The sequence below is a fragment of the Pezoporus occidentalis genome, unplaced genomic scaffold, assembly GCF_034315485.1.
Source record: "Pezoporus occidentalis ecotype Australia unplaced genomic scaffold, CSIRO_AGI_Poc_V1 ctg136, whole genome shotgun sequence".
In the NCBI taxonomy this organism is placed as follows: domain Eukaryota; kingdom Metazoa; phylum Chordata; class Aves; order Psittaciformes; family Psittacidae; genus Pezoporus; species Pezoporus occidentalis.
The window spans coordinates 1726883-1797723 of NW_026913168.1; the positions used below are offsets into that span (position 1 = coordinate 1726883).

Consider the following 70841-nt stretch of genomic DNA (forward strand, 5'->3'; position numbering starts at 1 on the left):
AAGGGGTGGTGGTGGGTAGGGGAAATATTGGACTTCGGGGTTTTTTTAACATTTTCTTTAAATCTTGGCGTCAAATTAGACCTGTCCCACTTAGGAATATATGCTATTAAAAACAGATTTGTTTTTCATAGAAAATGCTGTGACTCTAAATGTGCTGCCCAAGAGCAGGTTTACTCTTACTACATGCTTTGGAGTACTTTTGTCTGAATGGCCACGTGTGTGTCATGTTGGATGCTGGATATTTTACCCCTAGGGTAAAGGGGCACAACCCACGTATTTATGCATGTGCTGAAGCACAGTTACCCTGACCACCCTATCAGCCTATCATCTCGTTATCAGCACCTCCATCTGCCTGTATATTTTATCTCATCCTTCTCCATTTATTTATATTGCTATGATATCTGAGATCCTGCCTACACTCAGCTGCCAGCATCTAGAGCTCTTGTGCTGCACAGGAGGCGAAGGCATGAGGAGCGGATTCAAGGCTCAGCCTGGCCAGGCAGTTGTATAACGCAGGCAAATCCGAAGTAATGTCTTGCCTCCACAGAGTGCAAAATCAGTGTGGGTTTGCCTTTTTGTTTTCTTGGCTGAGGGGTTGTTTTTCTGCAAGGTGATTATGTGGGGAGGTGAAAAAGGTATTCAGCTCACTTCCAAATGAGCTCAAATTCACCCAGGCGGTGTCAGAGAGATTTAGGGGAAAAAAAACAACAAAATTTGCTTCATTTCTTTGGCTTTTCTGGCATTGTTTTTCAAACATTCATTCCCCAGCCGCTTGCTTTGCTCGTTTCTGAGTGTTAAACACAGGGAGGCAACCTCTAATTGTGGTTTTCCTGAGGGTGCTGAAACATTTAAAACGCGCACAGGCTCGAGGTCAGTGTCCTGGAAGTGTCAGCTTTCTCCCTCAGAGGAAGCCCGGTGTGAGTGGTACCTCGTGAATCACTCTCCCAAGGCTGTATACCTGAGATTCTGCCTGAAGGAGGGCAGAAACGTGGCTCGAATGCTATTTATCACTTCTGTCTTTCAACAGCGCCAGCAGAGTCATCCAGCATCGGCGGCAATGCTGAGAGACTCCCATCCATGTTTGCTAGGAAGGTCACCCAGAGGTAACTGAGCACTGCTGCAGTTAACCATTTCCCTTGATCCCCCCTTAAACCAAACCCTGGGCACATCACGGGTATGTTCCATAGGAGTTATTTTCTTCTGTATCTCTAGAAATGGGATATAAATGCAGCATGATAAAATGATTCCTGTGGGTCTCTGCTGGGGTTCTTATAGGATGAACCCTCAGTTCCAGGTCCCTATTAGCAAAAATATGACATGAAATGGCAATGTCAGCACTGTTTTTATTACAACATGTTCGATTCATGCTGTACCTTACTTTTGAGACCCAGATGGCCTTACAAATGTCAGTGAGTTATGCCCCGTGGCAAGTAGGTGGAGCTATTATTAGCAGTAGATCAAACATAACTAAGATATTAGATTGGGATTTACACCCCTACATTCATGGATTATAGGGGAGCAGCTGAAGGACTTGTGAAAATACAAAACTTTGGCTCATCTAAACCCACTCCTATTCCCCCACCAGTACCCGATGCCTCAGAAGAATCCAATGCATCATCATGCCTTAGCAGCCTTCCATACACCTGTTCTAGCAGACTAAAACAATGCTCAACCCATAAATGCACCAAGATACCCTTCAGGATGGAAGGGAAAGGAGAGAGGAGAGGAGAGGAGAGGAGAGGAGAGGAGAGGAGAGGAGAGGAGAGGAGAGGAGAGGAGAGGAGAGGAGAGGAGAGGAGAGGAGAGGAGAGGAGAGGAGAGACAAACTCTTACCTCCTCTACTTGTTAGTGACCTTCAGGCAAGACAGCCTCAGAGATCTTTACACCAAAAGTCCTATGGGAAGTAGTACAATCATTTCATACCTGAACTGATAACTACGTAGTTAAAGCCTTTAGATTTATATGCCCAGTCAAGAAGTCCAGCTTTTCGCTCTCTGTGTTTGTGTGTAAATACATGCTGCTTTTACACAGCACCATTATTGCTGTCCATCGTTCTGACTGGACAGAAATGTGCAATCTTCTCATTCATGGCTGCTGATCAATATGTCACTCTCAGATAAAATAAAGCTTTTCTTACACCAGATATCTCTATAGGGTCTCTAAAGAGAGCAACAAAATGTCACCATCCCCGTTAATGGTGGGATTTCTGAAGTCAGGCTGTGTTGGCCTGGCCTTGATTTTTGATCACAAATACAGAATATTAAGCCCAAGAATGATCTGAAAATATATATGTATGTATATATATATATATACACACTTTGCTAGAAGGAGAAGAGGGGTTCTGATCAAAAACTGAATAAAAATTTAAGGAGAGTTAACATTCATTTTTAATTTTGCACCTTTTTTTTTAATTAACTATAAGTCAAGGCAAAATATTGTGTTCAACTTGACCCTCCAATTTTTACATTCATTTGCCTTATTAATTTCTTTTTCTCATTTCTATTATTTCTTAAGGTAAGTCAGATTTTCATGAAGAATGACTTTTTTTGAAATGGAAAATCATTTTGCTTCGGAAACATGAAAGCAAATACATTTCCAAAAGAGAAACATTTTGCAAATGTGGAAATTAAACATCTGGGGACTAATTTCGCCACAGCTTTTTCAGTCAAGTTCAAGCTCAGTTTTTGCAATGAGTCTCCATCCCTTTCTCATGCTATATTTAAGAAAATCTAACTCAAAAATATACCCTGCTGCAGGGAGACTGCAAACTTGTTTGCTCCACCAGGATCTCAGCTCCTGTGAGAAGAAACCAAAGCAGTGTCGCAATCTAACACCATCTTTGGTAGCCAGAGTTATTTTTCATGTCATTATTCTTATCTGTTTAAGATTGGCAGCTGAAGCAACCCAATGAGTCAACAGCCATGCTTTGTGGGGTGGCATGCTTGTAGGTTTAGGTCTATCAGGACTTTATCCTCAGAGAACTGTATTCCTCAGAGCATCGCTTAGCTCCCTCCATGGCAAAGTACTGTAATATCAGGTAGGTGTATTGCAAAGGGGGTTTGGCTTCTCTGAGGTCACTCCAATTAGGATTTAGATGGGGTCTGTACCATTATGGTGGCCATTTTATTATTTTCTTTTAACTTAGGAGGTTTTAACATCACACTCAGAATCATATTGTTATTCTTGCATAGAGAAGGAGATATACCTTGCATCTCAAATGCTTTCACAGTTTTTGATGACATGAGGCTACTTACCCTCAGTTTTCAGATGTACAAAAAGATGAGAACCTAACAATTTACAGAAATAGGCATTGAAGCCTAAACCTCACTTCCACCATCGCAGGTAAAGTCCTGAAAGCTAATTTGGGTAAGGTAAAAAATAAATATAATTAGTTAAGGTTCACTTCATAGATTTGTGTTCATGTAACCATAAATTTGTGATGGGTTAAATGCACAAATTAAAATAAGACTCAGGAGTCTGGACTTGATTTTAATGCTTTAACAGTGAAATAACACCCCCTTAAGATGTGTGAAGCATTAATTTTATGTAGCTGAGAATCAAAGTATTTATGTGTTTGTTTATTTACTTATACAATGGCATTTCAAGCTCCTTTAACTTCATTGCTGTGTCTGGGTGCCCTCCAAATACATGCTCAGATGTTAGATAAGATAAATATTAAAATAATTTGTGTCTATAATTATTGCTGCTGCTGCCAGAAGCCCTTTTGATACCACGTCTAAGACCAAAAAGAAAACCTAATTCATGCAAATTAGTAGATCATAATAAAGCTAAGGAAGAATCACCGCAGCACCGAGTGCAACACTGGTATAAAAATGAAGATGCCCAAATCTGGAAAGGTTTGACCCTCAGACTTTGCTGGGATGTCATTTTAGGAGGAGGTTTTAGGTGAGGAGCGATGCAGGTCTCCTTCCTACTCTACCTACTGTATTCCTTGGAAAATTCCTTGCTAGCAAGTAGTGCCAGGCCAATTCCAAACCAACCACAGAATCCTCTGTGCAAAAGTCAAAGGCCAGCAAAATCACCATTGCCTTACATTAATAAGTTCTTCACTCATCTTGCTCTAATGACTGAGGTGGGACTTAACCTCTCCTTCCTCCAGGTACTGGCAAAGCCCATAGCTAGAGTAGAGCTACTCAGTGGAAAGAAATCGGCAGTCCCGGGATGTGGATGACGTCTTAAAATTACTGTCTAAAATATGTATAAGATTCAAAGAAGTGCCTTTTCCTCTCCACTTATTGTTGAGAAACTCCAGACAACTACCTGCAAGTAAACCTTTTCTCTGTAATGTCCAAAGTTGTCTGGGAAGAGCCCCAAGCCTGAAGATGCGTGATAGTTGACTAGATATACCTGAAAAAGGCCATTTCTCCAGCTGAATATTTAGCCTAATCAAAGGACCTAAGTCTAAGCATGAGGAGGTAGAGAAACATGGAAAATGAGCCAGGTAACACAGCAGGCACAGTTAGAAACCTGTCATAAGAGACCTCAGGGGGAAAATTCAGTTATTTTCTGAGTCGACAGTGAGTCATTGGCCAGCTCCCACAAACACTGATGCAGCCTTATAGATCAGAGGACTCTAAATAAATGTCATTATTCAGAAACAGGAGCACTGTTCCTGGATATTTGCTATAATGAAGGTCTGAACACAGATGTTCCTATTTCACTCATCTCAACTGATGGGTATAATCCAGAACATAACTTCATTCTTTGGTTTCATTCCAGCCTTAGTTTCACAGCTCTAACACCACCAAAATCAATCACGCTGATGTACTTGAGGGAAGAGATGGACTTTTCCTGACCACCTAAAAAAGTAAAGGACCCAGCCCAAGTGCTGACCCCAGTCCACTATAAATATGATGAAATTCTGCCTTCCGTAGTTATAAGGAGATATAAATGATACCAGTATGAGAACAGCAGTGCCAGAGAAGGATCAGGCAACCTCTTCCCTATCTCTTTTTTCATTGCCCAAGGACATGTGCTGTGAACATTTCAGAGGAAGACTACCACCATCGTAACTACCCCTCACTGAATATCAGCTGAGTGTGGTCAAGATTACACCCTGTGCCTGAATCTGCTCTTGGGAGTTTCTTTTGAAAAGGCTCACACTCCAGGACAGGCAATGGCATGTATTGATCACCTCTGACAGCTTGTCTGTTCCTTTGAGGACCAAGAACAGCTGACTGGCCAGGAAATCCAACATCTGACCCTTGTTCAGGGCTGACTGATCCAAAGCTGACAAATGAGGCATGAGGCTTTCTATAGCACCAGTGGCTCTCTCAAGGGAGAGGAAAGGGCCTTTTCAGAAGCAACGTCTTCCAGAAGATCAGGATCAGAGTTGATTCCTATTTCTGAATCGGGTGCTGTATCAACTGAATCAATCTTGCTGCACTTACTGCTGCAAGTTGCCTCTGCTTTGCTGAATGCAAAGAAGAGAGTCAGCAAATCATTATTTGAGCAAAGGCTAGAGGTCATGGAAAAGTCTTAAGGATGGAGTACATAAGAGAGGGGAATGGTCTCAGAAATGAATGAGCAGACACATACATATCTTTTCTGAAATGAGATCATACATTTTTATACAAAGGCAAAGTTTGGCTTTGGCTTAGCAGAAGGGATGCTAAATAAACTATGTTGCAGGTCAATCTGAAGAATGACATTTCTGGGTGCTTATCCACCTGATATACACTGATTTGCTGAGATGTCTTAGAGCACATGCAGGCCTGTGAGTCTATCTTACATCTCTGCTCCTGACCCATTACTGCAGCTAGTGTGGACACAAATGTCCCTAAACCCAAGAGCCGTAAAGGGGCACATCCCCCATTTAGGTAATGCAGTTCCTGAGCCACAGTCAGTCCCAAGCTGAAAAAAAAAGTATCATCATCTAAAATATGTTACAGAACTACCTAAACACACCTAGAAATCTTTGTGATTATCCTGCAACAGCAGGAATATGTTTATCTGGATTGATCTTAGCCCAGGCACTTATCAAAATCAATAAACTCCTATAGTTATGGTAGATGTTTTCCTTTCTATGCCCCTGGGTTCTCATTGACTACAGATTTCCCAATGCCTTAAAGGAAAAATGGCTTACATTTCTAACCGAGCAGATTTATGGCAGAGAAGGGAGAAAATTTGGGTATCCAGTGGTCTGAAGGGAGAACTTTGTCAAAGGAACCCAGCAATTTCTGGGAGTGAGAGGAGAATGAGGCTATTTATTTTAGCAACACTGGGATGAATGCCTGATCCTCAAAGTCTGAAGGCAGTTTTGAGTTGAAGGGTTATTCACTCTACATTCACAGTAAAGATGCATGACATCACGTCAGAGATGTGGATCAAGTAGACCAGAGGGAATGGAAAGAAAATTTGGTGAAAACATAGGATTTCCTCATCTCTCCAAGCATCATAAATCATGTCTGAGCTGCCAACACACACTGTGCTGATCCATCATACTCAAGTAAAGCAAGCACTCAAGTGCTTGACCAACCTGAGGTCTTCAAGAAGGCAGGAGGCATGAAGATACCATTTGAAGGCTTGGAAAGCTGGTCTCCCAACTTAATTCTCCCCCTCCAAAATACAAACAAACCCAGAGACCAGCTACTTCCCCTTAAACAGGGCAGGAGCGGTTTGAGCAGATTTCCTCTGCACCGTGAAGGAGAGAAACCTGAGACACGCTGCTAAAGCCAGAAGCCAAGAAAAACATGGGTGTTGATCACTATTAGGACAAGAGCAGAGAGGAGGGACACTCTAAAACATCAACTCAGGGCAAAGATGATGAATTTGATGCTTGGGGTTTGTGTGATAAAGCTTCAAGGCAATCTGCCAAAGAAGTGATACGGAGACATGTCCTTACCAGAGCCTGCACCTAGCTTTTACATGCAAAAGGACAACTCTGTAAAGCAAACTTCACAGCTGTTCCTGTGTGACATCCATGAAGTACTGATGCATACACAATAGGAACAGATAGATGTCATCAAATCCATAGGCTTCCACCTTCCTCTCCCATGACCTTTTCGGTAAAGGTCTACTAAATAAAACAAGGTTGACAGGCCCATCTCCAAGCATAACTCTTTTCTGTTCTTCAGGATTTTATAGAAAAGACACTCTATGGAAATTAATAGACAGCAATATCCCTATTATACATATATATATGCATATATACATATATACATATTACTATATATGGTACAGGCAGTATGAAAACTCCTATAGAAAGGTTATCAGTACCTGACAAACTTTATCGGGTTTTCATAAAGGAAAACATCCTGCCTGCTATTAATGGAAAGACCCTGGGTTGACTGTTCAGAAATCCATCATAGGGTCAGTCTCTCCTTCCTCATTTTTGGCTTTCCCATGGGTCCTGTTCAGTTCTTACTCAAGGATCCTCCTCTCCCCAGGCTCAGCAGATTTTTATATTCACCACCACTTCCTGTCCCATACTGGTACTTTTAAAAGAAGTCTATTATGAAGCAGCTGCAATCAAGGATCACAGTTCAGGACCTGTGTCTATTCATTGCTGTTTCCTCAGAGTCCCTAAATATAGTTTTAGATTTATCACAGAATCTATAAATCTGCTCCAGTGCAACTCCACAGGAAGTAAATTCATCAGTGATCATCTCTGCATGCATGCAGAAAAGGGATGACCTTCTGCAACTAGCTTGAGGTTTTGCAGGTGAGAAAACTTCACCTCTTACACAGAGGGCACCTCTGGTCTCCCTGGCCATGGGCAATCTTGGTACATGGGGAAAGAAACCAAGAGTCTCAAGAAGCCAACAGTCATAGAATCATAGAATGGTTTGGGTTGGAAGGGACCTTAAAGCTCATCCAGCTCCAACCCCTGCCACGGGCAGGGACCCCTTCCACTGGAGCAGCTTGCTCCAAGCCCCTGTGTCCAACCTGGCCTTGAACACTGCCAGGGATGGGGCAGCCACAGCTTCTCTGGGCACCCTGTGCCAGCGCCTCAGCACCCTCACAGGGAAGAGCTTCTTCCTTATATCTAATCTAAGTCTACCCTCTTTCAGTTTAAAGCCACTGGCCCTTGTCTCATCCCTATTGGCCCTTGCAAAAAGTCCCTCTCCAGCTTTTTTTTAGGCTTCTTTACGTATTTTACAGCTCTCAGGTCTCCCCTTCAGGAGCCTTCTCTTCTCCAGGCTGAACAAGCCCAGCTCCCAACAAGCCCATCGTCATAGGTGCTCCAGCCCTTGGAGCATCTTTGTGGCCCTCAACCACCATTCACAGAAGTTTGTATTGCTTTCATGAACCTTAACCCTGGTTTCTTCTGACTTCTTAATTATTCATAATGATCGCAGCTGAGAGAGGAATCTCTTCTGTGGCTGGTGAATATGAGGGGAGACTGTAATTAAAAGCAGAATTGAAGCTGAAGGATTGTGTCCTGACCTGAACCTGTGGACAGCAGTGCTCCCTGCAGCCACTGGGACCACCCCAATCTACACACTGGTTGATTTGTGTCTTAGCAAGAAAAGAGTTATCCAGTCAAGTAGTGTAAGAAGATTACTGTGGTTCTAACATAGAAATAGTTATGTGAATGATTGCACTATAATATTGCAATAGAGTATTAATTGGGAACTAAAACAGTTCATGGGCTAAGCCTAAATACTCATGCAGAGGTTTAATTTTCCATGTTAACATGAACACCAGCCTGTGAGGCTCACGAACAAGCTTCCCCTGAGCATTTCAGTCACTTCTGTCTTCCCAAAGGACAAGTTTGCATGAATTATTTCAGTGCCTCTGGAGTTGACAGTAACCGAGAGTGGAAATGTAAAAGGACAGGTTAAATAACCAGGTGTTTTGTACCTTGAGAGAAAAAAAAATGAGTTTAGCTTCAGGTCAAAGCCTTAATTTAAACTTATAACAAGGGAAATATACTGCTAAGATAGAGTGCTCCAACATCCACCCGGGAGTCTGCATAGCCTCAAGGAATTGTGTGAAACAGGTATAAATTTGCTATACATTTGTGTTGTGCGTCGCTTTCCGTAGAGCTGTAGTTTAGATATATCCACACAGGTGCACACAGAACATCATACAACCAGCAAAGACAGACGGGTGACAACAGGCGCCCTCCAGTTCTCTGGGTGTAGACATACTTACACATAGGCTTGACACACGTCATGTTTCCTTTGTTGACAAGGTAGAGTCCGTGCCACCAATGAGCACCTGTCTGTACCTGCACATGTATATCTTTATGGAGGAATGAACCCAAAAGAATGCATTAAGAAAACAGCATGAAGATTAGAAAATCAACCACTGAAATGTTAGGAAACACAGGATTGAATTATTCACCCTTCCTCCACCTCCACTCCTCCTTCTGCACAGGACAATCACACCAAGTATTTTTCCTTTGCATCATTGAGGACACAGGGAGGATGTTGACCTTCATGAGCAGTGGACCTGTATTCTGCTCACTCCTCAAGCCTTCTTTCCTGCAGACCTGCTGAAGCTGGTGGGTTTTCCATGGTGCTCATCCAAGCACTTCACAAGTGACAGATTTATCTGCACAACACATCTTTGAGGAGAGAAGGAGTTACTGTCTGCTCTCGAGATTTGGGGATGGGAGGAGGTGGAAGAAATGAAGCACTGAATTTGCAGTATTTTTAATATTTACTGTATTCTGCAGGATTAATACAAGCATGAGATCCTTTGGCTTAAGAAACCACTGAATGTTTCTGCAAAGCAAACTTTAGGGTGTGCAATTAGGCATCACCAAAAGGGATGATCACATTATCAGTGGCTGTCCTCATGTGAGTTTCCCAATGCCATATAGAAGATCTATGAAAGAGGAAAGGTTAAATATGACATTTTTAAGGCTTCATTTACAGGGTTCTTTCCATAAGAACTTCTGGTCTGTTGTCCCAAACACCTCCCAAACTCTGCAAGAAACAAGACAGGTTCATCCCCTCTAGTCCCATCATCACCCACCTGGGTTCTTCCCTAGACGACAACCAGTCCTGAGTGGATCAGAAGTCTCAGTGACCAAAATGGAGCAGGAAAACATGTGTTTTACGGTGATGTGTGCACTAACAATAGGGGTGATACTGGGGGGAACAAGCAATCCGTGCTGAGGACCCAAAGGACATATTTTGAGGGGTTGCTTCAGGGTAATTTTAGCCTGGCTCTGTGGCCTGAGCTCCCATTAGTGCGGTAGCACATTAGGTGGGGTTCCAAGGAAACCACGCTGCATGAGCCAAGGTAAAATTTCATCACCCTAAGGTGGAACTACTGGGAAATCACTTCAAAAACACACTGCTAATCTGAACCTAAATACAAGTTTCGATGCTTCCTAAAACAATTCACAAGTCAAATGCACACAAGAAAAATCAGAGTTTTGCAGACTGTAAAAAACGTTTCTCACTTCTTCCACCTTGAAGCATGGAGCTTGGTTATCTTCAGTATCTCATGTATGTCTTGTGTACTGACACAAGACCGATGCAGCTGAAAAGTTAACTAAGGCAGATAAATCAAGGTGATAACACTGAAATTAATTGGGAGGTCTTGATTCAAGTCTTACTGCGTTACTCATTGGGAGTCTTTCCACTAATGCCAGTGGACTTTTGCTTGGATCATGAGTAGAATGCAGTTACCACCGTCACACCAGCACAGCAGCTATTACTCAAACTCCCAGAAAGCATTTTGCCTGCAAAAAGACCACAAGATTTGACCCCACTAATGATTTCCATGGTGTTTTCTTTATAATATAGATTACCAAAGTAGAGCCGTGACTCAGAGGGCTTTCCTGCTCCAGCCTGCCTACCATCAGCTCTTCCCTGCAGTTTCAGAAGTGAAGAAAGGAGGAGTAGCCGTTCACAAGTTGTTTGCCTAAAAGCAGCAGCTCTCTGCCTTTTCTCTAAACCAGACTTTTCTCAGGTGTTAAAAGGAGGGAAGTAAACAAAGTAAAGCAAATAATAAAACACCAGAACAAAACCAACCAAAAACCAAAGCCCTTCAACACATTAAAAATATAGAATATCTACTCTCAAAGAAAAGAAAAAGAAGACGTAACTGAGAAACTGGTAGACTCATGTTAATTTTGCATCTTGGCCAGTAATCAAGGGTACATGGTGTGAGCTCCTATTCATCCTGCTCCTGACATCAGTACATAAGATAAATGATGTAAGAACTCTCTAGACAAACTGTGCGTGTTTCTTAGAGTATATGCAGACACAGTGTCTCCATTTGTGTCCTTTTCAGGATGCTCATTATCTGAGCTGGCCTCACTCCTGCATCATCTCACTCAATATCCCTAAGACCTATGAAACAACATCAGAAGGAAACTGCAAGAAGAAGGTGTTTTCGGGTTTTAGGAAGAAGTTAGAGCAAGAAACTCAGGAGCCAGTTCCCTCTAAAGCAAACTGAAAGATAAAAACACAATAATAGATGAGCACACCACTGCGAATACTGGAATCAGTATCTTAGTCCAACTGCAAACTGTTGATGAGCAAAAGGAAGGAAAGGTTGTAGCATCACGAATTAAAAAATAATAATCTCTCAAGCTTAATATCAGCAAAGATGATTATTTCCTTTGATTTGTCAGACTAAGTGGAAATAGCTTTACAGTTTGCAGATGATTAATTAGGAGCCAACAAGATCTCCATTTGCATCTCAGTAATTCTTCGCTCTGTTTTATTTCGACATGTGGTCTTTATGCTTAAAATACTCATTGAGTAAGCAGAAAGGTGATTAACATAATATTTTAAATGTGTGCTATTTGTTCTGACTTTTTTTACATGTTTTTTATCAACAGAGAAGAAAGGAAAGAATACACAACATTACAAAACAATTACTGTCTGTTCCGCTTACAACTGCTAAATCCTCCTTTATGGTAGACATAGTTTAACAGCTCATTGTTAATGAACTGGCTTCATTTTGAAACAGGGGAAGAGAAGCACAGATAAAGGTCAATACTCTTCCCCTTCTCCTCCATTCCAAAATCAAATGACTATTTGGCCTCTGTATAATCATCCTGAAAGTTTTGATGTGGTCTTCCTTATGTGAAACATCCTTACTCATGTGAGCCATCCTGCAGAAGAAGATTAGCCCAGGCCAGTGTTAACCCTCTCCAGTTATCACCTCAGGGAAAGTGGGTTCAAAATAGCATCTGACACATGCGGTGATATTTTTTCCATCCACCTGGCACAGAAACACAGGAGTACACATATTTCTGGGTGAAAGAACTCAGTTATTTCATTCCATAGCTAAATAAGCAAATAAATAAGTCATTTGCAAGTCATGTCCATTGAGGTCTTTATGTTGTTCGGGGGGTTTTAAATATTTTCTCACAGCTGTGGCAACCTCTGTCTTATCACACCATGCTTAAATCTCCAAATGGAGCGGGGTGATAAGAAATTTAACCTTTCATTTGGAAAGTAAATGCCTAATCCTAATGATAGCATAAAGAATCTGAAAGAGTAAATGCTGAAGAGGAGGACCAATTATCTAAGGATTAAACCATCAGAAATCAAATTAAAAGAGCCAAACTTTGCTATCCACAATAATAATATAAATTGCATTATTTCAAATAAGATTCTTGCAGGAAGGGGCTGCCTGAGGGCCTTTGAAATTTGGGGAATTGACCTCTGTCTACCATCAAATCCAGCCTTTTGTCTCAGGTTCTGCCCATTCCTCCAAGCACAGAGATAGGGTCTGGACCACCCATCTTGGTTTCACATCAAGATCTCAACTGTAGACCACCAAATTATATCACTGAGTACCCAACGGGCAGAGCAGAAAGCACTTTTCCAGTTCCTGTCCATAGTCTCAGCGTCTTTCCTAGTACTGCCCAAAACGTATCCAGGACCATAAGGACCCTGCCATATCTTTGCACTTATCCCAGTCCCAAATTGTCCTCAACGCAGGTTTGCCACCTTGGTAGCCATGGTTCACTGGAACCAAAAGGGACCCATTCCATGTGGGAGCCTCACATTAGACGCCAGCAGCAGCTGGGCTAAGATTCAAGGGACAGGGAGCACACACTGGACAGTGGGGTTACACTAACATGCAATCTATTTATTTGTGAGGGTTTTTTTCCTTCCTTTGTTCTGTGTTTTTTCTTATTCTCAAGCCACTACAAACACTGCTTTGGCTGTCAGCATGAGCACAGAGATGCACATTCCCATATCCATGGTAATTATGGAATAAATACCATCAAACCAACTTTAAAACAAAAAGAAGAATATTAATAAAGAAACATATTCCCTTTCCCCAAGCACAAAACACTTTTAAGTCAACAGAATTTAATCTAGTTTATTCTCAAAAAAAAAAAAAAGGAAGAAAAAATATGAAAACAAAACAAAAAAAAAAAAAAAAGCAGGTCTTATCACTAGCAGTAAATAAATTTGTACAACCATTCAGTCTGTATAATAGGATGAAATAAATCTACATCTTCCTTATTTTGGTGCGTTGAATTATACATACAAACAACAATTACAGGAACTTGTTCACAATGCATATAGACCTGGAGAATGGCTATCTGAAAACCCCTTGTTGGCAATGTCCGCATGGTAACACTGATTGCCTGACACCATTGGTACTTCCTATGTAAAAGGGCCCGTGGCCCAAAATGAATGATCTCCCTATAGGTTTTTATTGATTTAGTTATTTATTTCATTAGTTAGTTACTGCATCATCCAACAACCGTTCTAGCCAGCCCCCTCCCCCTTCCCCGGCAACCAAATGAAAAGAAACCAAACCAAAACCAACAAATAAAATCAAATCAAAGGAGAAGACATGACTGGCAGTTGGTCCATTTGTTCATAAGACCGCGTTTCCTCTTGGTCAGCATTGTTTGTTTGTCTGGTTTTTTCAATTGTCCTCCATTGCTCTTTATTTTTTTGTATGTTTTCCTTTAAAAAAAAAAAAAAAAAAAGAAAAAAATCTCTCGGAGTCCTTCATGCCTTTTTCTTTGTCTTTACAGCTCTCCAGATGCAATAAAGTCTTCCTCAATGTACAGTATTTCTTACAATATAAGTTATATGCAATGTTCAGCGCTTTTTACTTTATTTTATTTCATATTATTCTTTTTTTTTTCACAGCACTAGAGATCCTGTCCAATAGGGAATGCAAGTTCTGAATGGCTTATTCACAAATGGGATCCAGATTCAGTGGGTAAGGATACATAGAAGCCATAATGAGTTCCTTTAAAAAGTGGCAAACATCATTTTTCTAAAACTTTTTTTTTTTCTCTCTTTTTTTTCTTTTTTTTTTTTCTTTTTGGTTTTGTTTTTTTTTTTTTTTGTATTTTTTTTCTGGGTTTTTTAATTTTTTTTTCTCTCTTACGCCTTCAAATAATCTTTTTTTTTTTTTAATATTCCTATTTTTCCCCCTCCCATTTGATTCGGGACGTCAGACCCATAACCACACGCCTGCAAAAATGCAAGTATATAAAGTAAATCTCACTTTGAGACCGTAAGCATTCAGCAGGGGAGTCTCTTGCTAACCCATGGCAGTGACCATACTGGAAGGATGGTGAGGTCCGAAGGAGAGGCTGGATGGAGGATGCATCGGTGTCGGTGTAGTCAGCATGTGGCTGGAGTGACTGAAAGGTGAAATGTGGCTGATGGAGGACATGTGTCTGGAGAGGGCGGCGGGGTTAAAGGAGCTGCTCTTGGGAAAGTCTTCAAGGTTGTCATGGACCTTTTTGCACTTTTTGGATTTGCTAGACATTTTCCGGTTTCTGGTCTGAATTCCTTCTTTCTTCATAGTCAGGGGTCTGTTAATCTAAACAAAAACCAGTTATTTTTTTTTGTGTGTGCTTCCATCCTTTTTCCCTGCATCACCAGGGGATTCATGTGCCCAGCACCACCCCAACAGCCAGCAGCCCCTCTCTTTCCTTTGTAAACCCCACGCACCGTGGTTACAGAACTTCTCCCCCCCTAACCCAAAGTTCAGAGCCCACCAGGAAATACCAAGTTTGGTTGACATCTTTGAAGACAAGGTGACAGAAAATTGCTGCCAGAGCCTCACTGGAGCAAAACATACCCGAAAATATTCAGCTGTCTCCACATTAGGTAAGTGCACCGTGTTTAGGGATTTAGTCATTATCACCTTGAAATATCCCCTGCAGACACCATCTCACCCCGAGGCTTCCTGACTGATCTAAAACCATTAGTGGCAATAGCTAGCTGCTGGGATTTCAGTGCTATGAGGGATCTCAGACTTTCACAGAGGCATTAAAGAGATGGGCAAACACAAAAGAGTTGTAAAGAGTTTCTCTATATTTTTTTATCTTTTTTTGCCTTTTTTTTCTTTTTGTCTTATTTTCACCTTAATTTTCTTCTTTTGAAAGGTTTTGCTTCAACCATCTTTTCAGGTTTACATTAGCTGACCTGGTTCTATTTCTAAAGCCTTTCAGGTTTTTTGGGGGAGGTTGAAACACATATCTGTGCTGCCCAGCAAAGCGTTCTCTACTTGCATGCAGACGTATCTGTAAGAAAGCTAAGCATTCAATTCTCCTGCACGGATAGACACAGCAGCAATGGCCATCTGCACACATATCAGGGTTAGGAAACGGTAGCAAGGTCTGTTGTAACTCTTGTAAGAAACTCTTACTACTGCATAGAGAGCCAGCATCACAACATGCACTAGCACAGGCGCCATGAAAGCCCCAAAGGCCACACTTGGAAGGGGCTTTATGCATCCAATATCCGAAAACAACCTAAAATATGAACATGAGGGTCTACATGAGACATTGTGTAGGTATTGTACTAGCTCCTCTGCAGAATTTCACCCACAGCAGAAGGCAGTAGAGCCCATTCATCACCCCAGGGCTGAACACTACTTTTCATACTAAAAGTGAGCACACAACAGTGCTGATGGATATTCTGCAAAGGGAGAAAAGGGAGAAAGAATGGATCTGCTATCCACCGGGAGCTACTCTCTCAGCCCCAGTGAAGGACAATGAAAAGATGTCCCTGTAAGAGTCCTGAGCAGATCTTCACCCGTAAGATCTTAAATCAGCACAAGGGACAAAGCCCTCTCTTCTTCCAGATCACAGCAAAGTTTCACTTGTTGCTCATCAGCCACTGCCTAATGCCTTTACCCGCTGCATGGGAATCATTCACAGATTTCTCTCACTGAGGAGACAAGGATACAATAGCTTCCTGCCATATGTGGGGATGCAGGCACTGGGAAAGAAAGGACTGGGCTCATCTTCTCCAATTTAAGCATCCCATCTGAATTAGTGACCTCATTTTCATCCCCATCTGAATTAGTGACCTCAGGCTGTCTGTATCAGCAGTGATGGGAAACTTCATCTTGTCCAAAAAATAGGCTTATTCCTCTACCTATGGATAAAGGGAACCAGAGGAAGCAGCCCTCCTTGCCAGCAGCTGAATGTAGGAAGGAGGAATCTGCCCATGCGCAGCCCAACAGCCCTGGGGCAGCAACAAGCAAAAGCCTCATATGTCATGGGCTTTAAATACGACTTCACCCTTCTCCCTGGCTTCCTGTCCTAGACAAGCAAATGGGGATACACATACAAGGAAAGCCCTTTGCTCCAGCTGTAGGATTGGGATGGGAAATATATGCCTGGCCTGTTTTAAGCCAGAGAGCAGGGATATGCTGCCCACATTCAGAGCTGGGAGGAAGCCCCAAGTGAGCCCCATCAAGCAGCAACGTTAGAGGAGACCTGGAAGTCCCAATCCCTGATGAACCCAGCTCAGATTTGGGTGGGCACACTTTAACCTCCCCATCTCCCAGTGTGAACTCACATCATGACACGCAGACTCAAGAGCAGCTAGAATTGGTTTCTAAGGTGAAGCAGCAAAGGTGCAAGCTCAGGAGGTGGTGCTGGCTAAGTGACACCAGCCTGGTGCTGGGACTGGGGCTGTGCTGGCTCTTTGAGCACACACAGGGTCCTGACCCTGTGTTGCTTGGTGTTGTGACCTGCAGGACAGTGAGCACTTCCCCGAAGTGGCATCTCTCGTGTCTCACTCAAATGCTAAGAGCAGATTGTCCCAGACCATGATTTGATGGGAAACTTACGGATGGGAATACCAGTTTTGCCCAGGATGGTGGCAAAGCCATGGCCAGCACCTAGAGGCAGAAATGGCATCCAAGCTGTTAGCTGGACACATCATCCTGGTGTACGTGGTCTCACCCTCCTAGCAGGTACCTGACCCAAGTGCCAAGCAGATAAGGACTCAGATAAATGTCAGGAGTAAGACCAGCACAGTCACAGCAGCAAGCTGGAATATCTTCCAGTGACTTCAAAGGTCAGTCACAGTAGAATTAAAGTAGTCCCCAAAACATCAAAGCCGTGGCCTCGTCTCTGTTTCTGGGGTAGAGAAACAAGAGACCCAGAGGGAAGACCTTCTCCATGAAATCCATTGTGATAAAAATGACAAACACATGCTAAATTAAAATTAAACCAGCCCAGCACATGTATATGAAATTCATTAATTTCAGATGGAGCCAATTAATTATGGGCATGGATTATGCTCTTTGTTTTATCAAATGCAAAACACCAACTGCTCTGCTCTTGGGATACACAGCCCTACTTTAGGATATTGTGAAAGAGGTCTTTTCTGAGGACTTGTACCAAAAACAACGGCAGCTCACTCATTCCTATGGGCCCAGGCCAGCCTGATGTGCACCTCCAACAAGGTTCCTTCCCCCATCCCTGAAGTGAGTGAAGGCTCATCCTGCTTCTAAGAAGGACTAAAACAACAACAATGAGAACCTCACATTCAACAGATCAAACCCAGGGGATAGTCTGATCTTGCTCTGACTGAAGACAATGGGATTTTGACATTGACCTCAATAAAGTCCTGTCATTGGTGCGGATTTATCCTTCAGACAAAGTCATTCCAATGTGGGGTTAATCTTCCAGACTGGCTGTATCAGAGAAAGCACTCTGGGATGCCACAGGCTGAAAGGCACTGTATCAACATGAAATATTAGTCATTGTTAATACTGGTGTTAATGGAGTTTGTTCTTGTTGGGAGAAACACCAGCAGCTTCACTAAATGCACCCCGAGACTATTATGATTGTTGCTTATATCGCACTGGCAAATGGGTTTGGTTAAGCTGTGGGAATCAACAGTAAAACAAACGGATAAAGTCCCATGAAAAAGAATAGCCCTGTAACAAAAAAATAGCCTTTTCACTGCAAATGTTCCCCTTGTGGACTTAAAAACTGGGTGAGTTTCACATTCAGATCAATCCATTAAAATACCGTACAGATCTGAAGGCCCAAGAAAAATTCATTAAACCCAAAGAAAAAACAAAATGGGCAGAATAAAGATAAAAAACAGCCATGAGTTTACTGTAATGTAGCCTGAAACAGGGTTAAACTATCTCGCAAGCGTCTAAAGACCTTTCACTGTCATTGATGCAATACCTGTGCAGACACTCAGGTGTTTGGGATGGACAAGCTACACTGAGCATCTCTATTTCTGACACCTCTCCTGATGGAGAACCGATGCAGGTAAGGTACATACAGAGATCAGAACCACAGCCTGCATAAAGGGGTCTTGCACTTGAACAGACCAGACCAATTTGCTTCAGCCAAGGAGCCTTGTTCATGTGCAACCACCAGACTTCCTCCCTGCCTGGAGTTGACTAAAGGATGACGCTGGTGCCATTCACCAGGCAGTTAGCTCAGATCCCTAGGTCCTGCCTCGCAACAGCCATAATGAGAAGGCACCCCCATGAGGCTATCCCAGCCTTACCACTGCTCACAAAAATCTTACTCCTGAAATATTTGGCTCCTGAAGCGTAATGTGGCCTTCAGAGTCACAACCTCTAAAGCAAGCTGGGCTGCAGAATAGTATTCCAATGCCCTGCCATAATGGACCTAACTGAGATCACTAAGCATCATCTTAAAAAAGTAAAATCAAAGGATCTACCCACACACAGCCAGTCTTTAGTATCCTTGTCTAGTTATACTGTTCACACAGCATCTCAGTCCTCTAGGGGTTTCATTTAAGCAGGCCCCATTAATGGAGCTTCTCCTAAGGCAAGGTACTACTTGACTTTGCTAAGTAGCTATGCTGAGCTTTTAAGCAGCTGTCAGTGTTTTTAATGAATATGAAAACAACTCCAAAGTGCTCAAGGCCTGCCCCATGTCACAGATTTCACAGCTGGATCAGAGTTTCCCTAAACAGTGGGTCTAGGGGGTCAATTCAGGACAACTGGGATCACAGAGTTAGAATGAAAAAGAACAGGATGCGCTCTTGCAGCACATTTCTGGAGAACCTCAGCATCCAGGCACCATTCTAGACACCTTAAAGGGGGTTCTTCCAGTCAGATGTCTACAACGCAGGTAACACATCTGAGCCCATCATCCTGCCACCTTGTATAGTTGTAGGGAGAAACTACACCTTCTTCAAGTGTAAAAGTCCTCTCATCCAAACAAGGGCACCTGCATCAGGTCCAACCTGGGAATAGCCTATCTTTTTCAAAGGGCTTTGCCAAGGTACAAGGGGAGCAGCCCAGGTATAGGTCTCCCTGTCTGTCTCCCAGTCTATATAAGTCCTACTACTGGTGGCTACAAGGCCAAAATGAAAACACAAGCACAGACTCCTCCAGTGAATCTGGCTGACCTTTCTCCCTTCTTGCCATGGAAATAGCAAACAGAATACTTTCTTGTGGTAGGCTCAGAGCTTTCACTCTGGGTCCACCCCCTTTGTTTGCAGTGACCACACTGAGAGTTTGATGACAAGCTTTGCTTGCTACATGGGACTCGAAACGTGCTGAGACGCCTGCTCGCTACAGGGTAAACAAGTTTTCCTGTTTTCCAAGAGAGATGCCCCTCACAAAACAGGTGAAAATTAGCCTGGTTGGCAGTTGGGTTTTCTTTTTTTGTCCTACTTAATCCAAACTTGTTTACTCCTCACAGGAAACCAAAGAGCTTGAAATAACAAATGCAGCGGACTAAGACACCACAAGGGTTGGGTGCTCCGGGAAACCCTATCCATCTTTGATGTGTTTGCATGGGTGGACAGAAGGGCAAAACATAGCCTGAGATTTCTAGGCCCAACATAAAGCAAATGACCACTAGGAAGAAAAAAATATAAGATCGATCAAAGCAAAGAAATTGAAAGTCTTCCCTTCTTCTGACATACTAATTATTCTAATGCCACATGTGGAGTGAGAGTAACAGGAGTAGCCTTAAGACTCCTTTATTAGCAGTATTATTCAGTAGAAGAATTTTCAGATCTCTTTAGCTCCTTCCCTGGGGCACATATCCCTGGTTCCTGCAAGCTGGCTTTGCATGGAGGCATTAGATTAAATCTGCCAGCCATTTCATTTCAGTTTTCCTTCCCTTCCATGACAGATGCTTTAAAATTCACATCACAGGTTGAGCAGACTCTGCAACCCACTAACTAAATGAAGTCCTTTTTGGTTTAGGAATCACTTGCGTCAACCAGGGCAAAACACAAGACCTAAATAAATCATCTTTGGGGACGGGCGGAGGGACGGGACAAAGGCAGCCGCAAACCCAAGAAAAATCTAAATAGTTGCTGGCACATTTTGCTTTTTTTCCAGAGTTGGTATTTGCTGGAGGAACCAAGCTATGCCTAGAAGGGGTATCAGCTTGCAGGACGGCGTGTTGTCTTTTCCAACACACTGAGCCCAATCAGCAGCGGATAATGTCTCTCTGTGCTGATCCACCCCTCCTTTCTTGGCTCAGGCATGGGAAAGCTCTAACATTACCCACGGACAGCCCTGTTTTATACCTCCCCTAGTCAGATCAGCTATGTTTGAGGGGATGCCGGCCCATCACTCCAACCCCTAATGTCCCCAGAGGGATAAAGGAAGCATCAGCACAACCTGCGACTGGAAAACCTTAAGTCAGGGACGAGTATGGGGCATCGAGCACCACAACTGAGGCCCCGCTATGGAGCGTTACAGTCACACTTACATTGTGCAGCTTGTAGTAGAGCCCGCAGGCGTTACAGACGGGATCGCCGTTGGCATTTCTCCTCCACAGGGTGGTAGTGGTGGTCTGACAGTTCGCGCAGGACGTGCCCGCCCTCCTGGCTGCAGACTGCGGGGAAGGAGGGGGAGAGAGAAGGGGAAGGGAAGAAGAGAAAAATACCCGTGTTAAAAAAATCATATTAAAAAGAGAAAGAAAAAAGATGCCACAAGCAAAATCTCCAAGAAAGAAAGCATCAGCCCTGCAAGACCGACGCGCGTTGACAGGGACCTCCAGAAACCAGCTTGTGAGAACAAACAGTCATTCTGCAAAAGAAAGGAAAAAATCCCCAAGGTACTTTAAACCCAAATTATATATGAACTGAATCAGGTGCCAAAGGGCATCCTAAAAGTGAGTGCTAAACCTCTGATAGAACTCATCAAAATTAACAGCACTGGCACAGCCCATTCCAGAGGGGAAAATTTTATGTAAATGCCAACATGTCTTTCCATCTTAATTCTCCCAGACCCCCCAGGGGTCTAATTCTGCAGTCAGGGCCTGAACCAACAGTTGCTGAAGTCAATGGCATGAGTCACGCTGGCTCCAGTGAGCACTGGGTAAGACCCGCACTGGGCATGGTGGGCAGCTGCTCGCCTGGTCCGACCGCAAGCACAGCTCTGTCCCGTCAATTCAACTCGGCTTCAAAGGATACGGGCTCCAGAGCGGAAATAACACCGTGGCGAAGAGCGAGAATCACAACTTTTTAATTACACCCTCTTGCAGCCTAAACCTTCATGTTTATTTAAGGATTGGTAATGAGCCTGAAAGAAGAATTTACCATTTCATAAAGGGGGAAGAACAAGGGGAAAAAAAAAAAGTCTACGTGTCAAAGTGTATACAGAAGCATTTTGTTAGCTGTGATAATGATTTAGGGAAGCCAAATTTAGCCAAGTCGCTCTCCTTTCACATGCATGAATTCGTGCTTATCATTTCAAAACTGTAACTTCAGCAAACAAATTGTCCTTCTGCCACTGAAGGAGGAAAAGGAGTTTGCAGACTTCCATGTGAATGCCTATGCATGTTCGCGTGTGTGCAAGTGCCTACAGCTCCTAAAAAAAAAAGAGACCTTTAGATCCCCGTCCTCTCTTTTCTTCATCAATATGACACACTCCCAGAGCTCTGATTTCATCCCGATGCGTCGCTTTCAATGGGACTGCTCATGTGCTTAAAGTTAAAACATGTGCTTAAGCGATTTGCCAGATCATAGCAATGCCTGGCACCTTGCAGAACTGAGCCTTTAATGCTCCCTTTTGTGCTCTTACTGTTTCAAATTTACCCCTCACCCCACACAGCCGCACACTGTAGCACATCCAACGTTTAAAAGAAAAAATAACGCATCTTTGGATCCCATACAACAAACCCAAAATGCAAACACGGACACTGGCACAGCGCAAGCGTTTATACCAGCTCTTGTTAGGTCATGTTGCAATTTTAATCATAATTGAATGCGGCGTAGGTGGAGAGAGGACGGGTTGGTTTTGTTTTAGATAGAGAAGTTTTCTTTTTTTTCCCCCTTTTAATTAGACAAAAAGGACTGCCTAAAAAATAAATAACGCAATGCCCATGAGCATTAGGAAGCATTACAGAGCCCCGGATCTGACAGCAAAGTACTCTCACTGCCTCCCATGGGGACAATTCCATTTTGCCTGACCATAAACCACGCTGAAATGAGCCGATCTCAAGCCTGAGGAGGCCTTCAGCTGACTTTTCCATGCTGATGACAAGCAGGAGCTGGGAATAGCACGTGGGTCTTTGGTTGCAAAAATCCCAACGCCAGCAGAAGCTGAAACATCCCATTACCAACATCAGGGCCCCACCTCTGTCCTCTCCTCCTCCAGACCATGCCACGGCACCAAATTTGGTTCCCATCAAAATCACCAGGTTAATACACACACATCAAATGCATCAAATGCAGCACAGACACAGCCAACTGCAGAGCCGGGCTCTCACTGAGACCCTGGGGACAAGTCTGGAGGTCTTTGCCCCATCGGCTCCCACCAGCGCGGGTGGCTCAGTGGCTGGATTGAGTCTCTCGATGGCAGCTTTGCCCTTATCAGACCCAAAAATCAAGCCTAGGGAAATTTCTGAAAACCAGTGATATTTGACTCAGCCCACACAGGGGAAACATCCCCTTTGAAGATATTTGGGGTTTCTACACGGCGCTCGCCATAATTTCTCTTATGGCAAGCATATTTAAAAGACATGCCTGGTCACCACCTTGCTACCTTCAAACAAACTCTTGACATTAAATAAGCAAATAAATCACAACATCCACTGTCTTCTCTGAAACCTCTTCCATCTGCCATGTTTCCCCTACAAAAATACAGCATCATTAGCTGCATGTTTTAAACCCGGTGCTCTTTTGGTCTCAGGCTGTACCTTTTATGCTGTACCGACTTTTGCCGGAGACACCAGCAGCAAGCAGGAAACAATGAATAATAACACTATTGTAAAAGCTCCTAGCAATGGCATCCACTGATGCTAATCACCGACCCCAGCTTGGCCTTGCAAGTAGTGGGATGACTAACAGGGTGCCCCATATCACCTGCAGGACCATACCCCATGGCCCAGCTGCATGTGAGCGAGGGCACAACTTTGGAAGTGCTGTTAGTGATGAGAATGTGGAATTTAGGATGATGTGGGAAGAACCACGCACTGATAAAGATGCTTAATTAAGGGGCATATTCAGTGTCTGGATTTGCATGGGGTACCCACAACACTGCAAGCATCAGCTAAATGTGGCTGCGTGTACAGGGGCCTTCTGAGAAACTGGCTATAATCCTTCAAAAACCAGCTTGACTGGACACAGAAATGGAAACCTCTGCATCCACATGGAAAGGAAAAGGAAGAAAATCTAAAGGAAGGTTTTATCTCAGAAACAGCAGTGGCAGGACTGCCATTGGCTTCGACAGGGATGGGAATGGTCTCCAAGAGGGCTATAGACCCTGTCTACAGACTGCAGTGGTGTGGCTCTACAATCCTGTTCCTGCAACATCTCCAGATCTTCCCTCCAAGATGAAGCAGAGCTGTCTAGGCCCACTCAGCCGACAAAACCCAATCCATCTTCCCTAAAGGAAGCCCTTACAAAGACACCCATTGAATTTAATAAACCTTGGGCTGGGTTCTCAGCATCTAAATGATTTATTTGCCTTCTTTCTCCCACCCATTGGAGTCCTTTCATTAGCTTTAGCGTGCCTGGGATCAGAGCCTACGAAACCAGGCCAAGGTCACGCAGGAAATTTGTGGCAGAGGGAGAGGAGCACACACTGGATCCCCAGCCTGGCCCTCCATCACATGTCACCTTCCTCAGCCCCCTCGCCTTCACAAGTGAGGAAAGATCAAGTCAAGCTGCAGATACACATCAGCGTCAATGCACGTGAAAAGCAAATGCAGGCCCAGCTTTTGTGTCTTCTGGGGGAGATAAATAGAGATACAAACAATATCAGGAATGTTTCTCTTGTTTTTTTTTCTCCCCAGGCAGTGCTGAATAAAAAATATATATAGAAAATGCAAAAGTTCCCATTTAGCAAAGACCATGTTTAAAGAACGGGAACCTTCTGTAACTTTAACTGAAACGCACAAGGTTGGAGTGGTTATGCAAGGCAAGGTCTCTCCTTACTTTTTTTCTTTCCCTTTCCTATTTTTTTCCCCCCAAGAATGACCTTTTACAGTGTATTTATTTATACAGTTCATTTTACATGTGCCGGGCTGAGGGTGACTCGGGACATTCTTTCGTGGCTCCATCAGACAGTGTTTGAAAGCTCTTCCCCCGTCTCTTTCCAACCGCTTTCCTATTCTGCCTCCCCCTCCGCTTGTTTGGATACGCTCAAGCTCCTGTGTGTTTGGGCTGGGGAAACAGAGCCGTTGTTTAGGAGTTATCTCCAGGGCTCAGATATCCGGCAGCTTTTTCCTAGGAAGTTCACTTTACACATAAAGAGGGAACGAGGAGGAGGGAAAAAAAAGGAAAGGAAAAAGAAAACGAAGGGGGGTGTGTTTAAGACACAAGGGCCGGGGGGAGGAGGAGAAGGCAGCAAAAGAGCTGCCCAAAAGAATCAAAATCCCAGCCTCTACTTCCCTCCCTAGAAAGCTTTTCCTTTTTTCTAACAAGGCTGTGAAAGATGAAGGAAACCAACGTTTTCCTATGCAGGCTTTTCCCGCATAGGAGAAGTTTCATCTGCGGGAAGTCTGGGGGTAGAGGAGCAAACCCAGACCCACACGGCCAGGCAGAGCCGTCACCACTGGCCCTCGCAGTGCAACCCCTCCTGCGGCCGTATCCTGCAAACACTTCCCAGAGCCTATGGGAATAAAGCTGGTCCAATAAAGCCAGTCCAGTTTTGCAGGTGAGGAAGCTGAATCCATGCCTAAGAGTTGCCCCTCGGAAGCCCTGAGCACCTTCATGGGGAACAAACCTTGTACCCCCACTCTCCCTCCCGCAGGATCCAGCCATGCCAGGCACAAGCCTTATGCAAGGCCGGATCCATCCATCACCTCAGAAACTCCATGGAGAGGGCAGATCTGCTTTTCCTCCGCATTTTGAGTGGCCTCCAGGAGCCCATCCACATTCTGAACAATAACGAAACCAAACGTGCCCCAATTCAAAACATTCAATAACTTCACAAGCAGGGAACGTATTTTTCCCCCCACTTTGATGTATCTTTTCCCCTTGTGGTTTGTCTGATTATTTGCCAAATCTATGGCAATGCATTTATTACCCATGCCCACAGCTTCCAGACCATTTTGTGGCTTCCAGGGAAATTCGTAAGTAGATCACTGGGGATGCTGTAACTTATTGCCTGTACACTGTACAGTCCTGAGGCTTGCAAGTAGGACTTCAAATACAGCTATGCATTTTGTCTTCCTCCAGCTTTTGTGACCCCAGGTACACATTCAGCTTTACACACTCACCAGCCTTTGCCAGCCCCTTCCTTGTGTTCTTGCTCACACCAGCTCGGAGAGGAATGACATGATTTTAGACCCACATGGTTGAGGTGCAAATGACCACGCACGGCACCAGGAGCATCAGCCAAGAATCTTGCAGGACCAAAGTCCAGGCGACGGCCTAGCGGTACCCGATACCTAGCTTAAGTCCCCTTTCCACGACACAGCCAACCAAAGGGGATGGGAACACACTCGGAAAGGGACAGACAGCAGTGTGGAAAGCCCTGGAGGAACCCTGCTCTCCTGATATTAATCTCTTTGGTCACTAGGAAATCATTACTTTGCCCTTAACCCATGGAAAGAGCCATTGTCCCCATTGTCCTTGGGTCACCATCCCAAAGAGCGCTGGGGAGGCATCTGCCCCATTGTGACCTGGGAGAAAATTCAGTCCTGGTTTACAAGAAGCTCTCAGTCTTGATTTTTTTAACCTGTTTTTCAGATTGCAAGAGGGCCAAACAGCTGAGGCCCACAGCAGCTAGGAGCATCACTCCGAGCATCCCCATCTCCCAGCCCTCTGATGTAATAGAAATAGATTTTGGAGCTGGCTGAGCTTCCCTGTCCATCCCGAGCTGCAGACAAGAAGCAAAAGTTGCAGAAGAAGGTAAAGAAAGACGGAAATGGGAGGAAACTCACCAGCCTTCTCTTGGGTTTGATCAGGGGCCGGTTCTGCCCGTTCATTTTGTGATAGAGTCCACAGGCGTTACACAAATAGTGCCCGGTGCCGTCTCTTCTCCACAGAGGGGTTGAGGTAGCCCCACAATTTACACACTCCCTGCCTTCTGGAAACAAGAGAGCACATAGTTCACTTAGGGAAAGCAGAGGTAAAACAGGCTGGGAAAAGGCCTCCCCCAAAATAAAACAAACCCATACAAGCTGCAGCCCTGTCAGGCCTTGTCAGACCTGTCCAAATTCAGGACGTCCAAGCAAGGTTCCAAGGCCACAGCTGAGCAACTTCCCTGGCATCCCGTCCGCCTCCCCAGCGTCACCCCACAGGCAGCATCAAGCCCACGTCCCAGCAGAAGAGGGATGGTGACAATGACAACCCAAACCCCATGGTGGCTCAAGGGGCTCCTTTGTGGTGGGATGACAATTCCCCCCATACCTCTGGATTTAGGGATTCTACAGCCCTCCAGCCCCTATGTTGCCACATGGGCCAGGCAAACCTTGGCAGGCTTTGCGAGGGGCCTCCATCCCTTTCCCCCAAGATGGATGGATACCCAATGTAAGTCCATACCCCCCTTTCCAAGGACCCCAGGGTCACTCCTGGAGCACTGCCTCAGCTCCCATGAGCCTGGTAAGGGAGAATCTTCCTTTGGCCTCAGGTCAAACCTCATCAAGGCCCCCAAAATAATCTCATCTCAACAACCAAAACACCTCCTGCCCCCAGTCAACACACAACCACTCTGCCAATATCTGCTATTGATTAATTTGCAATGAAGCTTCCACCACTCAACTTGTGTAAACCTCTCTGGCCTCCGACTGCATCCTCAGCCTGCTGGTCGATCCCCAATATTTGGGATCCCAAAAGACCCTAATTAGGGTCTTTCCCTCCTTCTTCTCCTCCTTTTTGCCACCTCTCTATAATCTCCCCACTTATTGGGGGGTCTCCCGCAGCCCCAGCTTGGAAAACAGAATTGAGAGGGGGTGAGGGAATGCAGCTCAGCTACTTTCAGGAGTTGGAAGAATATTTTTGTTGGGTGTTTGGTATGTTTGGGCTGGTTTCTTTGCACCTAATGGCACTCTTGGCCCATGTGAGAGCAGCAGAAGACCTGAGCCGGCCAGAGCAGAGCTAACCCAGCTCAGAGCCGGCTCCCCGCTGCCCCAGCCTGCGCTGCATTCAAGCAAGAGACATCCGCGCCCTAACCACAAACGGCAACCGTTTTTCCAGAGCCTTTGCGCTGAACCCCTCTCCTCTCACCACCCTTCCAAAACACAACAACAACAAAAACCCTCACTTTTTCAGCCGTTTCTCCCTCTTTCATCCTGCAAAACCAGCCCATTCCCTCCCGTTTCCCTCCAGCTCCAGCCCTCTTTGTCTGCGAGCTTCCCCGCTCGCTAAAATCAACTTTAAAAGAAAGGACCAGAATCAGGTGCTGCTGCTGGGGCTGGGTTATCACAAGCCGCAGATGTCTCTCTAGAAGGTAAAGTAACAGAAAGTGGCAAAAGGAAAACAACGAGGGGGGCGGAGCGGGGTGGGGGGGGAAAGGCGGTTTGAAAATACCGCGCAGCCGGTGCCCCTGCGGGCGGCCGGGGGAGCTCGGCCCGTCCCGGCATCAACCGGTCCCTACCCCGACACAGCACCCGGTCCGTGCCCGGGCCAGGCTGCGAGCCGCTCCCGTTAATACCCAGGTCGTTTTGTCCCCCTCCGGTTAAACGGGGGCAGCCGCTCCGGGGCTGTTTGAGCCTCTGTCCCTCTCTTTTGTTTCACTCCATCTCTCTCTCTCCCCTGCTTTCATGTACAAAACATACAGGTCTGGGTTTTTTTGTCACTCTAACCGCATCCGGACTCTATTAAAGTTCCTGGCGCTGGATAAACAATGCAACTGTCGCGTGCAGCAGTCTGAAAATAATTGGATTAGCTCAAACATATCAGCTAAATAGAGACAGTCCCTGCTCAGACAGACAGAGTAAATGTCACCCTGGAAAAACCCTGAAAACTGATCTCATTCATGCCAGGCAACCCTGCAGCAGCCTCCTCGGAAAAAGAAATAGAGAGAGAAAAAGAGAGTTTTGACTAACGGCCCTTTCCTCTGCACACACGCACATACACCCCCCTCGCTGCACACAAGTTCAGCCATCGGGAGCCGCAGCCGCGCAACTCCCGCACGCCGCGGGGTGCGCAGAGCGCTGGGACACCCCCGGTCCCCCCAGCCTGAGCCCTGCGGTCAGCTTTGAGGTGGTGCGTTAGGTATGGGCAAAGTCCTCCGATGGAAATGGATGGGGCTGGAGGTGGGCAAAGCCCTGGCATGGAGGTGGATGGGGCTAGGGGATGCCTCGGGGTGCTCACATGCTCCCCCAAGGAAAAACCCTCCCCATATCTCTGGGGAAGAGGCCATGGGAAAAGCGAGGCGGAGAGGGCAGGCAGGGGAAGTTGGCCGGGATTTAGTACCATGATTGAAATACAGAGATACACTAATGCTGCGGTTCCTTGGGTTTCGCTTCCTCCCGAGGAGCCGGAGCTGAGCGCACCGGGGGCGATTGGGGAGGAGTGGGGGGGGACGGACCGGAGCATCCCCCGGGCAGGAGCCCTGAGGAGCTGGGGTGATGCCCGACAGGCCTGGGGCTGTACCCCGAGCCCGGGCTGCCCAAGGGGGAGCTGGGTTATAAACCAGGGCAAGGTGAAATGTTGACCCCCCAGCCCTGGGGTTTTCATCACACGGATGCTTGTGCGCATCCCTCTGCACGGGAAGGATGGGGGGTAGCCCTTGTCCTTTTGCCCTCCCGCTTTCCCACATAACTTCCTCTCCCGAGCAATGGGCATGAAGAAGCCAAAAGCCCTACCTGTGCTTGACCGTGCTTTCGGTCGCGATTTACACCCAAACCCGGTAGGCGATCCTCCTAGGAGGCTACTGGGGGGGAAAAGTCCAGAGCCATATTCTGGGACATACGGCGGGTAGGTCGTGATGGGGTGATGAGCAGAGGAGGTGGCTCCTCCTAAAGAGGCCATGCTGCTCCGGGAGTGAGAGGACTCCAGCTTCATGGTATCGGCCAGGGACACCTGGTATTTGATGCATTCCTTCTCGTCCTGCCGGGTGGAGCCGGTGGAGCCGGGTGTGGAGATGGACGGATCCGGGGACACATCTTTCGGAGGGGTCGGCGGGAAGGTGAAGAGGTGCGGGCTGGAGTGGCCGGCGGATAAGGTAGAAGAGGAGGCGGGTGGGTAAACGGAGAGGGGTCCCGGTGAGCTGTGATGGATGGAGGTCTTGGGGAAAGGGCTGAGGTTCCATGGGGAAGCGCTGTGGTGGCTGCCCAGCGCCTTGCTCCCGTCCAGCCAGGGCAGAGAGCCGTGCAGCAGCGGCGGGCGGCAGACCTGGCTCCCTGCGCAGAGAGAGCACAGCCGCACACCGGTCACACTCCCCTCGCCCCACGGACACAGGGGGGACCAGGCTGGACCCCACTTCCAGTTACCCACTTACCCCCCCCCCCCCCCCCCAAGGTGTCTGCATCCCAAATGACATCGGTTGTAAAACCCCGCTCCCCTTTAAAAAATCACAGCTAAAAGAGGTAACAGCCCCGGTCCCTCTCGTGGACGTGTTCCCCCCCCGCCCCCCGGGACGTGGAATTTGGCTTCACTGTCTCCACTTCCCAGCCTCTGGAGCGAAGATCCTGCCTGAAATTGCCAAGACCCCGCTGCAGAATTCATCTGATTTTTCTTAGCTGGGAAATAATTTCCCGCACGCTGCCTTGGGCCATAAAACCTGGGAATATTCTTGCCAAACGAAGGAGACCAGAAGGTGCCATCAAACTTGACAACAACCTTCCCAACAGAGCCGATAAACTTCGTAAACTGCTCGGTTTGTCTCTTTTCTGTCCCCCCTTTTCCGTGAGGCTGCACATAAATGTCAAGCGGCGTTTTCATGGCGGTATGGCACAAGAACAGGGCACCCACTACCCCGAAGGAAACTGTTCATCCCTTTCTTATGACAGGAGATCCTTCACTTGTATTTTAACAGACAGACCTGGGCTTTGAAATAAACACAGAATAGATTTACTAGGCTAGACTTATGCAGTCAAACCTATTTTTCTTCTTGGGTTATAAATGTTCTTAAGAGATGGTACCTAAAGTTTTAAATTCATCTTTGCCCTCGCTGTAAGAAATAAAACTATATCTCCCCCAAAAAATCAAATCTACCCAAAATCCCCAGCAACTCGTGCAAACGGCTATAAGCTGAAAACCACAGTTACTCAACTGGAAAAGAGCAAGTTTGTGCCTGCTAATAGAGCCCTGGAGAAGGATTTGACATCTAGAGAGCCTCAGCCTCTGTAGGTATCGTGATATGTGTGCAAAGGCTGCTAAACACACAGAAGGAGAGATGCAAACACAGATCTACAGAGCCAGGGAGAGTTAAGGAGCCGGTGCAGTGTGGCCACGTATGTTTGCATGGGAGCTTGTGAGTGTCTAGAAAATCTCCAAGCTACTTTTGCACCGTACCAGGCATTTGTGAACAATACTGAAAGTAACTGCTCGAAAGGAAGGGAAGGTGGGTTATACGAATAGAAAGGGTCAAGATTCATTATCTTCTCCAGGAAGTAACATAGTAAATAATATTCAGGCGAGATCAGAGAGACCGCATTTCCACTTTCTGCTGATATATTGGGGAAAAAAAAAAAAGAGAGAGAAATGCACAGAAAGAACGGACAAAGGCTGCTGATCCTTAGAAATAATTGTTTTAAAGGGTCTAATAGCAGAACAATGCGGTTACTGAGCGGAGCCTAATGCAGACCCGCGCTCAACAAGTAGCTGAGGGCCGGGAGCAGCCCCCTAACCGGCTTGCCTCCATCTCTGCTCACTTATCCCGCTTTCTGCTCCTTGATTTTGGGGTGATTTCCACTGCAAACCTCGGGTATTTAGATTTCGACAGGACGGAGGCCACTGCCCGGCTTCACAAATCACCGTCTGTTTTTTCCCTCCTTTTCTTGTTTGAACCCTTTTCCCTATTTTCTTAACCGCACAGGTAAACTCCAGCTACAAACACTGCATCTCTCCAATTCTTCCTAAAAGATGGCCCCAAAGCGCTCATCCCTCTGTGGACCCGGGCCCCATCGGCGCCAGGTATTTCACCTCCTTTCTAAAAGCTGTGACCCAGGAACTAAACTCACACTGTGGATCATTACCTTCCTGCAGGACCCTCAGGAAAACACAACCGGGCTGATACCTAACGACAGCAACGACACTTCTATTTTGCCTTTCTCTCTTATTTTGAACACACGCCGTGGTGAGGCCCTGGGTGCATGTGTGAAAGTTTCTACCCAAGCCCTAGCAAGCTTCCCGAGTGCCAATGGAATAAGCCAAGCGTGAAGACAGCGGGGTCATCTTCACACCCCTGCTCCCCAGCCGGCTTTTCTGCCCCAGAGCAGCTTAATCGTGCAAAAACTAAACACCGCATGAAAACCCGGACTGTTCACCTAATTGAAGCGGGGCGGGGGCTGGAAAGAGGGGAAGAGGAATAAAGCAATAGAAAGATGAAAGGGAGAGAAAGAGAAGGAAGGAGAGGGAGAGAAAGGGGGGAAGGGAGAGAGGCAAGAGAGGAGCAAAAGAGAGCAAGATAAAGAAAGGGAAAGAAGTATAAAGAAAAGAGGGAAAGAGAAAGAAAAGGGAAAGGGGTAAAGAAGGGGAGAAAGAAGGGAAACGGTAAAGAAAGAGAGAAAGAGGAGAAAGAGGTGAAAGAAGGGAAAGAAAAAGAAATAGAAAAGAGGAAAAGAGATAAGAGAATAAAAGAAATATAAAGAAAGAGAGAAAAAGAATATTTTAACAAGAAACAGGTAAAGAAAGGGAAAGGAGGGAAGGGAGGAACACAGCCTGGATTTGGGTTTATTTCCAACAAGCCAACCCCAAAATCCACCCTTGACGTCGTTTCCCCGCTGCCGGGGCCGGGCTCTCGGTGTCTGCGGGGCACTCACCGTGATGGGCCGTGGGGTATCTCTGCACGGTGGCTCTCACGGAGTTGCCGTAATAGGGCGGGACGGGGTTGCCTTGTCCATCGATATTAAAAAGTACATCCACTTCCTCGGCGAGAGGATACTGCGTGGGGTCCATGTAGGTATGGCCAAGCGTGGGGTGGTGTGAGTCCGGGTGCTGCCCATTGAGCACGGCAGGGTGGTGGTGGCTCACCCACCGCGGCTGGTCCGTGGAGACCTCCATCTTCCGCGCCCGCTGCTCCGCCGCTGCTCTTCCTCTCTTCCTCCTCCTCAGCAAGGAACGGAGGGAGAGACGCTGCCGGAGTTATTGGGAGCGGGCCGGGGGGGAAGTGCTCGGCGAGTCTGGGGATGCTTTCTGGTTAAGTTTGGTTGGAAGTGGAGGGGAGGGGGGGTATGGTGAGAAAAGGTCGGTTCCAAAAAAAAAAAAAAAAAAAAAAAGTAAAAAAAAAAAAAAGAAAAGAAAAAGAAAAAAGAAGAAAAAATAACGTAAAAAATAAAAAGAAAAAAGAAAACAAACTTAGGGGATAAAAATCTCTACGAAGTGAGATCCCCTCGGTATCTTCCGCTCTTTTGCAGATGTTTCTCTTCTTTGATCACCTGTAACGAGAAAGAGGAAAGGGAAGGAGCAGAAAGAGAGAGAGGAGGGAGAGGCAGGAGAGAGAAACGTGCTTGAGAAGTTCTGAACTTTAGCACCTGACTTTTTAGGCAGGAGAAAACCCATCCCATCCCTCGGCAGCCATCCCTGGGAAGCGCCTGCTCTGCCCTGGACCCACCTCTCCCAGCGCCTCTTTCTCTTTCGCTCTCTCGCTGCCCGGAGCAGCTCTCGCCGCCCTCCTCCTGCTCTCGCTGGGTTACTGGGGGTGGGTTTTGGGGGGCTCTCTCCCTTTCTCTTGCCATCGCGGTTGTTTGTTTATGTGTTTATTTGCTCCATTTGCACCTGAGAAGCGCCAGCGGCTCAAGCTGGTCAGAACTTGTGCCCTTCTCTGCTCCGCAGTCACTTTGATTGCTCATTAATTATTATGAAACCGAGAAAGGGGGAAAGAAGGGGGAAAAGAGAAAGGAGAAGAGGGGAATGCAAGGGGGGGGGGAAGCGATGCAGAAAGGGGGTGTGGGTGCAGGAGAAAAGGAGAACGGGGGAAGGGGCGGGGGGGGAAGAGGAAAAAAGCGACAAGTTGCTAAAGAAATTGCGCACAAACCTTGGCGGAGAAGCAGTGTGTGACCCGGGAGGGATGAAGCTGAAAGTGCTCGATCAGATCAGATTGTGCTCCCTCGCTCGCCCTATTTTTTTCCCTATTTTTTTTTCCTCCCTCTCTCACTCATTTTTTTTTTCTTTTTTTTTTTTTTTTTTTTTTCACAGGGCAGGCATTCTTTCGGAAAGGAGCAGGATGGCGCCAGCCGGCTCAGCGCTTACAGACAGCTGCGGCGAGACGCAACTTAAGGAGGTTCCAGTGTCATAAGCCCGGGGGAGGCGGAGCCTGTCCCCGCCCGAGGAGGGGACCGGCGGGACGCACCGGCCGCCCCCTCCGGAACCCCTTTGGACCAACCTTGAGTCTTCCCCCCCCCCGCCCCTTTTCTCTTTAATTAATTAATTTCCCCCCTTTCCTAAGGAGGAAAAGTTTTCCCCCTCGCCGGCAAACTCTGCCAATGCCCGCCCCGGTGGGGACGGGACCGGGTCTCTTCTCCTGCAAACATCCCGGGCAGGGGCAGGACAGACCGGAGACCCCCCGGGAGCAGCCGGGATGAGTCGGGATGTACCGGCAGGTGCAGGACCTCCGGGACGGGTTTAGAGCGGCTCCGTCTCGTCAAGGGTTTAATTGTTATTAGTGAGGACATCCGCGCAGGGAACGGCGGCGTGTGGGGGTTTTGGGGCCGTTTGGGGTGGGTTCTTTCACGTGTTGCAGGAGATCCCAATGCGGGACAAGGCGAGGAGCTGGGGAAGGGGAGCGGGAGCTGAGCCCCGAGGTGGGCGGAGGAGACTGGGGGGAACCGGTCCCTACCCCGGTCCCTACCCCGGTCCCGGCCCCGGTCCCAACCCCGGTCCCAACCCCGGTCCCGGCCCCGCCACCTCCCATCAGGGGCCGCAGCCGCCGCGCCCGCAGCCAATGGGGGGCGAGCAGGACCTGGGGAGCCGGCCCCGGGAGGCGCTGATTGGCTGCGGGCCCGAGCCCCGCCGGCCCGGCCGGGCGCTGCGTTGAGCCAGGGCATCCCCTAGCGGCCCCGGCGGCACCGGGCAGCGGCAGCGGGGCTGGGGAGGGGGGAACGGGACCGGAGACGGGAGAGGGAAACGGGGAGAGAGGAGGGGGGAGAAGAGGGGAAAGGGGGGAGGAGGGAGGAAATAACGACAGGGAAGGGGAGAACGACAGAGGAGAAGAAAAAGAAGAGAAAAAGAAGAGAAGGAGGAGGGAAAAAGAAGAAGAGAAGAACAAGAAGAGGAGGGAAAGGAAAGGAAAGGAAGGGAAAAAGGAAAGGAAAGGAAAGGAAAGGAAAGGAAAGGAAAGGAAAGGAAAGGAAAGGAAAGGAAAGGAAAGGAAAGGAAAGGAAAGGAAAGGAAAGGAAAGGAAAGGAAAGGAAAGGAAAGGAAAGGAAAGGAAAGGAAAGGAAAGGAAAGGAAAGACTAAAGAAAAGGAAAGACTAAAGAAAAGGAAAGACTAAAGAAAAGGAAAGGAAAACCTAAAGAAAATGAAAGGAAAACCTAAGCAAATGAAAGGAAAGGAAGGGAAGGGGAAGGAAAGGGAAAGGAAAGGAAAGGAAAGGAAAGGAAAGGAAAGGAAAGGAAAGGAAAGGAAAGGAAAGGAAAGGAAAGGAAAGGAAAGGAAAGGAAAGGAAAGGAAAGGAAAGGAAAGGAAAGGAAAGGAAGGAAAGGAAGACTAACGAAAATGAAAGACTAAAGAAAATGAAAAAAATAAAGAAAAAATAAAAAAGGCGGGAGAGGAAAAGTAAAAAGAAAAAGGAAAAGAAGAAAAAAGGGGGAGAAGTGGGGAGAAATAAAAGGGGGGGAATGATAATGATTAGAGGGAAAACAAGTACAAGGGATTAGACAAAATCACTCACGGTGCCTTTACGCGCCGTGTCTGCTCACGTCTGCCTGGCTGCTGGGAAAGCGTCTGCCTGGAGTCTTTATACAGGGGGGAGCTAATTAGGAACCGGGCTCCGCGAAGCTGCCGCTCCCCGGTGTCCGCTCACAGTGTCCGGTCGGCGGGGCCAGCGCCAGGCTGGGCTCAGCCCCGACGGGCGGCGGAGGGGAGCAGCCAGAAGGGAGCTCCGGTCCCTGCGCCCTGTTTAAAACCGGCTTTTAAACCGGTTTTAAGCCCCCGGTACTGGCCGTCCGTGGGGACAGAGCGCTGAGGGATCGCGCTCCTCCGTGGGGATGCACCTTTATGTATCCATTGTATTAGAAGTCGTAAAATTCAGGGTGATCCCCTCCAGTTCTTGGGGCGCACGGGAGAGGAGAAATGGATTTTTTTTGCAGGCAAGAGCGCAACCTTTCCGCTCCCCGACCCCAGATTTAAGCGTTTTATGGCCGGGAGGACGAAGCGTCTCCCTGGGATTTGCCTCTTTATCCCCGCTTCCCAAACTTCCCCAGCTCCCACGCAGACCCTGCGGGCGAGGGTGGTCTCCAGCTTTTGGGAAAAGTCGCTTTAAAAAGAAATCTCTTTTAACATATGGGTACGGGGGGGGGGGGGGGGGGGGGGGTGGATTCTTAGTGCCAAGCTGGAATTTTGGGCCAGGTGAGCTGAGATTCCCAAATCCCCCTCCATCCGCAGTTACAGCCCTGGGACCTCCAGCCGTGGGACCACACGAGAGGAATTTCCTTCTGGAGGTCACAAAATTGCTGAAGCAGAGAAGAAATGTGCCTTTCCCTGTCCGGGGGTAGGGAAAAACCGTTTTCCTTCAGCTCTTTGGTGGGTACGGAATGTTTAATGAGAGGTAAAATGAATTATGTCAAAATATAAGAAAATGAAATGAAATAATGAATTTTAAGGGAATAAGAAATAAAATAAAATAATAAAACGTAATAAAATAAAGTAATAATATATATATATATATATATATAATTAAAACACATATAGCTACACCAAGTCTGATCAATAGCGAAGGAGGAAGAAGTGGGAAGAGCGCCGAGGGCCCCGTCCTGCCCCGACGGGCGGGGGGTTAAAGGGTGGCATTGCGGGACCCTGCGCACCGCCTGCCTCTCGCAGCCCTAGCATCAAATCTGGGGGGAGAACAGTCGCTTTCACATCTGGTTTCCTGCGCTTGTCGTTTTCTCTGCGTTATCACGCTAACAGACGCGCTGCTCCTATCCCCTCCCCAGCCGGGGGTGAAAGAGCGATGGGGAGGGCAAAAACACCCCCTTCATAAAAAGAAAAAGTGGGTGGAAAAGAGGAAATAAAGAGAAAGAGAAAAGCAATCCCATCATCCCCCCCCCCCCGTATTAATCTGTGATCCCGAGGAGCGCTGGCATTGACCGTCCTTTTCCTAGGCTGTGGCTGCAGCTCCAGCCCCTCTGCCCACCCCTCAACCCCCCCCCCCCTCAGGGTTTCCAGTGACAGCTCGGCCTTCAGAGGAGCCCATTGTTGGAGCAATTAGCCCCAAGCTGGCCACCAGCCGCCAGATAAGGCCCGGGGGCTCGGGGGTTAATTCTGCCGGGGGTAATGGGGGGGGGAGGAAGCCAACATCCCTCCTAGATAGGGGAGTGATGGCGGGGTCTGCGAAGAAAATGAGGCCAGTTCTGGTGCTAAAAAAGTCAGGAGGAAACGCTTTTGACCAAAAATAACTGAAAGTCCCCCAAAAGAGGGGAAATAAATGATTAAATAAATCAAATCAACGACAATTAAATGCAATAATCAAACCCACCCAAACTTGGGGAGATGGGGCGGTTACCCAGCCTCCCCCTGCCTTAAAAATGACCAAAGGGCACTAAAGCTGCCTTAGCTCCCCCCCCATTTTTCCTCCAGGTCTCCCTATTAAAATAGGTTTTTAGGGAGCATTTTCTGGTGCCGGGACCCAGGGCCACCCGCTGCCTCTGTCCCCATCGGTGCCCATCGCTGCGAGTGGCACCTCGGGGCTCGAATAGGCAGACAAACACACACCCCCCCTCCCTCTTTTACCCTCTTTTAGACGACAATTGACTGAAAGCGGATTAAGTTACGTTTGCCGGGCTGGTTTTTTCCAGGGTACCAGAACAGGACAGGTAAAGCTGTACAAACAGCCGGGAGCGAGGAATCGGGGGGTTACGGAGAGGACACGGCCCAGGGCAGAGCTCCCAAGATTGTTACTTCATTTTTTTACTTGTATTATCGAATATTTTTGTTGTCTGTGTACAGCAACTGGCTCCGAGGAAAAAGGACCCGGTTTTGGACCTCCCCCCCTGCCGGGCCCTGTTAATGCGGCTGAGATAATCTGGGGTTAAACAAAGAGGGAATAGATTTTCCCTTTTTCTTTTTCCTTCTCGAATCAGGCAGGAATTAGGAGCTGTTTCCCCACGGCCACCCCCCCCTCCTTCTCTTTATCAGTGGAAAAGAATAATCACCATCCTTGCAGATAGGGGCTGGCAATAATAATAATGATAATAATGATGATGATGATAATAATAATAATCATCATCATCATCATCTGAGAGAAAAAGAGACGGAGACACTACACCCGCATTTCTGCATCTCCCCTTTCGCACCCCATGCAACCTCCCCCTGCTCTGAAACCAGCCACATGGGTGGTTTTTCTTCCTTTTTGTTTTATCTTTTCCTTTTCTTTTAATATCTACATGCATATTTCCGTTCTCGTTATTCATCTCTCTCCCCTCCGCGAAGATGGGGAGGAAACACGAACACACGCACACACAAAGCAGCGCCGGAGCCATGCAAATCCGGAGCGGGAGCAAACCAGCGGCTCATTGCACCGGGTCCAACGCTTTTCTCCCTTCGTGCACCAACCCCCCCGCTCCAGACACACTTTATTTTCCAGCAGAAATGATGTTATTTTATGGGGTGGGGATGGGGGCGACCCTGTTCTGCCGGAGAAACTCGGAGAATTAAAATTGGGAGGAGAGAAACTGGGACTTTTCTTTCCCCTCCTCTGCCTCCCTCCCCCCCCTCTCCCTTTGAAGCTGAGGGGAGGGCGACTGCCCCGGGACACTGCTAAAAAAAAATAGAGGCTGAGAGAGATCAAAAACCGGCTCCGCAGGTCCCAGAGGCGGCTTCTCGCCCCCGACACATTCCCCGAACTGCGCGGCGGAGGCAAAGGCAAGGGGAGAGAAAGAGGAGGAGAAGGGGGGAAAACCTCCGTGTTCCCCCATGCCGCCGGTGCCCCGTCCTGCTCCGGGACGGGAGGCAGATTCCTGCTCCCTTCCCACCCTCCTTTCCTCTTCCCGTGCCTCCCTCCGTAGTTTCCAGCTCAACACGGTAAGTTCCTTTGCTCCCCCGGCCACCCTTTCCCTTTCTCAGACACCAAAGGTGTTGTTTAGAACGGCGTTCTCCTTCTTACTTGAATTTTCCCCTCTATTTTTCCCCCTATTTCCTCCTTTTCCCCTCTTTCCCAGCTGCGCGGAGAAGCTCCGCACCCCTCCGCGCTGCGCTGCGCGGGTCTCTGCTGCTGCTCCTGCCCGCCCGGGGCTGAGCTTGGGCAGCGCTCCTGTAGAGGCGATCGCACGGTGAGCTCACAAACGGGACAAGAAAAAGCAGGAAAATCCCTAGAAATCCACTCCAAATTAAGGGGAGATTGAGGAAACTAGCATTTAAAATATAAGTTACATATGTATATATTTATATATGTAAGAAGGGTAGGTTTATTTTCGGGTTTGCATCATCATTTTTTGCCAGCGATAGATTTGAAGCGAAGGCAAAAATGCGTCTCGCTTTAAACCCGATCTTGCGCCGTTCCCCTCGCACCCAACCGAAAAGGTGAAGCTGGCGTCGGGTTTAATGGCTTTTCTTCTAAATTTTCCTATTATTTCCCCAAAAGCAGGAATCACGCTGGGATTTAGAGACAGCAGAAAACACGGATCGCCGTGCGGTTGGTGTGAAAGGAGGCGGCTGATTTACCACCCCCCACTTCCTTGGCCAGGAGCAGGGGCATATCTCAGCCTCCCGGGATTGAAACCGGAGTCATTTACTCCTGGAAGCGTCCTGCTCCAGCTACTTTAGAACTGTCCCTGCACCCCCAAATAACCCCCCTTGTCCACAGAGCCATCCCTCCAGGTGTAACCCGGCACGGCCGCCTCGCACAGTGCTTCACGTTTACCATCCCATGCTCCCAAATCCAGGTTGTACGAGCATCGTGGTGAAATCTGCGCGATTTCTCTCTGAGGAGGGGAATATTTCACCCCAAATTCCCCTGAAGGGCCCATGTAGGCAATTACCGCCCTCTCCCAGTGCAGCGGAGGTGCTGCCTGCATCCCGGGGGGGACCGGAGCCCTGTTTTCCCTGCATTACCCCGCTCTCTCCCTGCCCCAGCAGGAAGCCCTTCCTCTTCTCTTTTTCACACTTGAAATTAAAAACTAAACCTCAAACACTCGTGTCTGCAGTCAAATTAAAGCAAAATAATAACAATAATAATAAAATCCCCGGGATAAGGAAGCGTTTTGCCCCAGCCAGGAGCAAAGTGCCGGGAGGGAGGACGGACCTTCCTAATGGAGTAAAACAAGCTGGGCCGGTGGTTGTTAATTATCCGGTTGCATTCAAATCCGTCACCCGGAGCCCGCTGCTTGTGTACTGAGAAGAGAAGGTAAGAGGAGCTGGGATGGGTGGATGGATGAATGGGTGCATGGGTACATGGATGGATGGATGGATGGATGGATAGATAGATAGATGATAGATAGATAGATGATAGATAGATAGATAGATAGATAGATAGATAGATAGATAGATAGATAGATAGATAGATAAAGTATTTTCTCCCCTTTCTGTTTTAAAGGCGCCCAAGGACGTTAACGCGCGTTTCTGGGCAGCCCAAGCCATTTCCAAGCTCTATCCTGGAATACTCCCTGCCCAACCTGGAGGGTTGCAAATGTTCCTACAAGAGGATAAAGAAAAGCAAGACCTAAATCCAGGAGAGCCTGGAAAGAGGCGAAACTCTCCCCTCGTCCTCCGGGTTCTGCCGGAGCCCGGCCCGGGGGTACCCCCGAGGGGTACGGGGACGGGTTCTGGACTCAGGCCGAGGCCCCTCTTCCTCATCTCATCCTCCTTAACAGCGCATCTGCCCTCCGCGGCTGGGGCTTAGGTTTATAAGGCATAAGAAGGAATATGAGCAGAGCGGGGCGGAAGATTGCCCTAATTAGAGCCTATTAGAAGCGTAGGACGAGCGTTGTCTATTATCTAGTAGATATTTTTAAAGCGAATATAGATAGTACTAAAAATATTGTATAAATTATGCCCTTTACAGCACAAAGAGAGCTAGCGTGATCAAATCAACATCGCTGAGTATGAACCGCGGGGAGAGCGCGGAAGAGCGGAATCCCGCACGCACGGACATCACTGCGCTCATAGGGGCCTCGGGTCTGTACATACAGAGGGATCTGCACATAGGTAGGGAGCCAGGCACAGATAATTCCCTTCCCGTCCTCAGATCAGCATTTCCCAATCCAGCGATGACAGTGACGCGTCCCGGCTCCCACCGCGACCATCCCAGCCTCGCTCCTTCCCTAACACCCGGGGAAAAAAACAGCTTTTTCTCACCCGCTTCCCAAATTTCCTGTCTTTCCCTAGCCGGGGGGTGCCTTTCTCCAAGGTCACCGGGAAAACCCAACTCTCCCCCTAAGGAATAAGGAAAAGGGGGGGGGGAGGCGACGGGTTGGGTTTCAAGCCCTCGAGCCGAGATCCCCATCCCGATCTCCACGTGGCGAAGGAGTGAAAGGAGGCAAAGAAGGAATTAAAATAATAAAAAATAAAGAAAATGAGAATTAAAGAAAGGAAAGGAGGGGTGGGGGGGTGGGGGGTGGAGATGCAGGCACCCGGGTTAGGGCATTCACTGACCTGGGCAGAGGCGGTTCCTGGAGTCCCGCTCCGGTGGAGCTCTCAGGGCAGGAGCGCAGGAGCAGCGCTGGCATGTCGCAAGCTCCCTCCGAGGGGGAAAACCTGGGGGAGCCGCATCCTCCAAAAGCCCACCCTCCTCCTCCTCCTCCTCCTCCTCCGGGCTGGGCTGAAGATCAGAGCTCTTCCGGGTTGGGAAAGGGCAGAGAAGGAGTGAGAGGAATATGATGGGCCGGTTCTTTACACACCCCTCCCGGGAATCACAGGGGGCGGGAAAAGAAGCGGGGGGGACGGATAGGGGCAGGGCCAGGTACCGGGGCTAGCAGCGGTGTGAGCGTGATGCGACCTGTCCCGGGAGCGACTGTCACTGCCGGGAGCCTTCAGTGCCTGGGGACAGACAGAGACTGGGGGGGAAGAGGGAGGGAAGCAAATACTAAGCTGACGGTGATAGAAATAACGCCGGAGCCCGCTCCGCTTACATCGAAAGCTTTTGAGGAAAAGCGGTGAAATTAGCTATTATGGGCTGTTTCTCCTCCTCTGTCCCCCCTTTTCTTCGGGAGGGACTTTTATTGCTCCTGTTTTCCTTTATTTATTTATTTTTAATTATTATTAATTCTTAAATATACGTTGGTGCAAGGCTCCTGGATTTCGACATAAAAAAAAACCAACACCCTAAACCCAGAATTCCAATCCACACGCATCCCCTGGCATTTGGAAAGCTCAGGGGGGGTCTGTTGCCCTGTCCCCCTCCTCTTCATCGGGACGAGGAAGGCTCCTCTGCAGGAGACACCGACCTCGGGGGTCGGTCCCAGCCCGAGGGTCTGTGTGTCCCCCCCACTATCCCAGTCTGTGCTTCCAGAGCTGGATGGGCTCGAAGCCAGGGCCGATCTTGCAGAATGAATTGGACGAACTGCAGTCTCCTGTCCCGATCCGCCCCTTCCCCCGAAGACCTGGGGGCTTTCGGGGGCTGGGAAGGGAAGATCCTCCCTATCCCCCCCAAATGCTGTAGGGCCACCACAGGCTTCGTGGGATGCCCCAAATCTTGCAGCTAAGAGGAGCTAGAGATGAAGCTTTTAACGCCCCTCAACTCGTGTTTGTGCCCAAACCCTAATGCTGCAGCCTCAGTGTGCCCCCACCGAGCAAACTTCCACCTTGGTGATGCTCTTGTTTTACTATTAGGATTTGTGCTCATTTCTGCAATGCACTTCGTGGGGAAGGGGGGATCCTGTCAGCAAAACCCAGCAGTGCCAGCTTGGGGGGGAACTTCCCCATGGAAAACACGTCCCGGAGCGCCCACACTGAACTACTGGCGTGGGCAGGCGCTTACCGGGATGGAAGGGGGAAAAAGTGGGAAGAAAGGGGAGAAAAACACCTCCCTTACCCCAATTTAACATTACACTCCACTTCCACCACTGGCATAAAATGCTTCCATGGGAATAAACGAGGAATGTTTTGTTCCCAGGACTAAGGAGGGTGCGTGGGGCTTCAGAAAGTGGGTCGAAAATCGATAACTTAGGGAAAACAATAATAATTATATATATAATTAGTCCTGGATAATATTATTCATATTATACATATATATAATTACAATCCTGCTCCCGGAGGGATATTGTTGGGCTGGGTTTTTTCTGCTGACGCTGGGAGTTGCTATCTCTGATTCTAGAGTGACTCCCTGTGAGGTGAAAGGTAACGCGATCGCCTCCCAATTCTATCTTTAGAAAACCCATTCAATTAAGGTAATAACTTAAAGCTCATTAGAACTGCGACCGGAGCCTTCCCACCACGAAGCCCCTATGGAGCCAGCTCGGGCACCCCTGGGCAGGCGGGTTGAGCCCATCTACCCCCTCTAAACCCGTGCTTTTTGCTAGGAAAAAGGTTCGAAAACCAGGGTTTTAAAGCCGAGAGGCTTGAGCGGATTGTACGGAGCCGGCTGGAGGAGCCGGGGCTAAATCCTGACGGGGTATGGGATAAAATATAAAGGAGAATACAGCTAAAACTAGGCAGGGTGTGTATTCTACATCACCGGGCAGGGAAAATCCGCGGGAAATCTGCTCCCCAAAAACAGCTCTGCGGGAGGGAGGGGGGATCAACGGGGAATATGTCGGATCCCCCACAGAATGACCAGAAATACATAATAAATGAAAGAAAGGGGGGTGTGTGAGAGAGGGAACTGGATCTGGGATATCTGAGCGCACTGTAGAAACTGGGGAAACGAAAAATCAAGGATCCTCCTGCAGAAACCTCTTGGGAAGGCCATGGAGATGGAATCCCTATTCCCCCGGCGTGGGGAGGAGGGTAAGAGGGAATTCGGGCACAGGCGCAGGCGCATCCACACAGCACACCACACCTCCCAAACCCCCCCCCAGTCTCTGCATTCACCCCGCACCGCGAAGTTCATTTCCAGCTCTGAGGGCCGGTGATTCAAAGGTTAAACATAACTAATGAGGCTTTAAATGGCACCCGGGGTTTATCAGCGATATCGCAGACCTTCCCTGATGCCTGCGGTTTAGGTCCCAATATACATTAAAAGCAATAGCCAGGTAGCCAGAGGTTATTTAAATACATACATGCATATATATGCGTGTATATATATATTTGTTTGTGTATGTGTTTATTTATTTATTCACACACACATATATTTTTTCCTTGTGTGGAATTTATACATTGGTGTGCGCGTGTGTATATATATTCCGTATCTATTATATATCTCATATATTCCACATATGTAATATATTAATATACTCCACATACAGCATATTAATATATTGTATATATTCTACACTACACACATATGATATATTATATGCTTTTTCTACAATAGATGAAAAAAATATATATCTTGTATACATTATATATACTTTCCCCCCCCGTGTGTTTTCCAACTTCCATGGTGAGCCTGTGGCTCTCCCAGCGCATGTGGCTAATCCCACCTCTCGCTCTCCTCTTGGCACACATTTAGCCGCCTTATACCTCGAAATAAATACCTAAACACACACACAGAGAATCGATCAGGCTCCGCCTGAACCCAGATTTGCAGTCGGACCTTCCATAAATACGATCCGTGCGGTATTGTTAGTGAGAACCGCTCCGGCGGCTGCAGGGAGGAGGTTGGGGACGGGTTATTTGCTATAATTAAACTGCTCTGACAGAAAACCCACCTTTCTCTGCCCCTAGCGCGGAGCAAAAGCGTCAATGATCAATAATTCCCCCCTCCCCGGCTGTGAAACGTTCTCAGACAGGTTATATTTAATATCATCCTCGTAATCTTCATTTCCAAGGAGGGGTAGAACGCTCCCTTCGTCTTGCTCGCTCCAAACGAGCCGCTTTGGCACCGCTTTGGCATTGATCCTGGGCTTTGTGTGCGCGGGGTGTATTCAATTCGCTTTAAAACGATTTCCATTAAACGCAGCCTCCCGCATTCGGGTAGGCTCGACCTAATGACTTTGTGTGAACGGTGGGGAGGGACAGAGGGGATGGGGGGGGAACCTCAGGAATTACACACATGCACACCCCTAAAATACCCCTAAACGAGGGACTGGGGAATCAAATCAAAGCCAGACCCCAGCAAGTCGCCCCGGTTGCAAATTCCCATCCACTAGAGCCAAGGTGCAAAATGTATTTATAAGAACACATCCAACACGTGGAAGTGGGGGATTTTAATTAAATCTCACTGCGGCTCTAACAGCATGGAAGTGATATTTCATTCCGAGCCCGCCTCTTGCTTGTGTTTTATGGCGTTTTCTTGCCTCTGACTTTTCTCTCTCTTCTTTTTTTTTTTTTCCCTAAATATTAGACGAGGTACAGAATTATAAATGACTCTTTCCTTATCTGAGCTGCTCACATATCCAGGATCAGAGGAGCTGATTAAGAAAGAAGTCAGAGGCAACGTTGGATTCATAATGATTCGGAATAATGAATCCTTATCTCTGCTTTCCAGATTATCACCCTTTCAGCTCCCAATGTTTTGTTACATGGGATAATTTATTGCATCTAATACATCACAATGAATCTGATGGCGGAAAGCGATGGGCAGCGTTGGGAGGGGGGGCGGGGGGGGCAGGAAAAAACCCCAACCCAAAGCGTGAGTCCTTATTTTAGTTGAGCTTTAAACAGAGGGGCAGCGAAACTGATTTGTTTTATTATTATTATCTAAGAATTGGGGAAATATAAGGTAAATCTGATAATAATTATAATAAATGGGGAGGGGAAGAGGAGCTTTAATTAATGTGTCACTTTCAGCCTGAAATTAGGAAAATCGACCGGAGCTTCTCCTCTCGCTGGCTGTGAGATCCTAATTTTACATGATTTATATTTTATTCAAGGGGGAGATAATGCATCATAAACACGGGCTAAAGCACGGAGCCGGGTGAAGATAAAACACAATTTGCATCTTAGTTTTTCTCTCCCCTTCTTCTTTATTCTCTTAAGGGAGGGCTGCCAATAATGTTCAATTTTTCTCCCCGCCCCGTTGTCAAATAAATACATGCACAGCAAAGAATCGATAAGGTTCCTCCTAAAGGAGTCTCTCCCCTTTCTCTCCCCGTGTCTCTGCCTCCTTTTCTTTTAAGGTATTTCTTATAGACCGAAGAAACTCCGAGCGTTGCTTTGTATGTAAATGGAACGCTGCTCCGGCTTTCTGGCTGCAGAAATAAAAAGGGAGGGGGTTAAGGGGTGGGATTCACCCGAAATTATTGATATTGGTGTGCCTGAGGAGGGGAAGATCTGCTGATATTTATGCTGGATTAGGATGGATTCGTTTGAATCCAGGGGGGGAAGGAGCAGCCGGGCTCTGCCTCCTCACCTGTGCGGGGGGGAAAGATGGATTTCAACTATTTCGTGCGGGGAATAACCCCCTTTGCTGCGCTCTGAGGGATGGGGTAGGAAAAGGGGGGAAAGTCCCAACGCAGCCCGAAAGTACTCCTCCACAGAACCACCGATAACGGCTCAAACACCCCCAAACCCCACCCTGCGCAGGGCTGGGGTTGCTCCTCACCCCCCGCGTTAGAGCATCCCCTCTTCTTCCTTTAGACAGCAATGACCAGAAAATGGTGCCTAAAATCCTTTCCGTGGTCAATTTGCTGCACCTCGGATCTGGGGGTTGGTTTTTTTTTTTTTTTCCTCCTTTTATTTTTTCCTTTATTTTCCTCACCCCCTTTTTCCTTTTTCTTCTTTCTCTTATTTTCCCCTCCTTTGCGTCCCTTTATTTTAATCTTTTCCCCTTTATTTCTACCCCCCACTCCCACCCCCGCCCCCAGTTCGTGTACGGACATTCCCGAACCTAATATTCCCGAGGACAGGTGCTGCCAGCCCTATTCTCTACCTTGCTTTAAGTTTCCCTGCCTCCCTCTCGTCCCTTCTTGGCTCTGCCGCCACAACGACGGTGTTTAATCGTTAACCACCTCCAGCGCGGTCCTTTTCTATTTTCTCTCCAGGAAGCGGGAGAGGTTTCTGAAACAAGGTTGAAAAATAACTCGGTTTTCCCCTTTGCCTAAAGGGAAAAGCTCCCACCAGGGATCTGGACTGGGGGGACCTTCCCCACCACCACCCGTGTGCGTGTTGCACGTCTCCCTGCTATAGGTCCATCGTTTTCTATGCGGTGCTTCCCAAATCCCATCCAAACGGTAATCTCCGCTTCCCTGCTCTCCCTCCACCGTCTATTCCCTGCAATATTTGTCAAGGAATTTCAAGTATCAATTATAACCGAAATTTTTGATATCCCCCCCCAGTTTGGAGTGTAGATGATTTGATAGGAATATACACATATATAATACCCGTTCTCCCTCAGATGAATTTTTTGGACCACGTCCCACCCTTAGCTGAACATTCAATATTCCAGCATTATCTCCGCACTTAAACTCGCTTTCTCCATTGCTGTGCCAAGATAAATTTGCATAATATTTGCAGTTGTAATTAGCTGATGAACATCTCTCAGCCTTCCCCTTTGTTTTCCGCGCGTTTGGTTTTCAATTGATGCCACTTTTGATCTTTAATATTACAGTATCCCGATAGAGTATTTTATATCTTATCTGGAGCGCATGGAAGTCGGGCAGAAAGGGTGTGTGTGTGTGTGTGTGTGTGTGTGTGTGTGTGTGTGTGTAAAAAAAAAAGGCAACCAAAAAACAGGGAGAAAGGAGAAGGAGGAAAAAGGCACAGAACGAAGCCGAACTAATCGGAGTTTCCAAAGGTTGCTTCAGATCCCTGGATCCGCAGTTATGGGGCAAACGTGATAAATGTGGGAATTAGAGAGATTTAAAAGGATATAAGGGCTTAATCGGGGGAGGTACCGCCCGCATCTGGGCATCACCCTGGGAGGGCGACGGGGGTTGGGGATACAGGAGGTTGGGGATACAGGGATTTAGGACACGGGGACTGGGGGACACCCCATTGTGTGTGTGTCTGCCCCCGCTCCGGGCTCGGGGACCTCGGGGAGAGGCTCCCTTTGGACTTTTAGGGACTCAAACACATAAATTGGGGTTTATTTGTTTTATATATACAAATATATATAAGCGTGTGTATATATAGGTGTGTGTATATATGTATACATATATATATGCCTAACCTGGGGGGGGCTGTGTGTGCTTTCTCCACCCAGCAATTGCATGGGGTTCAGCCCATACCGGCTGCCCAGTACCCCCCGACCCCCCTCCCGTAGCATCATTCCCCCGCCTCCAGGGTCACCTCCGCTCGCAGAGCCGGGAGTAAAGGATGTTATCACGTCGGGAGGGTTATTAAACCGCTAATGAATGAGTGTCTGTGAGACTCTGGACGGGCTGGAGAGACTGCGGGAGGGGGGCTAAGGGGGGAAGAGGAGGCAGAAAGGCTCGATCTTCATGCCAATCTCTGGAACAAATAGCTAACATTTAACGTTTACACCCTGCTTGGCGACGAACTGGCGCTCCACGGACCCCTGATCCAGGCTAAAATGTCCAGAAAGCCTTTGGAGAGAACAAGTTCCTAGCTATCAGGTTCTTCTGATCTCTCTCCTCCTTTCATAGGGCTTTGGTTTCAGGCTGGACTTGTCCAATGTCTGCTTTACCGCTGCGAGCTCCTAAATGAGTGTCAAGGAGGCGAATATCAAATAGCAGAGAGGTCAAGGCGATTTGGTTAACCGTTGGCTGGGCTGATGGCTTTAAACTTGTGTGGGAGGCTGGGGACGTGGTGGGGGGGAGGGAAGGAAAAGGGGGAAGGAATGGGAGGAAAGGGGAAATAAACCCGGGAGAAAGGAAAACAGGGAAAGGGGGATAGGAAGAGGGTGGAGGTGCGGGATTGATGCTTAGAGAGCCCCAGAAAGGCAGCACCAACGATGAGTGGTTGAGGGTTATGGGAAGCCTTGGTGGAGGGTTTACTGGGGGCACTGGTTAGGCTGGGGGTGTCCTTGTCCATGGGCAATGCATGTATTCTGGTGGCATCTACATTTGGGCTTGATCCTTGGTGTTTTACATGGGATGCTGCACCCTGAATGAGCGTTGGGCTTTGAAGACATGGAGAGGGGGATTCTGTAGCATGCGGATGGTAGGGCAACACTGTGTTTGTGTGTGGGGGACAACCCAAAGGTGGATCTCAAAGCCCCAGACGACGGTGTGTTTGGGCAAAGGGCAGGGGTGGCTGGGGGAGCCAAGAGCATGGGTTGGGATCTGTGGTCCTAGGGGTGATGTAGGGCATGCGTGGGGGTGTGAGGGTGTTTAGGGAGGTGCCATGTGTGTCTGTGCACTGGGAGGAGAGAGGGATGGATGTATGGAAGTGATGGGGAGATGTCAGGATGGGGGCAGGTGAAGAGCCCCTATAGAACACATAAAGCTAGGTGCAAAGCCGCTGCGGCTGTAGCTGAAGCGTGAGGTGTGAGTTGGCTGTGGGTGTAGGATGGGGTTTGTAAGGGGGGGTCGTGTGGGGCTGCAGGACCCTGGGCGTGAGGGGCTGTGATGGGGGAATGTGACTGTTGGGTGATGAGCACAGGGAAAACCTTGGGCTGGGTGATCCTGCATCACTCTCAGGGGGCAAATTCCCTCCCTAAGTGCTATTGCGCTTCCCATGGGGAAGCACAGGGACAGGCTGGGTGGCTCAGCAGGCAGCGAAGAAACCAAAGAGAAATTTTACTTTCCCTACATAATAATCCGCTTCAAATATATATATAAACACACACATATATATATAAATAAATAAGAGAGAATTTCCTGGAGGAGAAAGTTTTCTATTACTGAAGTGGCCAATGAACAGAACAAATACTCGAGGCCCTTTCCAGGCACACTGCTCCGCTACGGGGCCGCGCCAGCCCTCCCTTCCCCGCAGTCTCATTCTGCTCCTGACACTAGCAGAAAGCTCACTCTGGTCCCAGGTAATGTAAAGCTCCTCAGCTGAATCAAGGCAAACAATCGCCATAGGAAATGTGTGCACAGCTACACACGGCTGAGCAGTGCCGGGGCTTGTAACTACTGCAGAGCGTGCAGGAGCTAAAACCAAGGGGAGTTAATCGTGGGTTTAGTTCCCATGCCCTTGACCTACAAGTTGAAGAGCTCAGGAGTGCAGTGCTGATGGAATACATCCAGGTGAAGGCTCCACGGCCCTCAGTCTAAAGCTACAGTCTCCATATTGCCCTGGCTTTTGGATTTTGAGCATGTTATGGGGGACCTGTTTCCTTCCACTCCCCCTTTTGGAGGTGCACAAAGGACTTCATGGGGCTGTCCTGTGGGAACAAGGGATGCCGTAGGAGACATTTTAACAAAGCCTAGTGAGGATGGGAAAGAGGATGAGCGAATTTCAGGATCAAATATGCATTTGGGGTTATTTTTGTTCTGGTAGTTTCATTTGCTTGGCTGCTCAGGGCAGCATGAAGCCTGGAGAGCATGGGGCCGCGCATCATACGGGCATCACCAAGGTGCATCCCTATGGAGAGGTGCCTCCTGCATGTGTTTGGACACGGATGTATTGGGAATGTTTGTGCAAGGGGTGCTTGTGTATCTTGATACGTATATATATATATATTAAAAAATACATGTCTATTCCATAGGAGGCCCAGGGCTATAGGTCCCTCCATGGCTCCCTCGTACATCCACATACATACACCCACTAAGGTTGCGTTTCCGGAGACATTCTCAAATAGAGCAGTGTAATTTCTCCGCTGATTTTGATTGACACGCTGTCCCTGGGATCATGTGTTAATCCCTTCTTCACTCAAGCCTTTTCATAACTCATTTCTCTCTGCTAGATGGAGACTCTGATGGTTACCGAGGCAACGATGATAGCACTAAGCCATTTCCCTCTCTGCACGGAGACCATTATTCCGCATGCATAGGCCATTTGCAACAAAGGTCGCCACAAAGTCATCCACAACACAGCACACGTTTATTAAACTTTTATTCCTTTTTGCCTTCCCTCCCCCTAACACAGAAACTAGCCAACACGTGTGCAATCTCTGCCTTTCTTTTTTGGGGGGGGGAGAAAGATCTTTGTCATATAGGTAATAATAATAACCGTAGCAGACATTATTGTACCCAAACTATATATATCACACAGATCAGGGGCTTAGAGTTCCTGGTCTAGAAAGATCACGCTTAGATGGCGAGGTTTTGAACCAATGATTCCTATTTATCTTTTGTTCTCCTATCAAATAGTAACTTTAATAGCAGTTGGAGGAAAAAACAGCCAACAGCAATGATACGAGGACGGTGTGAGGTGAATATCTGAATGCAAAACCCACATGGAGATGTGCCCTGCAAAACGAAGCACCTCCCAAACCCCGATAACCAAGTAACCAATAACCAAATAACCAATAGCCAAATAACCATCAGCAATGACCACCCCCTCAATGGGGTGATTTTCTTAAGTCCAGTTTCTACTTGGCTCCTTCCCTGGGCTTCCTGGGTCTGGGTATAAGTTACAGAGGGTCCTCCTTGGGTTAGGAGCTGGTTTAAGGGTGTTAAAAGCCAGCTCTGGTCGTAAGAGGACAATGGGTTAATGCACTGCTGAAAGGGCCGCTGCTAACCTGAGGTGCTCCCTCCCCACCAGCAAGGCTTTGCCCATATGGGGCCATGCTACTGGATTTTATTTCAGCCCCATCCTTTGCCTCTGGAGACCGAATATGATGCATGGCTTTGGGCTGGCTTTTAGTGAGCAGCCTTTTCCCATCGGGAACGGCGTGGGTAAAGGCATAAACCCCTGTACTTTGGATCTGTGCATTTAGCACTGAAACCAACCCCAACAAACATCCACATGCAGCGCCTTCCAGCCACCAGCCCCACCACTGCTCCTGGGGTCACAAGTCCTTATCCTGAAGCTATTTATCACCTCTTTCTATCTCTGTTTCAAGGCACATCTCTGGAGGTCTTACATTTCCAACCACATCAGGACAGAGATCCCATCCTGCTGCGATGGGGCTTGTAGCTGACAGCAGCAGGGACGGGCTGGGCGGCTTGGACAGTGCTGCAGCATCAGGTCTGCCACGGATGTGAAAGAGGAGGAGAAGATGGCCCACGGTGATAAGGTCCCAGGCAATTTCTATGGTGCCTCCTACTCTTCTCTGTCCAGACAGCTCCAGCGCTCCTCCGGGATCTTATCTCTCCCTATTGCTGCACCTCTTCGGCCTCCCTCCTACAGTGTCCTGCTCAGCGTGGTGCAAAACACACTCCTAATTGCACTGGCCTGGCCCAAAGCTCTGATCCCATCTGCCCTCTCTGACTCCCATCACTGGCTTCACTGGTTTTATCACCTATTTCACTTACATGTTTGATGCCGCCTCTTCAAAGCCAGGCAGAGGTCAGCCCAGCCCCAGATCCACCACTGTTTTTCCCTTTATTTTCAGTTTGGGAATTAAAAGTAATAGTAATTACCAGCCTTGAAAGGTTTAGCTTCTTCTTTTAGATATGTGGAGCCACTGAAACAATTGGGAAGTCTGTGAGTCCAACCTCTGCAAGTGCATTTAGTCCTGAGCTTGGAGATCCACCGAGAGGAACGCATCTCCCAAGAGCAAAGCATCACTTGGAGACAGCCACAGCGATTTCCAAAACAGCCCATGTGCTTGTTTGCAGAGTTTCTGTTTTGCAAGGTATTCAAATAGTCAGAGACAAACAGGAGTTGGGCTTAATCTGCCCAATCTGCCATTTATCTGAAGAATCACTTTCCCATCACAACGCAACCACCACCATGGAGGGCGAAGCAGTCGGTCCAGCTGACACAGGAGAGGGTGGTTTATGACAGGGTGAAGTGACTCCTCTGCTGAGCACGGATTTAGCAGAGGTGTTTGAGAACAGCAGTGCCCTGGATCCTCAGTGGCTGGTGTTGAAGACCTACCACATCCACCCCTTCGAGCGGATGGGCAGCAAGAGCGAGCCTTGCTCCATTAGAACAGCATCACAAAGGGGGGACCTGAGAGGGACCGACCACGCAGGCAAGGTCTTGCTGTCCAGAGGATGCACTGCCTCACGGCACTTTTCACTCTATTCCCAAACCACATTAAGCCTTTCTGAATAAAAGCCAATTTCCCTTTTCCCCCTTCCCTCGCCACCCAGCATTCTGCCTGCCCTTGCACCACTCTTCCTATGGAAAGTCACCGGCCTGTCTGGCCTGATGGTCTAAAAGAAGGTGGAAAAATGCATTTCTCACAATTTCAGCTCATAAGGAGTGTTCCCAGCTCTCGCAGGGATGCTCCAGGCCAGGAAACACAGAGGGATATTTACTTGTGATGCAGCGCTGGGATGGTGCTGGGATTTTTGAGCCAAGTGTGGCAGGTATTTTCAAGCCCCCTGCACTAATTGATGGGCTCTCTATATATCATGCCAGATAAAGGGCTCTTGTGCAGTAAATGCTGATGTTTAGAACATCCTGATAGTGTTTTGTTAACAAGAAGATAACGGGAGAGCAAGATACGTTTGTTTAGCTGCCTATAGATAAACCCAATAGGGTCTTTGTTAAGTTTTCATGACTGATGGCAGGTACTAAACGCGATAAATAATACCCCAGGTCCTGATTGGAGCTACTGTAGCACGAATTATAACCCACAGCACTGACCTGTGAGGGGTATGGAGGGGTTGAAGGGTACAGGAGGGAAGACCTGGGCTTTTATTCGGGCAGTGACCCCTTGTTTCTGAACAGGTTGGATATAAGGAGGAAATTCTTTCCTGTGAGGGTGCTGAGGCACTGGAATGGGCTGCCCAGGGAGGTTGTGAATGCTCCATCCCTGGCAATGTTCAAGGCCAGGCTGGATGAAGCCTTGGGTGCCATGGTTTAGTGTGAGGCGTCCCTGCCCATGGCAGGGGGGTGGAACTGGATGATCTTTAGGTCCTTTCCAACCCAAACCGTTCTGTGATTCTATGCTGGTGATCTGCTGAGGCTTTTCCAACAGCCCTGCAGAGTGGTACCTGCCAGAAAAGCAAGAGATGGAAAGGATGTTGGCAATAAGATGTCTGAGGCAGTAGAAAAACAGAGGGGCTGTAAAAATTCAGAGGGAGAGGATGGTGGTGGACAGCCCCAGTTTAAAACCAGCCTTCTTCTCCAGGGCTCTTCACCGGCTCATCCAGGATGGGATGGCCAAAGAGCCTTTGGAAACGGAGGGTGAGCAGGGCTGTGTCTCAAAATCACATCCAGCAGATCCCGAGCATCCTTCTCCCCCAACCCAGGAGGACACTGAGTCAAGGCAGCATCTTCCTCCCTCCCAGGTTCACCTCATCAGGGTGCTTATTAGAAGCTGCTAATTGCAAGGTGGGTCGCTGTGAGCCCTCTTACAAAAGACGGGTTTGTCACTGACCGATGTGGTGGCCCTGAGTCATGGGAGGAGATGTGGGGACACCCGGTCTGCCCGCAGTGGTCCCTGGTGATGTCCCAGCAGTGCCCCTGTCAGTGTGTCAGCCTGGAAGGCCGAGGCTCATGTTAAAGCAGTGACAGATTACCAGCAGGGGGGGACATGCTGAGCGTCCAAAGCCTGCAGCTGCAGAAGCTGGCAGGGTTTGGAAGTCAGGCCATGAAGCAGCCCAGCTGTGGAAGGGGTTATAATTACACCGTGGTCAGCACCACCTCCCCTGGGAAGGCACCGATCTGCTCCCGTTGCTTTGTTTTATTCTTCCCATGTTTCTGGGTTGTGCCTTTTAGAAGAGGAGACTGCAGGAGCTGCACCGAGATGATGCTGAAAGCACCATGACCCTTGGGTTGGTGCCCTCCCGGTGCATCCCACCAAGCAGCGGGATGAAGAGGGCTCCGAGCTTGGCTAAAAACCTCTGGGATGCTGGGAGCCTCAGCTCCCTTTCAGCTGGAGGTGAAGCCAGAAAGCAGCTGCGGCATCTCCCAGCTGGGTCTGGTTTTGCACAAGAGTGTGATGCCCGGCACATCGTGTTTCGTGTCCCTAGGAACTGGGAGTGAGGAGCTCAGAGTTCAGGCTTCCACTTGAGAATGAAACGGATCCTTGTGCAGTTTGGGCTTTGGTTTCTCTGTCCCACCTGCTCACACGTGCATTTGTGTGCAGTGTTATAAAGGCTGTTTGTTTGGACGTTTTAATACTATCAGGAGATGCAAAAGGCTGGAGAAGAAAGCTCTGCATTGGTTTTTGCAGTGCTCTGAAGGATTTGTGTTAATACCTGGACCAGCCCTGGGACATACCAAGAGCTCCGGATTTCTGCTCCTGCCTCATGCACATCTCTCCCACCCAGCACCATGCCAAGACCCCAGCAAAGCTTGGAGGGTTTTTGCCTCCTTTGGGTTTTCTGGCCATCAATAGCACCATCCATTCCCATCCTCTGACCAGCTCCATGTCTGCAAGGGCAGCTGCAGGATTTGGCTGTAGATGAACCTCATCCTCCATTTACGCTCTAAGCCCAGATTACTTTCCAGCAATGGCTTCTCACCAAGCAAACACTGAAAGAGGAGGGAGCCTTCGTGTACCCAAGGCTGAACCACACACACTCAAACACTCAGACCTTGAACATTTATGTCTGGAGTAGCTCTGCCCCGTAACTGATTGGGAAGAACCTAAACATCCATTTCACAACCATGTGTGATGCAGGATTCATGTTGTGCGCCGGTGCCAGAGCCGGCCAAGAGCGATGGAGAGATGTAAATGGAAAACTCCATTTAAATGGGTCTTCCTGAGGAAACTTTGAAGAGGCATCCAAGAAATGAATGTGTTTTCTTCTAACGAGGAGCGTTGGTTATATCTCGTGGTGATCTAGAACAAGCCACATGCCAGTTATTGTTGGTACAAGCACAACAACCCTGACTGTGGGAAAAAAAAAGTATTTCCAGGCATGTAGGACACAAAACGTGCTAAAGGCATTTTAATGACACTTTAATTAATCTCCAGGCATAGGTTAAACAGAGAATCTCTGAGAAGGTGTGTATGTGTGTGGGGGGTAATAACGAAAGTTAGGACTCGAATCAAAAGATGCTTCAGTACCTGCAGAAGCTATTAACTATAATTATATTCATTTCAAATATCCCCACGCACAAGAAAGGGTGAACTGGAGCGAAGGTTGGGAGCAAAGAGCAGCAAATCAAGGCTTAAAGAAGTAAGTATCAAAAGAATGTTGTGATTATCATAGGAACAAAAACAAACCCGAATGCATGTGGAGTGAAGGTGAGATGTAGGGAAAGAAATCCAAAGCAGCTAGGTGTGGAGAATTACACTGGAGGCAGCTCAGAGATGTCATAGCCTAAAGAAGGAGCAAGCGTGGCTTTAGAAGTCCATTATCCTGACCCAGGACCACAGACATGGAAATGCCTTTCTCAGATGTCTCTGTTGGCTGATAGAGTTTATCACAGTGAGCAGACTCTCGTTTCCAGACCGTGGTCCTGTTCCCACGTACACCTGCGACCACGCAACCGGGGGCTCTGCACAGATGATGCTTTTGGTTCAAGGAGAAATGAAGCTGGTTTTATCCAAAATCACCTTTTCCTGCCCAGTTCTCACAAGCGCTTTGCTGAGCTCGCCCTGCCTTGTGAATGGGAGCTGTGCCAAGCAGCCTCCGGGGGAGCCCATGTACAGGCATCTCCCCATGCCTTTGGTTTGGAAGGACCTTGCAGAGGGATCCAGACTTCTGCGTGTCTCCTACAGGGAGATCTTGGCAGCTGAGACCCACTTGTGAGATAACGTAAGCTGGCTCATAGAAAGGTGCCTGGAAAAGTACCCGGAGAGGTACCCAAGGATGAAGGAAGCTCAAAGGTGTATTTGCAACAGATGTCACTGGCAAGACAAGGATTAGCTGCTAGAAGGGACCTTTCTTGTATCGCCAGGGGACTCTTCTCCATAGGTACTCACCCTCCTGGCCTCTGATGCTCCAGCACCAGCTTTGTCTGCTTGGCGTCTATGGGAACTGGGAGCTCGGAGGTACCTGTTCCCACCTCAGCTTGGCCCCTGACGTGCTCTGTGACCTGGCACAAATCACTTCACCACCCTGCTTTGGTTTCGCTGCTCGTAACGCCAGCAGAAAACAAACCAGTCCTTGTTCAGAGGAGGTGAGTGATGCCAGCCCGGCCCTTTCGCTTCTCCAAGCACATCTGATGGGAACTACCACAGCTTTGGAGTCCTTAAGCCATTAAACTGATATCCACGCTGAATAGTGACCTGTTTTGATTACCCTTTCCCACTGATGGTTGGGGACACCCATCCACCGTGCCCAAGCACATGCAAGTATAGGAATGGCATGATGGGACAATGTTGCACCCTGATGGATGTGACTAGATGTCTTGGGAGGTCCCCTTACGTCTTAGATTATAAATGATTGATTCTTATATTATAATAAACAGTGATTAATTGTGTTCCCCTTCTGGAGAGCTTGTTGCTAGCAGGAAGATGCATCTCCATAAGATGACAACAGGCACTTGTCCCGCACAGAGGATACGTGCAGGGTCAGACAAGTAAAAGTGAGGGACTCGGTGCAAGCAGCAGGATACTTCTGATGGAGATAAGGATAACTCAAAGCGGAGATAAACAGCTAAATGACCACGTCGCTGCAGAGAACTGGAGTACCTCGGGGGTGGCAATGCCAAGAGCGCACTCAGCTCTGACACGATTTTGCAATGTGTGCATCCAGGGCTGGATTCATAGCAGAGCTCTGAGTCATGCTGTTTGGTGAGCGTTAACTCCATGACCAGGGCTTGCTATCCAGAAACAAGAAGAAAAACAAGGACATGATGCAGCTCCGCAGCTGTTTGAGCACGGCTTTAGTAAACAGAGCTGGTATAACACTCACCGGAGCCTCAGGCATGGGCTAAGGCACCGGTTCCTCCTTCCACCCACTTGCACACTGGTACAAAACTGGGAGTCCTGGCAATTAATCTGATCCCTCTGCATCTCCCCATCACCAAACCAGCCTGCTGGGTGCTGCCTGTAAACACAACCGGACCGTGAGCCGATGAGGATCCAGGCTGCATCCCGATATCCACAGCCGGTTAAAAGCCCAGGGAGCGTTTTCCAGCACAGCTCTGCCAACACGGGCACCAGGGTGTGGGAAGAACGCTGGCAGGACGATGAACTCATTAAGGTGGAGCTCTGTCACCACCTCCCGAAGGAATCTGAGATGAGTCCATCGCGCTGCCGTAGCCCTTGTGCAAGCGGGTGTAGGAAGGATCAGTCACCGGAGCCCCGCGCTCCCCTGCTCTACACACTGAAGTCAACGCCACCAGGAGAAATAGGAGCCCTTTCCATGTAAGTGAACTGATCTGGCTGATATCAAGTGACTCATTAAGGGCTTACAAAACTTAAGTAGCCCATGGCATTGCTCTCTAGTAGTGGGGACTTGTTGGCTTGATACCTGCCAAAATCTCACCTTGGACCTAACCATCGTCAGCAACAGCAGATCTCTCCTTGGTTGTGCTTGCAAGAAGTTGCAAACTGCAACCAGTTTAACTCTGAATAATCCAAAAATGTCAACGAGATGAGCTGGATCTGCACTGGGTTAACAACCAACTCCAAAGCCTGCAAGGCAGGCGAGGAGGGGTGAAGCTGACCTGTCTTCACACTGAACAAATACATCTACCCAAGTGTTTTCTCTGTAGTTCGTTGCATTTCACCCTCTGCTTTCCTCCTTTCCCACCCAAGCCCCTCAAAATGAATGAAGATATCCCATAATGATTAGGTGTGAGGGTGCTGAGGCGCTGGCACAGGGTGCCCAGGGAAGCTGTGGCTGCCCCATCCCTGGCAGTGTTCAAGGCCAGGTTGGACACAGGGGCTTGGAGCAAGCTGCTCCAGTGGAAGGGGTCCCTGCCCGTGGAACCGGATGAGTTTATGGTCCCTTCCAACCCAAGCCATTCTATGATTCTGTGATCTCCAAGGGGCTCTACTGGAGGTTCAGCTGGAGACTTTGCACACAGACATTGCTCAAGACCTTTACGTCATGGTTACGTTCCCTGAACATCACCTCCCGTGTTAGACAGCCGCGACACCTTCAGCGGGATCCTCAGCACAAACCTGCTGCGCATCCTTGCTTTGGGGAACTCTGGCCAGGCCAAGGCAATCCTGAAGCCAAAGCGGTGCAGCACGTAATGAGGGAGGGCTGAAGGGATGTGCTTCCTTCTGAGCTGTGGCACTGCACACCCAGCCTGCCAGAAAGCAGGTGGCACTGCGGTAGGGCTCAGTTATTAGATACTGAGGCAAAGGCCTGGATTTGGGGCTTGACTGAGCATCTGTCTTTACAGAGAATACAGAGAACAACAGCATCACTTCATCCTCAGCACCTCAATACGTGCCCACCCCAAGCGCTAGCTCAGATATTTCACAGCCCACGAAGCCCAGAGAAGGCAGCTATTGTATGAATTATGAGAGGTGTATTTTGATGTCCCTGAAGTCATTTCAAGCAAGAAGCTGCTTCTCAGATGAAACCCCTCCAGACATCCCTGGAAACAAAAACCAAGAGTTAGGAGTAAAATAAAGTCTCAGTATGAGCCCAGACAGGTTCCTTGCACAGAAAGGCTCAAAACCAGTGGGTGAAAAGAGGGTTGGATTGATGCTGGAAGAGGGTCAACTGAAGCTTGCAAAGCCAAAGGATCTGCCTGGTTCAGGAGTGGAGGGGATGGCTCCCAGCTCCCAACCTCAATGCAAACACAAGCACAGAGTTGCAGAGGAAGGCTCAGTGGAGGGGCAGCTTTATCCACCCCGTGTGAAGAGTGTTATCCTGGTTATCTAACCTGTGGGAAGGTCTGGGCTGTCTTTAGGAGCTTCACATCAGCCGGGTCCAAAGCCGAAGCAGAGCTGCCAGAGCAGGAAACGTTACCCTCCTCCGTGGATGGAAACTGGGACACGCACTGATCCTGTGCCCAAATGCACCACTAAAGCCATGGCAGAGCTGAGAAGCATCCAGCTTTCCTCACAACAAGATCATGTTTGTCCTTCCGAATGTGTGCAGTCGTTACCGTGTGGACAGCAATGAGTAGATGCATGCCCCCAGGATGACAATTCTTACAGCATCTGTTAGGGAAGAGTTGTCAATGACATCTCAATCAAATACACGTAATTTACACACTATTCCTTATCCTTTTTCCTAATTTATTTCTGTAAAAGGAAAAAGAAACAGGTATGGCTTTTAATTTGGATGCCAAAATAAAAAGAATCCACAGCCAGTAGTGCCCAGTCCCATAGGTGGGGATGGACCAGCTTGAAGGCAGAAAGCTGAAGGTCTCCTGTACACAGCTAAGCAGAGGCCCCGGGTGACACAGTGATGGGGTGTCGGGCTGGTGACACCCTATCACAGTTGTCATTAGTGCCATGGTAAGCAGACAACAGGCACAGTAAGTTGTCAAACCCATGCTGGCTTAGGCAGGAGCTGACAGGCAAGACTTGGGAATCTGAAAACCAAATTCCTGCCTGTGACAGGTGATGAAACGTGGATTTCTGTAGAAGTCTCTTTCTCCTTCACCCCTCGTTTAGGGATAAAATAATGAGGATATAAAAGAATCTAATTACTTTCTGTTGGGTTTTATACATCTGTTTCGAGGCTCTTACGGGAATGCTCACACTGAGAAGGTATCAGGGAGTTTGTAGGAAATCGCTTTCTTCTTGTGCTTTAAAATGTATGGGGAAGATCTTAGAATCATAGAACAGTTAGGGTTGGAAAGGACCTTAAGATAACCATGGACTCACCAAGATGATGGCTTGTGTTGAAGGACCTTAAAGCTCCTCCAGCTCCAACCCCTGCCACGGGCAGGGACCCCTTCCACTGGAGCAGCTTGCTCCAAGCCCCTGTGTCCAACCTGGCCTTGAGCACTGCCAGGGATGGGGCAGCCACAGCTTCTCTGGGCACCCTGTGCCAGCGCCTCAGCGCCCTCACAGGGAAGAGCTTATCTCTATTCTGTCTCCCCTCTGGCAGGTTAAAGCCATTGCCCCCGGTCTTATCACAAGAGGCCCTGCTAAAAGGTCTTTTCTCCCTTCACCCAGCTCAAACCAGGCACAGCACTTGAGGGAAGCACCCCAGGAGCAGCTGCCATCGCCCACGTTTGTGTGTGAGCTCCTGCTCGCATCAGCCAGGTACAAGCTGTCTGCTGGCCGTGAACCTCCCGTTACAGCCTCCTGTGCCATAGAGCACCCATGGGTTAACAGAGTCCCCAGAAGAGAAGGGTTTCCTAAAGCAGCATGAGTGACAAGAGTGCGAAGAGGGGGCCTATTTGGATTATGATCCAATTCATTCCTCTGTGAAGGAACCTCCTCTGCTGTTGAGACTTCAAACTTCTGAAGCAAACTGCTGTGATCTGAAGGAGATTGGCCATAAACCTATTTGCATTGAAAACTTCGCCGTTAGTGAACTTCATTCATTAACATTCGTCCTGGCAAGGTTTCCGTATCTCAGCGTTCATTTTATGCTTTAATTTGGTTAGTAGGTCTTTGTTTCATCGTCCTATTGAAAGGAGAACAAAGAAGGTTTAGGCGATACAGTGGAGCAATACTGTATTTTATCTCTGGAAAGCCCAGACAAAGTCAGCAGGCTCTGATACCCTCTGATTCGGGGACTTTCTTCATTCCATTTCTCCTCCAGGACATCTGGAATCACAAATCGGTTGTGGAGGAGAAAGATCCTCACTGCGTATAGCTGCGGACACCTTCAGAGGAGAAACACCTTGTCAAGCACAGAAATGATGCCCTGAGCACAACACATGGGAAGATTATCTTAGGGAAAGTGCGTGCCCATTACTCCAGGGATGGATGCTCTGTGGGTGTACCTCTGTCCTCCAATAAAAATCAGTTTCTTCCACTTGTGAGTGTTGTGCTTCTGCCTCAATGTTAGCAACATGTATTTTCCTGGGTGCAGAACTCATTAGCACGTTGCAATTCCACCTCATGCCATGCAAGCACCCAGCGCTGCTGCTCTCCACAGTGACCCGCAGGCACAGGCTGCCCTAAAGGAGGATAAAAAGAGTAAAGAGGAGAACCCCCCCACATGGTTCCCCAATAAATTGAGCTGCTCCCCATTCCCGATGCCGGCTGCTGTAAACCAACACAGCTCCAACTGACTCCCAACTGACTCTAGATAATCATCTGGCCCTGGAGTAGAGGCAGGATTCAACAAGCTTTTCTCATGGAATGGCTTTCATGCTCTTTTCTGGAGTACTTACTACCAGGATTCACTGTACCACTAAAATCCATTATGCGTGGTGCATCTCTAAAGGAGGGGGATTGCATCTTGTCTTCTTTTTACGGCGCAGGCAGATGGTGAGCTGTCTTCTCACTAAAAACCCACTTTCTAAACTTCTAGCCGGTTCTGCTCCAGCTATCCATGGAAATAGATGCTCACAACTCCTTTTCCTCTTGGATGAAGCTGCCCTGAGAGGCAGGAAAACCATTCAGAGACACCAATCCTCTCCTATGACATCCAATGAGCAAACCGAGTGGCAACCCACCCACTGGGCCCTCTTCCCATGGGTGGTGGTGACCAAACCCCAGATCATAAAAAGGATTCAGAGGAACACGAACGCCCAACCGTAAGAATCAATTGGTCAACCAAGGGAGCAGCCCTGTGGTGGAGTCCATGGAGAAGAAACACAACCCATGAAGTTATGGTAGCAGATACAAACATCTTGGGGAGCAGCAAGTTTGCTCAGCACTGGGTGGTACAAGGGGCCATAAGGAAGGTCCATCACACATGGGTAAGTATTTCTGGAAGCCAGTGACTCTTTTATACCATGGATTCCTGATGCACACCCCAGTGTAAGTGAAAGGGGAGGCAGGCTCTGTGCGGCTACGGAGCAGGGCTGGCTTCAAACCGATGACCCGGAGGTGAAGGGCCCCTTCTCCCGTTACTAATCCCATCAGCCACACGAGCCTCCTGAAAACGGTGCTTTGGGGTTTCACTGCCATTTATAAAATCATAAACCCCAGGGTAGGAAACCAAGCCGGCGGCAGCGATGCTCAAGCATGCACAGAAATAGCTGAAGGGCCAATGGGCCAAGTTCAGCCCTCCCGGGGCACCTTGAATAATGGTGTGGATTCGATGAGAGAAGTCCTGATTAATGGAGGGGAGGAGGAAATGGACAAAACAACTTATCAAAAGCTAGTTCTTTTATTATTGCAACCAGAAATGACCAAAGACTGTGCATTTTGTATGTGTGCACATTACACGTGGGAACAGAACCAACCGAGAATCAGGTCTGCAACATCCAACAATTCAAACTGAAACCAAAGGCAAAAATCAAACCCAAGAACCTTCTTGAGTGGTAATTAGCAGGGACAGACTGTAAATGAGGTGGCATTGAACAAAGAAGGTAACAGTGCACTTGTAATAAGCCAATTTCAGCCGTATCTGCACTGATATGCAATTTTAACAAGTTCTATCAGCAAAGCCTCATTTCCCTGCCTAAACTGGTACTGTTAAAACCACAACTGATTCATTCCCATTAATATCAATTTGGATGCATTTAGGAAATAACTCTTAATATCTGTGCAACAGGTTGAAGGGTCATATTCTCAAACATCAGCTGTTTCTCACTGGGTGGCTTTGAAGTAGAAATATCCCCAAATGAACCAACAAAGTCTAAAAGCCCTTTGGAAACAAAAGGTGTCATTTTTGTTTTCATGGTTTTAGCCTTGTATTTTAGTTAGCTCCCAAAACTACTGCATTACAATATTTAATACTGACTTATTTTATCTCTGCAATTTCCCCCTCTCACTTTGAATGGGGAATACAACTCATATTCGCTTTACTGGTCTTTCCAAGGGGATACAGAAGGCAGAGGAACGCATCCTCTGGCCTTGATGCTATTCCGTATCTCCTCCATCTAAACACGAGCCTGATGGTTTTGGCAAACTACCACTTGTTAAAGGAAAAGAAGGAAGTAAAAAAGCTCAGTTCCAGCTACAGATTAACACGCTGCAGCTCCCATTAGAGGTGCAGAGCCCCCTGGCTTAAGCTCTCAATTCAGAAAGCATTTAAGCACGTGTATAACGAAGTGTGGGAACAGGCTCCTTGAAGGCAATGGGATTACTCACTTCTTAAGAAGTTAGCACACGTTTAAGTGTCTGAATCAAGGCCTAATTACGGTGCTGGCCAACCCCTCATGCACACACCACTGGGGCAGATCTCACCGAGCCCTTAAAGCCATAGGGACAGGGTGGATGTCACCCGGGTTTTTAACAGCTGCAAGGCTGGTTTTCTTGGGCAAACCAAGGAAAAAAAGCCCTAGAAAAAAATAATCATAATTACAAAAAAAAGGAGAGAATTACTTTATAAATATCAGGTATTTACACGTGTGAACACCTTTTAATGGGAAGTGTTTTTACACACCAATGAAATGTACAAGCAATGATAAGGTACAGTTGACAAAGACTAAAAAAAAAACCACCCCCCCCCCCCCAAAAAAAAAACCCCAATGTATAAAATATATTACAGGTCCACGGAAATCAATTCACACGGAAGGAAAAAAACCCCACCCTGACACAATAGAAACTTTGTTTTTTTCCTTTTTAAAAAATAGAAGATATATCACAAAAGCTTGAACGTGTTTTATTTTATGTTAGTACTAAAAATCAAGGGCAAAAAGCTTCATATATTCTCGTCACAAAAATATTTACCAGCCACTCTTTTTTATTTCGGCCTTATGACTATCTGGCTCAGCAGGAGTCGAGGCTGAACTGCACCCAGACTACAGAAAACCATTCCAGAAGGTCGTCTCGGTTTACCACTTACTGCAAATTTACATTTTCCCCTCCTCTCAGCACCTTCCTGCAAAGGTTCAAGAGGGATTAAGAACAAATGGAGAAGGAACAGGGCAGGTATCTGTATTTACAACATTCGCCTTTGTTGCTGCCGAGCCACAGGAGCGGGAGCGGGAGCATGAACTACCGAAGTCTTCATGTCACCCTGTGCAAATTGGTCTCGGTAGGTGAAAGACAGCATCAGAATGTACCAAAATCCAACCCCCACCCCGCTTGGATGGCCTGGGAAAAGCAACAGCCCCTGATGGAGAGCATCTCCTCACCCCTCATTCGCTCCAGAGTCATAACCCTGACCGCCGGTGACGCAGGGTGGGACAGGAGCTGCAGCCGAGTCAGGGCAGAAGGTGCCGCGGCAACCACGCTATATTGGTCCACTGCAGAGTCCTCAGTGTGCCCTGTGCTTCCTCTTCTTGTGTTTCTTATCCTTCTTTTTGTTGGCACACTTGGAGCAGAACCATTGCATCTCTTCTGGGGGTGCAGCCGTAATCCCAACGCAAGGCCTAGGAAGGATGGGAAAACACAACTTCAGCGGAGTAACGTTGCTTTTGTTTCTTACCCGAAGAAATGAAACTTTTCAGTGGGAGGCATTCAAATTAATTCCAGCTGTATTAATTCAAATGAATATAGAAATTACATTATCATTATCTTCATGATCGAACAGAAACCGAAAACAACACCTGCTTTGAAACAAATATTGAAAGGACACTCAGATAAGAAGTGTTATTTTAATAGAAGATAGAAGTGCACTTCCAGGTATAATAGGCTAGATTTAAAATAATATCAAAAGCTTCTTTAACATCTGCAGCAAAACTTATGATTTTATGTAGCTGTTTAAGAAAATGCCTAAAAAAGTGATTAATTCCCTCCAACCCTTTTATGAGAGCTGACATTTATATTACTTTGCATACAATGCTTCATAATTTGAAATGTCTCTCTGTATACACGATGCTCATAATCCTGGAGTTCTCACAGAATTGCCGGAATCAGCAATATTTCCCAGCAGTTTCCAACCCAAATGCCCATTAATTAAAAAGCAACTCTCCTTCACAGCTTGCAATCTGCTGCTTCAAATTCCACAGACACAGAGATAAAAATATCTCCCAGATGATTAAACTGGACACATTAAAACCTTTTAAATATTCCTGGCGTCAAAAACCATTACATAAAAAAGAAGGGCTTTTAACAACAGAGCCCCAGTCTGCCGAGGAGCAGCAGAAGAGGAGGGATGAGCAACTTACCAGTGATACCAATCGTCGCAGTCATCACAACCTATCATTGGACTGCCATCATCTGGCTTGTTACAGCCAGGACAGATCCAGATCTGGTTACCCCACTCGTCTCGGATCTGGTGCAAAGAAAAGGGAAGTCAGCTGGTTTTCAGGGCTAAGCAGGCAGCAAAACTGATATTTAATAGTTAATGCAATTCTTGCTTCTCTAGCACAGCGATTCGGCAGCCGCCGCTGTTCTGAATTCTCTGATCAGACGTGCTTGGCGTGATGTCTCAATTGATTTTCCTATGGTGTACATGACAAAAGCATGCATTTTTCTCTACTGTCCTGTAAACCAGTAAAGCCAGTTGCATTCACGTGCAGCAGGCAGGGCTTATGGACACAATTCCTTCTCTGTCTATACTACAGCAACTCTTAAATTCTACCCTGCTAATGGCAAGAGTGGGTACCGGCAGCCTCCCGTGGAGGATAGCAGCTTATATACACATAAAACATACAGTGCCATGTGTATATATTGCCGTATTACTTATTAGCCAAAGTCTTCAACTTCAGCTAGCTGATAAGATCAGGATATAAAAAAAGTTGTTACTGAGTAACTTTCCGTTCCCCCATGACATTTTTGTGGCAGTTCAATCCACTAAAGGGTAAAGGAAACAAGAAAGGCAGATCATTTACAGCATGAGGCAGCTGCTCACTGGATTTAGCATATTCAGAGCTTTATGATTTAGATGTTTATATCCTGATTTTAAAGCTGATTGATTGCAATAATCATTCCTGTCTGCTTGACTGAGTCTTGGGGGGGTCATGAAGATGATGAGAAGGGCTGGAGCACCTCTCCTACAGAGCCAGGCTGAGAGCTGGGCTTGTTCAGCCTGGAAAGGAGAAGGCTTTGGGGAGACCTCAGAGCAGCCTTCCAATACCTTTAAGTGTCAATCACTATGAGGGTGGTGAGGTAATAGAACAGGGTGCCCAGAGAAACTGTGGCTGCCCCCATCCCTGGCAGTGTTCAAGGCCAGGTTGGATGGGGCTTGGAGCAACAGGGCCTAGTGGGGTTGAAACCCTATGGCAGGTTGGAACTGTATGAGCTTTAAGGTCCCTTCCAACCCAAACCATTCCATGATTCTATAATCTAATCTCCCATCTGCAAAGTCATTTTAAGTTGGTAGAGAAGCATCTGCTGTGCTTGGTGTGAAGAGGTTTGCAGTCATTGCTGTGGGGTGATGCTGCTGGGCAGAGGGAGATGCTGGGCTGTGGTGCGGGCTGTTGGGCTGACAGCTACAGCCCTTTACTACCTACTTGAGCAACGTGGATGTACCCACACCATCCACCATCCTCCAGCACAGGCACCGGTGGTGCTGGGTGCAGGCAGCACTGCCTGATGTCCCATTGAAAAGAGATACCCTAACTTTCCCAAACTGCTGAATGAGGATGTTAAATATATTGCATCACTTCTCACTCCTCAGTGAGCCAAGGGTCGCGGAAGCAGAGACACCGTGTGATTGCTGAGTGCTATTTTAGTACAAACCACTGAGAGTTAATGATCAGAGCACCCTGACTGAGATGCTATCCTACAGGAAGATCCCACATCCTTTCTTTCTTCTTTTTAAACTCCTGTTCTCCCCTGCAGACGGAAGTTGCACACCTCTGTCACACTGGCTCCAATCTTATCTCTGGACAAGCTTTCCCATGCGACCTGGGGGAAACCATTTCATCATACTGTGTCCTGGATTCCCTTCATACAAGAGGCTAATAGTTAGTAATTATTCCCCAACCTCTCTCTCAGCTTTTGGACTTATAAATGTCTCCTATCAATCAGCAGTCTCTCTGACTGTGCACATAATTGGAGCCTAATGCAGTAAACCCCTGGTTTCAACTATAATGTTGCAAAAGAACTAACCTGGAGTCTACATGTCCTCTGAATTCCCTGTAAGTGTTACCACCAGAAGTACGCAGACAAAGTTCTAGGTTTTTCTTCTTTAAACTAACATAACCTCTAAATTATTCGCTTTACTGAAGAAAATGGGATGTAGTGCAGTATTCTGGTAATGCTCCTCTTTTAGAGTGCATTTCCAAGCTTGATGTGTAAGAGTTTCACTGTGTTTACACCTACGATACAGAAGGTGAGGATGTGTATCCTACACCCTGAAGATACGCACAGCCTATGTGAGGTCTAGTGCTGTAACTAACTCAGGAGTGAAATGTAGCAGCTGTTTAAATAGAAACCAGTAACATGATATACAACAGTTTAAGTCCAGCAGGGAAGAGCACTTTTTCCATTAAAAAAAGCAGGGTAGATTTACATTAGGAATCATTATAAAAACAGGAATTAAAAAAAAAAGAGGATATGCTGCAATTAAAGCACCACAAATTAATAAAAGCAAGTTTTAGCTGTTTCAAACGCTGAGTTTTTAAAGTGCTACCCACTACAGATGAGCAAGGTGTCACCAACCAAGCTGGAACTTGGCCAGGACAGGGAGGATAACGACACTGCTACTGTTGTTAATGGTATCTGCTGCTCTTGAGTGACCAGGAATGGTCAGGACTTCCATTTTACACTGCATCTAAAGCAGAAAGTTTCTGCCTGGAGGTATGTCCATGTCCTGTAGGGAATGTAGTTCCTACATCATGTTTGATGGAAGACTTCTCTAAAACAATGCAACCTTAACGCCGCCAGACAGAGGCCACGGTCACAGCCTCCGTCAAACAGACAGGCTAATGAACTACATACAGCCTTCCTGAGATGCACAAACATCTGCAATTTCTGTGTGCTGAGGAAGGCAGGAAAGAGATTTGTAGACTCGCCACATTTCAAACGAGGGCTAAGTCAAACTCTTGATGTTGTACCAGGTTTTGTACTTTACCTGACTGACAGCAAAATCTATGGCGAGTTTGACATTTGAGGTTTCAATTCAGTACTTATGAAAGCACCTATATAAAAATATTTCCACCGTCAAAAAAAGATGCTCAAACTCAGTGAGCAGAAAAAACCACGGGGAATATAACTGGATTTATGGAAACTCAAAACACTGAACTGGGAACAAAGGAAAAATTCAGTCCAAGTAGCAGTGTTTCAATGGTTATTAATCCCTCAAACCATGCACGGAAGCGAGGGAAGGATAAAGAGTGGCTTAATGAAGAGGAACATCACGAGGTACCACCAGTTTGAGAGGATGAGTCACCCAGGAGCTCAGCAACTCAAGGGAGGAATGGGGCAAACACGGCAGCGTGTGTAACCTACCACGTAAGTACTGACGGTCTCGGTCACCACGCTCCTGACCGGAGCTTTGGAGCCTCCTGCCGCCGAAACGGCTGGAGAGGGCGGTGGGATCAGGACTGGTGAGACGGTGGCTTGTGGAGGAGGAGGAGCTGGAGCTGGAGGAGGGGTGACATGAACGGGAGCCGGTACCGGTGATGGAACGGGTGGAGGAGTTTTGGGTCGGCTCACAGGCGTAGCAGGTTTGGCCTCTGGAGCTGGCACCACTTTGCTGATGACTCTGTAGGACCAAAAATGAGAGCTGTTAGAGCTGATGGGAAAACAACAATCACTGGCTAGATATGAGGAAAATATAGTACAGCTAATTCACATCAGCCTTGAGTCAGCAAAGAGGCTGTTTCAACCCAGCGCAAGGACTGTTGCACTGCTACACCCATCCACTGGACAGGACAATGCACAGAGCCACTGCAAAGCAAACAACAGGCCAGCCTGAACCACTCCATAGCTCCCTGTCATCCAAATATTCCTTGTGGCTTTATAAACCTTGTTTCGTTAAGTTTTATGACATTAGCTTGGTTTGTGGGAAGTACTGGAAAGGAAAGTTAATCAGCTGTGAACAGCACTGATTTTAATTTTCAAGCTGAGAGACGATACCATCCTCTTAACATCCTACATTAGGGGGTTCTCCAAATATTTGCTAGTTTGGTATTTCTCTCCCCAGATGTTTATGAGATCAGCAGTGGATCTAGTCAGGACAAATAAATGACGCACACTATACACTCTGCAGTTCAACTATTGCTACTTACTCAAGCAGCTGAAGTAGACAGGATGTAGCTCTAGTAAATACACAGTACAGAATAATCTTGCCCAGGAAGGGAGATACATAGAGGACCCAACGTTTATTAATGATGTTGATACACAGTGTTACTGATGTGTATGCAATTTAAGAAGGCAGAAAAAGCCCTTCCTATAAGGCTCTAGATTAAAAACTTAAAGAGAAGGAAAAGGATGCTTTAGAAAAAAAGACAAAAAACCCAAACAACCAAAAACCAAAACCCAGGATAGGTCTATTTGTTTTACCACATTTTGGTAAATAATTTAATGAATTTATTTATATTTGAATGGTAAGTGTGGGAGTGCACTCGATTTGTGATGGGACTGTATGAAGAAGGCAAATTAAAGAAAGGTTAGACATTCCAGAGAGGAGGATAGCTTAGAAAAGCAGAAAACCAGAGACATCAGTAGGAAAACCATGACCAAAATGAAATGGCACCAACTCCTGAGAACCAGGCAAGTCAAATGCTTGACTTTTCCACTGGGAACTTGACAGTCAACTTTAGAGTTTACTGACACCCTATTATGGTATTCAAAAGGCAGTATCACTACGATCAGAAACACTGCATTTCAAGTCAATAATCTGAGCCATCGTTTGAGAAAGGCTTGGAATTATACAGTATTTAATGCTTGGCTGAGATAATAGTGTTTTCCTCCCAAGATATTCCACTTGCACTACTAAATCAGAACTAGTTATAGTGAAAACAGTTAGCAAAAGGATGCAGAGCGATGGGTTTGGTATTCCTGCTTAACCTGGCAACTGCAGCATCACACCTACCTTCCGAGACCTACTCTGAGTGACTAGGGGAAGATAACCAAAACCTAGGAAGTTTAGAAGCTTAGAGTGGAGCAGAATCTGGAAAGTGTTAGATGATTTTCCACAGCAACACTGAAGCTACTCACAGCACTTGATGTCCTAGTGATTGCTTCAGGTACCTAACCTGGGAGCTCAGGCTCTTTATGT

The 70841-nt window shown here is 47.5% G+C and overlaps 2 protein-coding genes and 1 long non-coding RNA gene across 9 annotated transcripts in view; 1 reads left to right on the top strand and 2 right to left on the bottom strand.

The window, feature by feature from the left end:
• Nucleotides 1-13605: 13605 nt before the first annotated feature.
• Nucleotides 13606-41640, bottom strand: GATA3 (GATA binding protein 3). Of its 4 annotated transcripts, none has more exons than XM_062609320.1 (6): nucleotides 41488-41640; nucleotides 32504-33118; nucleotides 29384-29920; nucleotides 26516-26661; nucleotides 20891-21016; nucleotides 13606-14742 (listed from the first exon to the last, which is right to left on the bottom strand). In XM_062609320.1, the coding sequence occupies exons 2-6, from the start codon at nucleotides 32742-32744 to the stop codon at nucleotides 14458-14460; spliced, it is 1335 nt and encodes a 444-aa protein (XP_062465304.1). In that variant the 5' UTR covers nucleotides 32745-33118; nucleotides 41488-41640; the 3' UTR covers nucleotides 13606-14457. The 4 variants fall into 4 exon arrangements, with proteins under 4 accessions (XP_062465304.1, XP_062465306.1, XP_062465303.1 ...); XM_062609322.1 differs by lacking the exon at nucleotides 41488-41640 and adding an exon at nucleotides 33718-33884 and having other exon boundaries at nucleotides 26516-26658; XM_062609319.1 differs by lacking the exon at nucleotides 41488-41640 and adding an exon at nucleotides 33718-33884.
• Nucleotides 38540-53199, top strand: LOC134158902 (uncharacterized). Its single transcript, XR_009962947.1, has 4 exons — nucleotides 38540-38919; nucleotides 39482-40240; nucleotides 40898-41040; nucleotides 51788-53199. It is a non-coding gene; the product is annotated as an uncharacterized LOC134158902 (long non-coding RNA).
• An 11728-nt stretch (nucleotides 53200-64927) lies between these two features.
• Nucleotides 64928-70841, bottom strand: part of TAF3 (TATA-box binding protein associated factor 3) — a 117480-nt gene continuing 111566 nt past the window's right edge. For all 4 annotated transcript variants that reach the window (XM_062609324.1, XM_062609327.1, XM_062609325.1 and 1 more), the window contains 3 exons: nucleotides 69068-69323; nucleotides 65839-65945; nucleotides 64928-65100 (listed from right to left, as the gene is read on the bottom strand). In XM_062609324.1, the coding sequence (XP_062465308.1) occupies nucleotides 64986-65100; nucleotides 65839-65945; nucleotides 69068-69323 (478 nt within the window). In that variant the 3' untranslated portion in view covers nucleotides 64928-64985. The remainder of the gene's footprint in view (nucleotides 65101-65838; nucleotides 65946-69067; nucleotides 69324-70841) is intronic.

What these genes read in the sequence shown, in the direction of transcription:
- GATA3 (XM_062609320.1), bottom strand. Translation starts at nt 32,744, where the DNA reads ATGGAGGTCTCCACGGACCAGCCGCGGTGGGTGAGCCACCACCACCCT. An exon ending in ATACCCCACGGCCCATCACG is followed by an intron (nt 29,921 to 32,503) that starts GTGAGTGCCCCG and finishes CTCTCTGCGCAG; the next exon opens with GGAGCCAGGTCTGCCGCCCG. An exon ending in TCTACTACAAGCTGCACAAT is followed by an intron (nt 14,743 to 20,890) that starts GTAAGTGTGACT and finishes GTTTTTGTTTAG; the next exon opens with ATTAACAGACCCCTGACTAT.